The sequence below is a fragment of the Pinus tabuliformis genome, chromosome Q (assembly GCF_031772625.1).
Source record: "Pinus tabuliformis cultivar Carrire ecotype Pingquan chromosome Q, CPIR1, whole genome shotgun sequence".
NCBI lineage: Eukaryota > Viridiplantae > Streptophyta > Pinopsida > Pinales > Pinaceae > Pinus > Pinus tabuliformis.
Window position 1 is genome coordinate 633,779,795 of NC_142296.1, and position 72,089 is coordinate 633,851,883.

Consider the following 72,089-nt stretch of genomic DNA (forward strand, 5'->3'; position numbering starts at 1 on the left):
AGAAGCTTATAGAAATTACTATTGTGGTGGATAATGAGGCAAGTTATCGGCTGCAACACCTCTCCTACTTGGACCTGCCCACTATAAAATTCGGACAATCGTTAGAAGGGGCGGTCGATTTTCTCTGACCAAATATTCCTGGCAAGTATCTCACTAATAAAAATCCTAGGCACAAGGAGAAAAAGTCGATTAAGGTGCAGGAGGCTTTCGAGAGCTTGACTCTTGAGCTGGATGTGTACTGGGATGACATGGTGCAAATAAAACAACGAGTGTTGGTTAGCCGATGGGAGTTGTTAAAAATGTGTGGCATCCAAATGAAAGATTGGGTCGATAAGAGTTGGTCATCCATCCTTCAGTATAGGCCAAGGGTGATCGTCCTCCTCAATGGGTGGTTTATTTTTCACTTCTTGAAGGTGGAGGATGTGGAGAATATTATTTCTATCCCTTGGGTGAAAGGTCGTGGATTTTTGTCACTCTAGCATTGGACGGTGGCCTTCGATCCCATTAAGGAATATCCCAAAATGAAAATTTTGTGGGTTAAGATTCATGGGCTCCCTTTGGAGGTCTAGTCAAATAAAGAAAACTCGTAAATTTTCAACAAGATTGGAAAACTTTACTATGTGGACGAAAGATTCCCGAGGATCTTGGACAAAAGAGCAGCCTGTGTTCTAGTCGAATTTTACTTCTATAGAGGGCTTCACTAGGGGTCCTCTTTTATCCATCGATAGGTGGACTATTGGGGGTTCCCCTTTAGGTGTTTAAGATGGCATGGCACCGAGCATTTGATTGCAACTTTCCCTCAAAGGTTTGGGGGTGGATGTTCAAGGATGGATATGGATTTTCCCAATTCAGAGCAAGATATGATTCATCAAAGGAGGGTTGTGGGATGTGCTTCACTCAATGTTTTCACTCAACTGGATGCATTGAATATGGCTCAGTCAAAGACATTAAATCCATTGCCTATTTCTCCTCTAGCGCAAGATAAGGGAAGTTTCATGGAGAAAATAAATACTAAGTCTTTTTTATCTTCTCCTATAGTGGAAATGTATGTGTTGGATCCACATAGGGGATACACTCTCTCCAAACCTTGATCAAATGGTAAAGAGGACATCATCACTCATGAAATCAATGCCTACCAATCAATGCCTATTTGTTTTAGGTATTTTCTAGAGGGATCCTCTTCCCCTCGTTTAGAGCATACAAAGATCGAAACACTGGCACGCCAAGGGTCTCTGGATCTAGAACCTTTGACTAATAGGAAATCATATTTTTAGAAGAAAGATGTGCTTTTCAGCCCCCAATTAGGGAAGAATGTAATGAGCAGGAAGAAGAAAGGCTCTAATGTCCCCAAAGAGAACCAACCAATGCCTCTTTGTTTTGTGTCTTTTCAAGGGAGATTCTTATCCCCCCTTTTGGAGGACATACAAATGGAAATGTTGGAATGCTAGGGGTCTCTAGACCTAGAACCTTTGACCATTAAGAAATCATTTTCTCTGGAGAAAGATGTGACTGTCAGCCCTAAGTCAAGGAAGAATGTGACAACCAAGAAGAAAAGAGGATCAAAGTTTAATAAATTCTCAGCTTGTGTGGGGGAGGATTCTAACCTTAATTCCTACTTCTCGAAGGCCTTGGAGGAGGTTATCGATCATCCATTTGATCATGGCTCCTCCAATGGCATGAATGGAAAATTTGAAGATCATGAACTACATGTCCTTAGAGGGGACATGCTTGTTGATGCTCCTATATAAAGAAAAGCATGTCCATTAATTTGAAGGGCCTGAGATTGGATCATAAAAAGTGATCTCTCCTTAGTATTATTCATTAAAATCATCCTTCAATGGTCATATTCCAAGAAATAATGTCATACAAATTAAAAGTTAGGGATTTTCTTCTCAAAATTTGTCCCTAATGGGAGGTTTGTGCAGTAAGTGCTTTAGGCCTCTCAGTAGGTTTGGCGACAATGTGGGATCCCCATTACTTCTCTTTAAAGGCATACAAATCATTGGTAGAGATCATTCTATTGGGTTATGTCAAGGTATCAAGCCATTACATGTGCATTCTCAATATATGCGCCCCATATTATGAAAAAAAAATGGGACATACTTGATTTGTGTGGAGTCTTGGACATACAACCACATATTATAACTGGTGACATGAATTTGATGGTGGAAGTCAGGGATATTTGGGATCAGAGAGGTAAGTTGGACTCACGTGCAGAATATTTTAAGGAATTATTTGGCAAGTTAAAGGAAATTGCCCCATTTCTGCTTCATCCAACATGGAGGAACGGACACTTAGGCACTGAAGGAATTTCCAAAAGGCTAGATCGATTTCTAGTTCACTCTTATTTTCAAGAAAGAATGAACCAACTTCAGTCATTGATCCACCTAATAGATATATCAGACCATGAGTCCATCTTCCTTGAATGGTATGGGGAAAAAGAGCCAACTTTCATCCCCTTCAAATTTAACCATATGTGGTTACAAGACCAAGATTTTGTTAACTTAGTCAAAGACTCATGGAACAAAAATTTTGAAACTCCTTTGAGGCATAAAATGGATGTGATCTCCATCAAATTGAGTTTGTTAAAAACAAAGGTGATTACGTGGATCTGAGCAAGGAAAAGGGAGCTTTCCAGAGAATTATCAATCATGGACTAGGAGATGGAAAAATTGAACAACCCATCAGACTCAATGTACTATTATTCAATATTAAAAAGAATGCTATTTTAGAATTAGTGGCAAGAAAATCCAAGATATTAAAATTAAAAGAAGATGAGCGAACTTTGAAAAGTCGAGTGGACTGGGTGGCTACACGGGACAAGAATACACGTTTCTTCCACAGTGTGGCTTCAAAAAGGAAGAGGGAAAACACCATATGGAAAATTAGGTCTGAGGAGAACATGATTCTCACGAAGAAAAGGGACATTCAAGACGAGGAGGTTCACTTATTTAGCAAACAGTATAAGGAAAAATAGGTAGTTAGCATAGCCCAACAAATGGAATTTTCCAATCTTTTTCCTTGCACGGTGAGCGAGGAGGAAAATGAAATGATGGACAGGATGATTTCTAGGGAAAAGATACATGGGGTCATGAAAGACATGGTGCGAGACAAAAGTCGTATTCCAAATGATTGGTCAACGGAATTTTATCTCCTTTTTTTCGACATAATGGAGATCTTCTGGACATGGTTGGAGAAGCCTGTCGAATTGGCTTCATATCGGGTTCTATTAATGAAACTTTCATAACTCTAATTCCTAAAAATCCCAGTCTCTCATTCTTTATGGAAGTTATATCCATTTAGCTATGCAATGGAGTGTACATGTTGATCTCTAAATTAATTGAAAATAGGATCAGGCAGACCCTATCCTCACATATCACTCAGGAACAATTTGGTTTTTTACCTAACAGATAGATCCAAGATGAATTGGTGATCTCTCAAGAATTCTTACACTCAATAAAATATTGCAAGTTGGAGGCATGCCTTATGAAAATCGACCTAAATAATGCATATGATAGGGTGGAATGGGATTTCCTTAGACTAATTCTCCACAAAATTGGCTTTGCTCGCAGGCATATTCACTAGATAATGGCATGCATCTCCTCTGCAAACTTAGTCATACTCATCAATGGCCTTCCAACAGAGTTCTTCAAGATATCAAGGGGCCTTCGATGTGCACTTTTGCCACTTCTTTTCATATTAGTTATGGACGGATTGAGCAAAGGTATCAATGAATTTAAGGATTTGGGCAGGATCATTGGATGTAGGGTCACAAGATGTTCAAGAATTTCAAATCTTATGTTTTTGGACGATGTGCTCTTCGTAGGGGAAGCTAACATTTTAGAATGGAGGGCCTTTCACCTAATTATTTCCAAATTTCAGGAAGTGTCAGGGATCATCATGAATAAGGAGAAATAAGAATTGATTTATGGTAAGGTGGATTCAAATTCAACGTTGGAGATTGCAAATTTATTTGAGATTAAAGTGTGCCTGATGGCTACAGTTTTTAGATACTTGGGTTTTCTTTTGAAGCCAAACAATTATGAGGGCTGGACTAGGAATGAATTATCAAGAAGATAGAGAATAAGTTGTCTCTATGGGAGCACAAGTGGTTGTCTCTAGGGGGAAGACTAAAATGATAAAAGTGGTTTTATAGGGAATATTTGTTTACTAGATGCACCACTTCAAGCTCCCTAAGTTAGTCATCAAAAAGATTGATGCAATCATAACTAGATTCCTTTGGGAAGGAGTTGGCCCAACTAAAAAATTCCACTTGGTGGGCCTTGGAGTAATTTCTAAATGTGAGGTAGATGGGGGATGGGGGATGGGGGATGGGGAATAAGAGATATTGAAAGCTTCAATATGACTCTCCTTGTCAAAAATCTCTGGAGGGAATTCAAGATAGCAGGGTTATGGCAGCAAATTGTCAAGGTGAAATACCTCAGCAACAAAAACCTAGAGGATTGGATCAGCATGAGTGCCCCAGGAAAATCGTATACCTCTTATATTTGGAGAAGTTTAATGAAAGAGAAGATTTGGCTTGGTGGTAACTTGAGATGGGAGGTCAACTGCAAAGGAAAATTTGCCATTGGCTTGGATGTCATTAAAGGATTGAAACGAAATCATCTATTATCAGAGCTTATCATGCATTTCCTTAATTCTCATGGATTTCATTCTCTGTCAAAAATTGGTAGGCGTTGAGATTCATCATGCACCTTCACCAATTGGGCACACTCAAATTATCTAGGGTTTTCGATGGCTCTTGAAGCCTAGTGAGAGAAATATATATTCAATCTCTGTCAGGCGAGTATTGTGTTGACAGAGAAGGAATACAATTTAGCATGGGGCAAGAGTGGATTTGTCGGTAATATTTACGTCAACGAAACATACTCATTCATCACACAGGGGCACAAGATTCCTCTCAATGATAATTGGTGGCTAAAGACGTGGATATGGGAGATTCCTCTGAAACTAAAGTGTTTCATGTGGTTGTTGATCCATAATCAGATCCTTACATGGGATAATATGACCAGGAGGGAATTTCAAGGGCCTGGTATTTGCATTTTGTGTGGTAGGGCGAACGAAGAGGTTGTGCATCTTTTTCTTAACTACCCATTCACTGTGTCTATACGGACATAGGTTTAAAAGTCTTTTAAAATACAATAATTTATCGGGAGGTACTTAATGGATATGTGTCTCTCACGGTGGTTTGAAGGCCAAAAGGAATTCAAGGCCCTTCCTTTCTACATTTTTTGGGGAATTTGGAGGTGTAGGAATGAAGAAATATTTGATGAAATCTCCCCTGACATGGGCCAAACTAGCATGAAGATCATGGCCTACTTTCTAGAGATAGGGTCTTGGAGGCCGAAGGCTCAAAGAAGGATTTTCCATCTCACAAAAATCAGGACCTCAAAGTCGTTAGGCTATTTTGATGTTGCCTTTATTGTAGGGGAGTGTGGGTGTGGGCTCAAATAATTCTGAAGCCTAGCCATTCCTATCAGTTCAGCTAGTATGGGGGCTCTGGAACAAACAATAGAGCATAAATTCTTTCACTTTGCAGGGTTTTTAGGTGCGTTAGCTGACTACCTATTGATGAAATGGTGATTACTGGAGAGTCCAAGTCTGTGATTGAATGGGCTCAAAGAAAATATTTATTTGGATCGCCATCCCTTTTCCATTGGATGCTTCAGATCAGAGCCCTATCGGAGTCATTTAAGCACATTTTTTTTTCATATATTCATATAGCAGAACATGGTGTAAGACTCCCTCTCCAAAAGAGGTAGGTATACTATGTCGAGAGCTATTTTTTTCAAACCCTTTATCAATGGATCTTTATGCAACTCAGGGTTTTTCATCATCTAAAGGAAGTGTAGTTTTTCCCAAGTAGCTATGGCATCCTGGTGGATTTTGGCCTGTCGGCAGAGTTGGCTTTTTATGTCTCATTTTTCCTTGCATTGGTCATATTAGTAAGTTTTTCTCGTAATTTCCCGAGGGCATTGTATTGTATGTTTTTTGTTTAGGAAATTAGACCAGGTTTCTCTGTAACCTTTTGAGTTAGGATTTTCTTTAGCCTAACCACACCAAACTCTACCATGTTTCTGATGTAGGAGACTTGTTCTGGGGATACTAGATCATCATAAATGTAACTATCTTTTGTTTTAATGAAAGATAATGGTTTTTTTCTTGTGGAAAAAATGAGATTGCCTTAATTTTTTTATTTTTAATTATGTTGTATCTATTTTGGATTTGGGATTTTGTAGATTTAATTTAATTATCAATAATTATTAATTGTCGATTTTGGAATTGGGTTTCCAAAATTTTATTTTAAATATCAATAATTTTTAAGTGGAGGGTAGGAATTTAACCTCTATGGAATATTCTTGATAGTATACACAAATTAAAGGTTGAAATTTATCCCCAAGTAGTTGTGCCATTTTTTTCTCTTTTAATTAAATTAATTAATTAAAAAATTGTCATATAAACAAGTGTCATATGAAATAAATAGTCTAAATACTTTTATTATTTTTATTTATTATATATGTATAATAGTTTTTATTATTTTTATTTATTATATATTTATAATAGTTTCCTCTGCATTGAGCACATTTTTCAAATTTAACAGTTGATGGTATTTGTATATTAAAGCACTTGTATGCTGACATAAGCTACCGTGAAAAACTAATCTCACTCAATGCTCACCAAATTCATAGAAGATTTTTTTCATGATGCATCCCCAGATGAGACTGCCCATGCCCATGAAAATACATATCATTACTCAGGGAAAAATTGATTAAAGATCCCTACCGGAGAGGCCTTGAAGCTTGGACCTCCAATGACCAATTCCTTGAAACTGTAAAATAAGATTAAAAACATTAAAAGGCATAATGATAATTGATGTAATGTACATTATTATCCGATCTAAAAAGCTTAGGTGTTTGATAATAACAGACAAGAATGGTTTCTTTTCCCTATCATGACCTACCCTTTGAAAAGTATGCGAGAAGGAACATATATCATACTCAAAATCCATCGTATTATCTCTATTTGATTCATGATTTTATGCCTTAGACACATTAAGGCACATGTGGGAGAGGTTATGGTTGTAGATCCCTTCATAATTTCCTTGCTACTATATACAATTATACTTCCGAATGGGTGATCTACTTTGCTCTCACATTATGGCATTTGGATGAAGATTTGGTTTGGAAAGGAGGTTGATCTCACGTCAACTACATAATTGAAATAATTATGGGGTGCCATGACATAACTGGGGCTCCCTTCAACATGTTGAATTTTTTTTCCCATGGAGAACTTAATATTATAAAAACTTTTCCTTTGGGGTGAAAATTTGCATTGGACATTGACCATATAGTTTTCTATTTCATATTAATTGTTTTTTAATGTTATCGTAGATTTCACCATCCATTTTCAACATTGGCTTCGAGTTTTCTAGCTTAGAGTTAACATGCATGATTATCCATGACGGCTTCACTGGGGTAGCAATATCATACCATGTGCATTCATATTAAGGGATATATATTGATGAAAAAATGACATAATATATTGAGTATATAATAGGGGGTAAAGGGCTTTTATATTGGCAGCGATAAAAAAATGGAGCTCAAAATTAATGAAAAAATACAAAGGGTATAAAAAATGTTAATGAAAAAATGGATACCTACAATATCTAGTGAAAGTAGGATTTTTTTAAATTGGGAAAGTGTAATAGTTTCATATTGGTAGGGTGATAAATAATGTGATTTTATGATGTATTTTCCAAAATGTAGTCAAATTAAGAGTATTGCTTAGTATGCCATAAATGCACATGTCCCATAACCATGTAACATAAACCTAAGTAACATTGTAAATCATGGATTTTTTTACAAAAATAGTAATTAAATCATTATAACTTTAATCTACCTAATAGCGGAAACGTTAAAAAACATTAAAGTAATTTTTCATTTATTTATTTTAAAACATAACTATATGTATTTGGCCCTTCTCGAATTGGCCCCAACATTTAATATGTCAATTACTATTGAGCTTATATTACATATCAAGGCCTTTATGGTCCTTTAATTACCGCACCCTTGGCAATTTTGATTTGACAGACGTTTGTATTAAAAGCTACATTAAATTCTAACTAGGCGATATGATTGCCCTAGGTTTGGCGGTATTCGTATATGGAGTCTTTGGATGTAGACCGGCTGGCTATTTGGCCTCGGAATGTGCTCCCCATCTACGACTACCTTGCAATTGCATCACATCAGACGATGGAAGGTGATCTCGTCATTCTATGCCTTCTCAGCTGCTTTGTTCCCTTGGCATTTCCTCGCTCCCAGCACAGTTATCGCGCTCTAGGCCAAAGTTCTGACTCCTTTGCACAGGTAGGGTTTCACAGTTCTATCTTTGCATAGGTAAGGTTTCACAGTATCATTCCCGTTGATTTTCTTCATGATAACCAACTATATCTAAGTTGGATTTTTCTCTTGTGCAGGCTTAACAACTTCCCTGTCTTGCTCTCTTCTCCAAGGATGGCGTCTAAACAACTTTTCATTCCCAGGTAATGGAATTATACATTCAAACGCATAAGTTTGTTGCTTTCTTTATTAAATGTTTCCATTTTTAAAACCTGTGTATTTCCTTGTCTAGGCAAAGGTTGGAGGGTTTCATCGCCTCCCTTGTTTTGGAATGGATGCTAGGGTTCGAGTCTTCTGCTCAGCTTGTTGTGCCTGGTGGAGAACAACCATGCTTGAATGTCGAGTATAGTGCTTCGCCTAAGTTGTGTTTCCACTTGGGGTTTAGTATTATAAGAGGGGTTTTGTTAAGTAGTCTAAATATTTCATTGAAACTATTATCTCGGCCTCGCACGAATTTTCTAATCTTATTTTCTTGATTAATATGGTCTCTATTGTACTAAGTTGCTCGCCGGCATTGGCTCAGTCTAGACCCTCATAAGTTAACTTATTTTTGGTGTAAGCTTTCGAGTTGGCTGAGACTATCGACGCGACCTGAACCCTGGTTAAACTTAGTTCAAGTTTTCTTACGGCCCTACCCAGGACTGTTAAATTATGAGAGGGAAAGTTCCTGTCTCATTGCGGTGAACCCCTCGGAAAAAGGATGGTCTACTGATTTTCTTTACCACTTGTCTTCGATTTTCTCGAATTTATCATTAATCTGCTACTCTATGTATTAATAGTGTCAAGATATTTAAGGTTAATTTCATGTACAGTTGCCTATTATTTGGTTGTATTGTAATCTTGTACTTGCATAAAGTTACAATGATTATCTTTGTATGTCTATTAGGTATTCTGAATGGTTCTTGACCCTTCTAGGTTTTGGAACTGTAAACACGCTCCAAGAAAATTCGCATATTTATTATTTGTTGATTCGGTCATATTGCACATTTTAACTCTAAATTCTTATAAGTTCTATAAATAAGTATTCTGTCTTTAGCAGTACTTACTCATGTGGTTTTTCTACTTTTTTTCCTTGAGGAAACTAGTGACTGAGTTGTTCCTCTTTGTGGAATATAAGTTAAATCTCCTGTCAATTCCCTATTTAGAAGATTAAATAGTTGTTATGTACTATGTGTAATGGGTTTGTAAATTATTTTCTTATACAGAATAGTAAAATTAATTCTTTTAACAACAAGATCAAGCTGCTCATTTAATTTAGAAAAATAAATATTTCAACCATATAGTAGACCTACTACCTATACAACACAAGGATATACTTATCTGAGTATTCACTAATTTCCTGACGTCTGTTTGACACCAGACCTTAGATTACTTGTTGTTTTCCTCCCAAACATGAGACCAACGATTCCAGCCTAAGTCTCCCCCCAAGTTGCTCCTCACATGCATAATTTCTTCTTAAGACTAACAGTCTTACTTGTTACAACTATCTGGTCTTAACCAAACTTAGCTTCATGAACATGCATGGCATTTCAACTTAGTGTTCTCATTCTCAGTTTTAATCTTTTTCCTCTCTCTTGATCTCAGGTACGCATACCCTCTTGATCTCTTCCTTGAGAATAAATCTCCAAGGAAGTAGTTAGGGATAGGTAACCACCTAACCTAACTACCTGACATGTGAGAAATACATAATTGTCATCATTACAACATTCCACTTTCTGCATAACTTAATCAAAATAAATAATTATATAAACTTATAATAGTATTCAGTTTGTTTAACTGTAGTAATTAAATATTTACAATTACTGGGGACATCACATCTCCCCCCCTAAGATTAAACATCGTCCCAATGTTTCTCTACTGGAAATAGATTTGGAAAAGTCTTCCTCATAACCTGTTCGTCTTCCTAGGTGGCCTCCTTTGGCCCAAAGTGCTGCCATTGCACTTTAACTTGGGTGATAACTCATTTCCGTAGCATTACTTCTCTTCGATCGAGTATACCCAGGGGTTCGACCAAGAACTCACCTTCCGGTTCGACCTATACACAGTAAAAGCAAAACAAAAAAAATTAGTCAGCCCTTTTCTTTGGTAGTCAGTCTTGCAATCTATTTATAATATGCCATGTTCTTAAATAATTCTTCTAATTTACCTGTATATCCTTCCAATTGATTATATGGTTAGGATCATATATGTATTTTTTTAATACAGAAACATGAAAGACATTATGCACATGAATATGGCTGAGTAAGGCAAGCTGATAAGCCACCGGTCCAATTGGAGCTAGAATTTGGAAAGGATGCAGAATCGAGGTGCTAATTTAGCACACCCTCCCCATTGTAGTGTACTCTTCTTGGCTCGTACATGAACATAAACATGATCTCCAACTTGAAATTCCCAAAAACTTCTCTTCCAATCAGCAAAATTCTTTTGTCAGTCCTGAGCAGTCTTTAAATTGGAGCGTACTTTTTTAACCATATCTTCCATTTCTTTTAACATGTCAGGGCCTAGCATTAATTTATCTTCTAGGCCACCCCAACTCGAGGGTGTCCTACACTTGCGTCCGTATAACACTTCAAACGGACTCATTTGTAGAGATGTATGGTAACTGTTGTTGTAAGCAAACTCCACTAAATGTATATAATCCTCCCATTTAGATGGTTGTTACATTACATAAGTTCGCAACATATCTTCCACTATTTGATTCACTCGCTCAGTCTGCCCATCCATCTGAGGGTGGTAGGCAATGCTGAAATGCAGTTGTGTGCCTAAACCTCCAAATAAGGCTTTCCAGAAAGCTAATGTAAATTTTACATCACAGCCAGAAATTATAACCTTTGGTATTTCATGTAATCTAAAAATGGTTTGCATGAATATACTAGAAATTTGTACAGCCTTGTAAGTAGACTGTACTAGTATGAAGTGAGAAGATTTGCTCAACTTATCTATTACCACCATTATTGAGTCATTCTATTTTTTAGACTTAGGTAGTCCTGTAATAAAATCGATGGAAATGGTTTCCCACTTCCATTCCAGAATAGGCAATGGGTGGAGTAATCCAGTTGGGTGTCAGTGTTCCGCTTTCACTTGTTGACACTCCAGACAACGAGCCAAATACTCAGCTACTTCTTTCTTCATACCAGGCTAGAAATATTCCTTTCTAAGTGCAGTAATTAATTTCTGATATATGGGATGGCCTGCATAAGGAATTTTATGATATTCGTCTAAAATCAATTGTTTAATATTTTTCTGGTTAGGCACATACATTCTTCCTCTATAAATCAGTATACCTTCTTGATTTACCTCATATCCCAGCTGTTGTTCATTGTTGTTCAAAATTTTAGCTTGCTTCCATAAGAATTTATATTCAGGATCCTGCATTGCTGCTTCTTTAATCTGCTCTTTAAAAGTGGTACGCACTTCACTGAAAGAGACTTCATAAATACAATTTACTTTCTGACTTAAGGCATTCATGACTCGGTTCTCCTTTCCTTTCAAGTGCTTGATTTCAAAGTCAAATTCACTTAGGAAGGCGACCCAACGAGCTTTCCTAGCATTCAGAGTGGGCTGCTTAAAATAGTTAGTTAAACTATGATGATCAATCATTAATAAAAATTTCTTACCCATCAAGTAATGTCGCCACATCTTTAATGTGTGAATGACCTTCGTTAGCTCTAAATCATAGGCCGAATACTTTTGTTCGTGCTCCTTAAGTTTCCGAGACTCATAGGCAATAACCCTGCCCTCCTGCATTAGTACGCCACCTACACCTTCCTTGCTGGCATCTGTGCAAACCACATAATCTTTATTCGGATCTGCAATGCTCAAAATGGGTGTAGTGGTAAGTAAATGTTTAAGCTGGTCAAAACTTCTTTGACAATCCATGGTCCAATTAAAAGTTTTTCCTTTCTTTTGTAGAGAGGTAATGGGATATGCCACTCTGGAAAATCCTTCAACAAATTGCCTATAGTATCTGGTCAGACCCATAAATGATCTTATATCAGCCACGTCCTTTGGTATTGGCCACTCCATTATAGTTTTTATTTTCTCTGGATCTACAACAATTCCATCTCTGGTAATGACATGTCCTAGATACTGGATTTTCTCTTTAAAGAAATCACATTTGTTGTACTTGGCGTACAATTGATGCTCCCTTAAGACTTGTAGGACAATACGTAGGTTCTCTTTATGTTCTTCTATATTCCGAGAGTAAATTAGTATATCATCAATAAAAATCAATACAAATTTATCCAAATACTGATGAAAAACATTGTTCATGAGACACATGAAGGTCGCAGGAGCATTAGTTAGCCTGAAGGGTAATACAACGAACTCGTAATGCCCATAACGAGTTCTAAAGGTTGTTTTTGCTATATCTTCTTCCTTTATTCTAATCTGATGGTAACTTGAACGAAGGTCAATCTTTGAAAACACAGTTGCTCCCTTCACTTGATCAAACAATTCATCTATACGAGGTAAAGGGTATTTATTCTTGATTGTCAATTTGTTTAACTGCTGATAATCGCAAGGTTCCATCCTTCTTCTTAACAAAAAGCACCAGAGCTCCCCAAGGTGATACACTTGGGCGATATATTTTTTATCAAGCAGTTCTTGTAGCTGCATTTTTAATTCTGTTAATTATGGTATGCTCATGCGATAAGGATCTCGGGATACCGGGGCAGCTCCCAGGATCAACTCAATGGTAAAATCTATATCCCTCTTTGGAGGTAGTCCTAGAATTTCTTCAATAAGTACGTCCGGAAAATTCTACACCACAAGTATATTTTCCGAGGAAATAGATTCCTCTTTTGAATTAGTATATCCTACCTGTATTGCATAAATTTGACATCCTTTTCTGATACATTTTGCTAATTGAGAGGTTGTTACTGGTCTTAATTTCAGTGGTCTTAGTATGCCCTAAATTTCTTGCCTTTTTCCTTCTTCATCCATATAGTTAATAGTTTTGGTTTTACAGTTAATGAGGGACCAATATTTCTCCAACCAATCCATACCTATTAGGACATCATACGATCCTAAAGGCAAGACATTCAAGTCTGCCATAATAGACTGACCTGCTAGCTTTAGGGGGCAATTGTTGACCTTGGCCAACACCCTTCTCTTTGCTCCCGTGGCTAGTTGTACTAACCAAGGGTTCTTAAACTTAACAACTTGTAAGCAACATTGTTCTACTATTTTGGGACTAATATAACTCAAAGTAGCTCCTGGATCAATCAAAATAGATATAGTTCGGTTGAATATTTTACCTTCAAATTCTACCATGGTTGGTTGGTATTCTGCCTGATGATCTTCAAGGGAAGCATTGATTTTAGGAATACTTCTTTCCACTTCTCCCACAGTTGATGCTTCTTGAATCTGCGCAACCTGATCAGTTCCCTTATGGTATGGACAATTTTTGATGTAGTGTGGTCCTCCACATCCCTAGCACTGTACTGGAGGTCTAGCCACTACTTCCACTTCAGTTCTGCCCGATTTCTCATTTGTCTTGGACTCACTTGGAATTTGAATCTGGGCTGATTTCTGTTCATATTTCTATTTTCTTGTCCTTTATGGGGTCCTTTGTTGCCTATGGTTTTATTTCCCTTGCTGCTAGAGGTAAACTTAATCCCCTTTTTGTCAGTCCATCTCTTTCCTCCATCTCCCTTTTGTTTGTTTTGCTGATAACATAAACGAGCCTTTTGTATAACTTTGTCCATGGTCTTCGGGTTATTGAAATTGAGTTTCTCTTTCATGAACAACGCAAATTGCTGATAAATCTCTGCACTTTTTCTTTTTCTTCCCGTATGTAGGGGACATACTGTAGCAAGGACGTAAATTTGTTATGAATTTGTCCATAGACAACTGACCCAATCGAAGGTCATGAAACTCTTTTTCCTTCTCATTGTAAAATCTTTCAGTTAAATATTTCTCCTTAAAATACTTTTGAAATTTTTCCCAAGTTATGCTTTGCTCATTTACTCCACGTACTGTTTTTACCTCCTCCCACCATAAGGTGGCTTTTCCTTGCAGCTGAAAGATGGCTAAGTGAGATTTTAAATTATGATCATATTCATACAACTAGAAATACTTATTCATATTGATAAGTCAGGCTTCAGCTGCCTCCTCCTGTTCACCATCAAAGAGAGGAGGTTTTATTTTTTGAAATTCTCCTTGTAACTCTATTTTTTGTCTTTTTTGTGTTTTGTGTCCTGATACATTATCAGATTCTTCCTCTTGATTATCTTCCACGCCTTTTGTTTCTAAATTCTCAGTTCGAAATTCTTCTTCGCCAATCATGTTTCCATGCTCGAGACTGGGAATTGGTTATCGTTGGTTCTGTCTATTGGATAGACATTTCATGAACTTATCCTGCTCCTGCATCAACCTTTATTATCTTCCCGTAACCAGGCCATCTCATCCTTCAATTCTTGTACAATTTCCAAAATTACAGTGTTAGTATTGCGCGGCTCTTCCCCCAACTATACCCACACCTTGGGATTGGATTATGGAAAAGATGTTGGTCCTGTTCCTGTCACGGGTCTGTGTGGTGTAATTCTAGTCCTCCTCATGCTGGTTGCTTTTCTTTATTTCTTTGTGCACATCACAAATGTTGTTATTCATTCATTCTTCAGAGGTCTCATCTTTGCAACCTAAGCAATTTGATACCACATGTCACATACCCATGTAACATAAGCCTAAGTAACATTGTAAATAATGCCAATTTTTACAAAAATAGTAATTAAATCATTATAACTTTAATCTACCTAATAGCATAAACGTTAAAAAACATTAAAGTAAATTTTCGTTTTTTTAAACATAACTATATGTATTTGGCCCTTCTTGAATTGACCCAACATTTAACATTCCAATTAATATTGAGCTTATATTACATATCAAGGCCTTTACAATCCTTTATTTACTGCGCACTTGGCAATTATGATTTTATGGACGTTTGTATTAAAAGCTACATTAAATTCTAACTGGGCAATATGATTTCCCTAGGTTTGGCGGTATTTGTATCTGGAGTCTTCAGATGTAGACCAACTGGCCATCTTGGCCTCGGAATGTTCCCCCATCTACAGCTACCTTGTAAGTGCAATGCATCGGACGGTGGAAGGCGATCTCGTCATTCTACGCCTTCTTAGCTGCTTTGTTCCCTTGGCATTTCCTTGCTCCCAGCACAGTTATCCCACTCCAAGCCAGAGTTCCGACTCCTTTGCACAGGCAGGGTTTCACGGTTCTATCTTTGCATAGGTAAGGTTTCACAATATCATTTTTGTTGATTTTCTTCATGATAACCCATTGTATCTAAGTTGGAATTTGCTCCTGTGCAGGCTTACCAGCTTCCCTGTTTGGCTCTCTTCTCCGAGGGTTGTGTCTAAACAAATTTTCATTCCTAGGTAATGGAATTATACATTCAAACACATAAGTTTGTTTTTTTTCTATATTAAATGTTTCCAGTTCTAAAACCTGCATATTTCCTTGCCTAGGTAATGGATGGAGGGTTTCATCGCCTCCCTTGTTTTGGAATGGATGTTAGGGTTCGAGTCTTCTCCTCGGCTTGTTGTGCCTGGTGGAGAACGACCATGCTTGAATGTCGGGTATAGTGCTTCGCCCAAGTTGTGTTTCCACCTAGGGTTTAGTATTAGAAGAGGGGTTTTGTTAAGTAGTATAAATCTTTCGTTGAAGCTATTAGCTCAGCCTCGCATGATGTTATAAGCTTGTTGTCTTGATTAATATGGTCTCTATTATACTAAGGTGCTCGCCGGCATTGGCTTGGTCTAGACCCTCAGAAGCTAATTTATTTTTGTTGTAATCTTCTGGGTTGGCTGGGACTATCAACCCAGCCTGAACCCTAATTAAACTTAGTTCAAGTTTTGTTACGGCCCTACCCAGGACTGTTAAATTATGAAAGGGCAAGTTCTCGTCTGATAGTGGCAAACCCCTTGGAAAATGGATGGTCTGCTAATTTTCTTTACCGCATGTCTTCAATTTTCCAGAATTTATCATTAACCTACTAGTCTGTGTATTAATAGTGTCGAGAGATTTAAGGTTAATTTCATGTACAGTTGTCCATTATTTGGTTGTATTGTAATCTTGTATTTGCATAAAGTTACAATGATTATCTTTATATGTCTATTAGGTGTTCTGAATGGTTCTTGACCCTTCTAGGTTTTGGAACTGTAAACACGCTCCAAGCAAATTTGCATATTTATTATTTGTTGATTCAGTCATATTGCACATTTTAACTGTAAATTGTTATAAGCTCTGTAAATAAGTATTTTGTCTTTAACAGTAATTACTCACATGGTTTTTCTACTCTTTTTCCGCGAGGAAACTAGTGCCTGAGTTGTTCCTCTTTGTGGAATATAAGTTAAATCTCTTATCAATTCCCTATTTAGAAGATTAAATAGTTGTTTTGTACTTTGTGTAATGGGTTTGTAAATTCTTTTCTTATACAGAATAGTAAAATTAATTCTTTTAATAACAAGATCAAGATTCTCGTTTAATTCAAAAAAATAAATATTTCAACCATATAGTAGACCTTCTACCTATATAACACAAGATTATACTTATCTGAGTATTCACTAATTTCCTGACATCTGTACACTAGACCTTAGATTACTTTTTGTTTTCCTCCCAATCGTGAGACAAGAGATTCCATCCTATCTCCCCCCAAGCTGCTCCTCACACGTAGGATTTCTTCTTAAGACTAACAGTCTTACTTGTTACAACTATCTGGTCTTAACCATACTTAACTTCATGAACTCGCGTCACATTTCAGCACATTGTTCTCATTCTTAGTTTTAATCATTTTCCTCTCTCTTGATCTCAGGTAAGCATACATTCTTGATCTCTTCCTTGAGAATAAATCTCCAAGGAAGTAGTTAGGGATAGGTAACCACCTAACCTAACTACATGACATGTGAGAAATACATAATTGTCATCATTACGACATTCCACTTCTGCATAGCTTAATCAAAATAAGTAATTATATAAACTTATAATAATATTCAATTTGTTTAACTGCAATAATTAAATATTTACAATTACTGGGGACATTAAAGCACATGATATGTCATAGGTTCATTGAGTGAAGCCCTCGTGTATTATCACTCTTATCATCTTTTATGTTTTGTTTTCTTTGATATGAAATAAATCTCTATGAGGGAATTTTTCACTAATTTCTCTTTATATGTATTTCTGGGTGCTTATATTTTTTCTAAGTTCCAATATAAATATGTTCAATAATGATAAGTGAGTCTCCAACAGTGTGAGTCTCCAAGGATGACAACATTAGTCACTCAAATAGATTTAACCAAAAGTAGACCTTACAACGGGCTTTGCATTTTAGCTTGATTGTTGGTCATACTATCCAACCTCATGCATATCTTGTAACCAATTTTCTCTTAAGATTATACAAACCTTTCACCCCACCTTCCTCCACCCCTATATTTTATGAATATACTTATCATAACAATTACTATTAAATATATAAATTTAAATTCGACATAAATAAATTTAAATATAAAAATATTATTTATTCTTACATATTGTTATATGTCTTCAAAAATTTTCATTCATTTCTTCTTTATTATTTTAAAAAACTATATTTATTTTATCTTAAATAAAATAGATTTGAAGACAACATCATAGTTCATGATGCCAATGAAATAATTATTTATTATATTTAAAAAAATATAAAATAAAATAATTATTGATAAATTAGAAACACCTCTCGGAAAAAGCATTGAGGCGAGGAAGGGGGGGACGAAGTTCACGCTAGGGTTACAGGTTCACAGATTTGTTCTCCATGGAGGGACACATAGGAGGGAGCTCCACTCCCTCCTACAAACAAGCAGTAACCAGCAGAGGTAAAAAAATGATAGAAGAAATTTGAGGTCCTTCAGATGCAAGGCAAAGGAACAAAGGAGAGGAGCAGGATGGCTCTAAAACGATGGAGAACAATAACACTACATAAAGCAAGGAAGAAGACAAGGAACAAGGAACAAAAAAGAAAGAAAAAAAGGGACCATGCAAGCCCAAAACGACAATCACGCCCAGAGTGGTTTTGTCTAATCCAGCTCTGCAGGCGCATAGGGAACACACGCAAACTTATGCTATCATTTGTAAATTCATGGGCTTATGGCCCACTGAAAACGCTTTACAAATGTGGATTAAATACCACTGGAAACCAAAAGGAAGCATAGAACTACATCTGGGGTCAAAGGGATTTTTTACAGTTGTTTTTACTAATATTGAGGATAAGGACAGAGTGTTTGAAGGAGGGCCCTACTTCTATGCAGCAGCAGGCTTGTACATGCGACCATGGGTTATGAATTTTGTTCTAGAACGAGAGACTTTTACCTCGATACCAGTGTGGGTCAGACTCTACTCTCTACCTTTGGATTACTGGCAGTTGGAATCCCTATCTTCCATAGGAAACAAGCTAAGACGCTTTGTTAAAGACTCTGAGGCAACCAGAAGAGGCAAATACACAACCTTTGCAAGAATATGTGTGGAAATGGATCTTTCTGGAGCTTTGCCGGATGAGGTAATCTTGGAAGTGTATGATGAAGAATGGGTGAAAACAGTGGATTATGAGCATATCCCATTCAGATGTCGTAAATGCCATGAGCATGGGAACCTACTCAGAGAATTCCATGTCAGTAAAATGGAAAACAAGGGCAAAGCAAACACCATGAAAGATTACGAAAACTTTCAAAAGGTGGTCCAGAAAGGAAAGGGAAGCAAAAAGGGATCGAAGCAACTTCAATCAGAAAAGCAACGAGCCAGTCAAAACAGGTTTCAAGCCCTAGAAGAGGAGGATGTGATAATGGAAGCAGATCAGGGCAAGGGAGACAGACCAATGGAGGAGGGGAATGTAGTACATGATGAGAAAACCCAAAATAGCAATAAGCAGAAAGGGGAAATAATAAGTGACACAGAACTGGAGCTGGACCAAGAAATGACCCAGAGTGAGATGGAAATGGAGGACAACGAACTACAGGAGATTCTTGAAAAAGAGAACCTAGATCTAGAAGGATTCCTGCAACAAGGAACCAGGGAGGGAGTGGATTCGTTGCCTCCAGAAGAGTTCCACAGAGTTCAACAGCTGTTTTTATGGAAAACACAGACCAAAGGGCTAGAAAAGCAGGGGAAAAATGTTAGACAGGGTAGCGAAGGGGTGAAAGCCATGAAGACCACACTAGGATCAGCACCCAGAATCCCAGGAAAGAAACGAGGCTAGAAAAAGCAAAACGAACTGTTGATGGAATGTGGAAAGCTAATGATAGACTCAGGTAAGATGAAAGATCTATCCAATTACTCCTTTACAAATCTTTAATAATGAAGTTCACTTCTTGGAATATAAGAGGTCTAGGCAATAGAAGAAAACAACGATTACTTAGCAATAGGATGAAACAAGCAGCTCCGGATGTGATATTCATCTAGGAAACAAAGTGTTCCATGCAAAAAATAAGAGAGATTCACAATAAATGGCTCAACAAATTTGAGTTTCTGGAGGTCAAAGCAGAGAATACAGCAGGAGGAATTCTCACTCTTTGGAACCCCCACAAAATTGATGTCATAGATGCAGAGGCATCTAGAAACTATCTTTCAGTGGTCTTACAACTTGTGGGAGACAAAGAAGTATATCTGGTCACGAATGTGTACGACCCCCAAAGATTGGATGGCAAACTCAAGCTTCTAGACTCCCTGCAGGATCTTAGAGAAAGACATGCAAGAATCCCTTGGATCTTAGGGGGTGATTTCAACATGATTAAATCGTTGTCGGAGAAAAAAGGGGGTACCAGAATTTTGAACAAGGACTCTTGTGCATTTCAATCCTTCATAGACAACATGAAGCTAGTGGATATTGTAATGAACAATGGTACATATACTTGGAACAATAAAAGAGGAGGAGCTTCTTAGGTGGCATCCAAATTAGATAGATTCATAATCTCAGAAGAGCTAATGATCCAGAATAAGGATATAGTTGCAAGAGTTCTCCCCTTTGGAGGCTTTGATCATTGGCCGGTGCATCTGGAAATTCAGGGCATTGGTACTCCCAGGAATCGACCTTTCAGATTTGAAAACATCTGGCTCTCCCACCCAGATTTTTGCAACAACATCGCCATCTGGTGGGCTGAAGATCTAAATATTCAGGGCACAAGAATGTTCCTTCTTCAAAAAAGACTTAAACATATCAAACTCCCACTCAAGGAGTGGAACAAGCTGAAATTTGGTAACATTTTTGAAGCTAAAAAAGTGGTGGAAGGAAAAATGCAGGAGCTCAACCAAACCCTCATCATGAAGGGTTTTGATAAAGATAGAAATGATCAGGCAACTCTATATCATCGAGAATGGGAGAGCTTATGTAAACAAGAGGAAATTTTCTGGCGGCAAAAATCTAGAGTTCAATGGCTAAAAGAAGGAGAACGTAATACTAAATTCTTCCATAGGTCCACTATGGCAAACAGAGCTCACAACAGAATTTCTTCGATTAAGGACAAAGAAGGCAACCTGCTCAACTCTCATGAAGAAATAGAAGAAGTAATGGTCCAACACTTCCGGGGTATTACACAAGAAACCGGCTCAGACAAAGATCAATACATTAGGATTACTTCAATACATATACCTAAGCTGGTTTCCAGAGAGGACAACTTCAACCTCAACAGACTAGTATCAGAAGAGGAGGTCAGTGAGGTCCTTAAAGAAATGAAAAATGGTAAGGCACCAGGCCCGGATGGATTTAATGTGGATTTCTTTAAAGCTTGCTCGGACACAGTAAAGCAAGACATTCTGGACGTAGTGGATGACTCCAGGAGGGACAAAACTATTTTGAAGGCTCTAAATACCACTTTCATATCCCTCATCCCTAAACAAGATGTGGCTCAAACTCCTGACAGATTTAGACCCATTGCTTTATGCAATGTGGTCTACAAGATTATTTCTAAAGTTGTGGCCAATAGACTCAAACCCCTCCTTCCCACCCTGGTGTCGGCGGAACAGTCTGGATATGTGTAAGGAAGACAAATCCTCGATAACATCATTCAATCTCATGAGGTGGTTCACTCATTGACAGTTAACAGTAAAGCAGGAATGATCATGCAATTAGACATAGAAAAAGCTTATGATACGCTGAATTGGTACTATATCAGAAAAGTTCTAACTGCTTTTGGGTTTGATCATAACTGGATCAGATGGGTAATGGCCCTAGTTACTTCTACCAGTTTTTCTATCCTTGTCAATGGTTCTCCCTCGGAGACTTTTACTCCTTCCAGAGGCCTTCGGCAGGGAGATCCACTCTCTCCCTTTCTCTTCATACTCATGATGGAAGGATTGGGTCGAGTAATCAAGCCTGCTAAATTAGTTGGAGAGGTTAAAGGTATCCAACTTTCTGAAGATGGCCAAGCCTTAACTCATCAGTAGTTTGTTGATGATACCATGCTGCAGGGCATCCCCATGGTCAAAGAAGCTCTAGTTTATAGGCAAATCCTGAGAGACTTTGCTATGGCTTCAGGTATGGAAGTCAATCTCTCCAAATCTAAGATTTTTTTCTTTAATACTCACATTGCTATTCAAAGAAATATTTCTAGAATTTTGGGCTTTCAAAGGGAGTCCCTCCCTTCAAAATATTTGGGTGTTCCTCTCAAAGCCAAGCCTTTACATAAGAGCATATGGGAGCCAATGATTAACAAAATGCACGACAAAACAAGAAAATGGACTGTCAGATCATTAAATTTGGCTGGTAGGCTAGTGTTAACCAAGGCGGTCCTACAATCAATCCTAGTCTTCATGCTATCTACTCTCCCAACTCCAAAAGGAGTCCTGCAGCAACTCAGAACCATTCAAAGAGATTTTCTTTGGGGCAAGGGGGAAGATCGTAAGAAATGGGCCTTGGTAGCATGGGAAAAAAATTGCAAACCTAAAATCTACAGTGGGCTTGGATTGGATGATCCTGAGATTCTTAGCAAGGTTTTAGGAGCTAAATTATGGTGGCGATGGGTTAAAGACCCAGAGGCTCAGTGGGCACAGATCTGGAAAGAAAAATATGCCAGCACTTGGCTAAAAAAAGATCTCATAAGAATGTCAGGACATAGAAAGGGCTCATACCTTTGGAATAAGGCCTGGGATAACAGGGACTTAGTCCAAGGGAACAACTTCTGGGAGATCAGAGATAGCAATTTATCCCTTTTCGGGGAGGATAGATGGCAACGAGAACCCATCTTGTTCAAAGATGAATGGAGGGATCTCAAGGTGGAAACAGAAACTAGAGGGTTAACTAAAGTTAAAGACTTTTGGGATCAAACCAACAATAATGGCAAATGGAGAACCTGGGGAAACTTGGATTTCAGGGAGGACAACCCCCTAAAAGCTAAAGCAGAGACTCTTCAAAAAAGGCTAGATCAAAGAAAGATCCTTAAGTCAGAGGGGCAAGATTAGCTGAGATGGGGCTACAAGAATGAGGGGGTCTTTAATCTTAAGGAAGCAAAACTCATTCTCCTTGACATGAACACACAAGCCTCGGACAAGATTTGGTTGGAACTATGGAGACACCAAGGCTGGATGAAAATCAAACTTTTCATGTGGCTGGTTCAGCATAGGAAAATTCTAACCTGGGATAACATTCGGAAGAGGGGTATGCAGGGGCCTTCCAGATGTCAGCTCTGTGAGGCTCAAGAGGAAACGATGGAACACCTTCTCAATAACTACATTTTCACCTCCAGTTTGTGGGACTCTTTTGCCACCATTTTCTGCCAGACTGACAGAGACAAAGGAAATATCATCAACACCCTAAACAACTGGAGAAAAAACTTTTCAGAGAACGAAGTTCTTGGCTCAGTTTGGGCCATCTTTCCAAGTTTCATCATCTGGAATGTCTGGAAAGAAAGGAATAACAGAGTCTTCAAGAATGAAAAAAGGCCACCCCAACACATTTTTAAGCTGATCTTAAAACAACTCAAAGAAACAGTTGGCACCATTGTGAGAAACCTTCCTCAGAACCCTCCCTTTGCTGTTGAACTGAGAATTCTCTGTGATTTAGGTTGGTTTGAAGGATCTTACTCCTCAGGGATTGGAAAGGAAAAACTTCTCCTTGATGTTCAAGCAAGATTTTTGGCATCCTCCCCCCAAGGGATTTTTGAAATTAAACATTGATGGGGCCTTAAAAGGCAACCCCGGCACCGCTGGTTATGGAGGTGTGTTAAGGGACAAGCAAGGAAACGTCCTCTGCATCTTCCACAGTCATTTAGGGAAAGCAACCAATAACATGGCGGAATTGATGGCTATGGAACAATGTCTTGATCTCCTGAAACAGGAAAACCGACAAAATGTGATAGTTGAGGTTGATTTTGAGCTTATAATCAACTCAGTCAAAAGGATCAGCTGGGGTTCCAAACCAGAAAAAGTTTCGAAGAAATGGAGGCTGATCTAGGGCTTTCAATGGATTCAGATTCACCTCTAGAGTCTTCATACAGTCAGTTTTAAACATGTTTGAAGATCAGCGAATAAAATGGCCGATCTTCTAGCCAATCAAGGGGTTACCAACACACAAAACAGGACTGTGTTGAACTGGCAAGAGCTGCCTCCGAGTAGGATAAAAACGATTTGTCATGAGCAAGCAGAAGAAGATAGAGTCGTGTTTCAAAGAAGAGCCCAGGATTCGGATCCCAAGTGAGTTGGACTTTCCATCTTGCAGACAATCGGTTGGCTCTGATTATGAGGGGTGGGGCAGTTTGGGCGGAGACTCTTCTTCCCTTAGTTCTGGAAGAAAAATCACAACGGAGGACAACCTCGGCGGCCGCAACACCATAAGCTTTCCGTCGGGGTTCGGAATACCGGGTGGGGGATGGTTTTCCGGTGATCGCGAGCCTCGTGGGCGGAATATGGTTTTTCCTATTTCGAAGCGAACACATCCAGAGCGCAACATGTGGCGGGGGGGTCAGTTCAAAAACCGCCCTGCTCGCGCGCTATTGTTCGGCTACTTTGGTCGATGCCATATGATTGTCGGTCGTTGGATCTCCTGCAGCAGATCGACAGCTGGGAAAGATTGTGCTAGTTGGTGGATGGGTTGGGTAACAGTCACGCTTCTCGTCATCATGGATTAGTCCTCCACCGTTGGATTGGGTATGTTGGTTCAACAGTGTTGATCAATGGTTCGGGTTGCCTGGTTGGCGGCAAAGTCAGTGCCAACTCAACTTTTTCTATTGACTTCAGTTTGGTTTTGAGTTTTGGTTCCGCTTCCGGTCTCCTTTTGTTCAGTCCTGTATAGCTTTTTTGTTTTTTAGAAGGTGGGAGTTTAGCCAGCTTTCGGGTGGGCTTTCAGATCCCTCTCTAGATCCACACCCCCTGGTGGATTGTTGTAATTTTTGTATATTATTAATGAAATAGAAGGTCCTACTCTTGCTTAGCAAAAAAAAAAAAAATTAGAAACACCTCTCAATATATAAACTCTAACCAATACAAAAACACAAATAAATAAAACTGGAATAAATTACTTAACTTATTACGTTAAAAACTACATTATATAAATATATAGTAAAACTATAACTTGAACCTTAAATGTTCATTTTCTCTTATATATATAAAATAAAATAAAAAAATAAATCTTATCAATTATAAGAAATCAACATTACCATGATTATGCTCTCATAACATGGTCTTAAAAACAAACAAAGCATTAAGTTTGGAAAAGTAAAAACAAAATTAGTATAAATTATATTGTAATATTCATAAATTACCATGTATATTGTAATTTTCCAAATTTATATAAAATATTATAAAATTAATTAGATATATTTTTTTATTTATAAAATTGGCTCGCGTATTTTTCACTTCACGATTTAGCCCTCAGTGCAAAAAACAAAACCCAAAGTCATCTAATATATACATATTGTCATACTTAAATGTTATCATTACAAAATAAGAATCCAACTATTTCAGCTAACTAAATAAAAGAAAATTAAAAATAAATATGCAAAAAACAAAACCCAAAGTCATCTAATATATACATATTGTCATACTTAAATGTTATCATTACAAAATAAGAATACTTAAATGTTATCCTTACAAAATAAGAATCCAACTATTTCAGCTAACTAAATAAAAGAAAATTAAAAATAAATAATTTTTTTATAAAGTAAACTTTGTACATTGCAATTTAATTTTTGATCCAACACCAAATAATTCATAGATCAACATGTACATCGAATACATATACCTACGAGCAGCAAGATAATAAATAAATTAAATTAAATTTAACGATCACCCTCCACGATAGAGACCCTTTTCAAATAAATTCGAATATGATATACCTACGAGCAGCAAGATAATAAATAAATTTAATTTAATTTAACAATCACCCTTCACGATAGAGACCCTTTTCACATAAATTCGAATATGATATACTTACGAGCAGAAAGATAATAAATAAATTAAATTAAATTTAACGATCACCCTCCACGTTAATGACCCTTTTCAATTAAATTAAATTTAACTATGGCCCTCCAGGATAGAGACCCTTTTATTTAATTTTTTAATTGAGATAAAAGAACAACCAAACGATTCCAAACGTAGAGCATTCGTGATGGAAAGAGTGGACGAAACTCATTGACCTGTCTGTGTCAATGCCATACATACCACGTGTCATCAAGATGTAACTTTGACGGATGAATGTGCTCCATTCCATCTTATAATTCAAAAGTGTTGAATGCACCAACTAACTCATGTTCCCCGCTTTTAGAACATTGATAAACCATTGCGAATGCATTGATATCAAAATGACGTTTGATCGCATAATAAAAACATTCAATGTGAATCATTAATAAAATATTTTAAAATTTAGGTGACAAGAGAAAGGAAAGAATCAATCAGCAAATCAATGAAATCTCCTAGGCGCCTGCATCTCATTGAGGGTGATTTTTTTTCGTGGTGGCAGGGGACCTCAAAAGCCACTATTTTCTTTGATGAAGCATCCAAGGGGAATCCAGGCACTGCAGGAGCAAGAGGATTGATTCTTTCCCCAGATAGATCGAATAAAACCAACTACAGTTAGGGCCTAGGCATAAGTTCGAATAACCAAGCAGAGAGTTACAACCTCTTAAAAGCTTGCCAGATTGCGAAGGAGTTAGATTATAAAATAATCCAAATATTCGGAGACTCGGAGCTACTGATTAATCTCTTAAACTCCGAAGATTATTTTCGTAACCCAGCTTTAAACAAAACCTTGTAGAGAATTCGAAATACATTGAAAGACTTCGACACAATAGACTCATATCATATTCTACGGGATTTAAACAAACAAGCAGACTCGCTGGCCAATAAAGGCTGCCTACTGTCTCAAGGAAAACTTAGCATTAATGGAGGAACCTGCTCGATTCATCCTTTGCCTTAGACAATCTACAGAAGGCGATCTGCATGGCCCCAATAGTCAGATTGAGAGTGGTAATTGGAACTCTGAAAGTCACATTCAGGACCGCCAAGCTGCAAGCAGATGGAACAACAGGCAGAAGGAATATAAAGCAGAAGGAACAACACCAGAAGGAACAACAGCAGATGGTAGCAGGAACTGCCGCAAAAGGAACAGCAACCAGAAGGAACAACAACAGAAGGAACAACACCAGAAGGAACAACAAGCAGAAGGAATAGCAGCAGAAGGAACAACATCCGAAGGAACAATAGGCCGAAGGAATAACAGCATAAGGAACAACAACAGAGGGAACAACAACCGAAGGAACATCAATATAAGGAACAACACCAAAAGGAACAACAAACAAAAGGTACAATAGCAGGAGGAACAACTTCCGAAGGAACAGCTTCCGTAGGAACAACAGCGGAAGGAACAACAAGCAGGGAGAACATCAGCAAAATGAACAACAAAATAAAGGAACAACCTAATGAAAAACACAAGGAAAAGGACACAGAATATGATCTTCCAGAGACAATATGTAAGACAGAAAACAAGAAAAGCCAAAGAATCCAATGAATTTTTGAATTTAAGCATAGGAGAAGGGACTACGTCCACAACTCATTCTCATTGCTCAGTTTTTAAAAGCTATTGTCGATTGTAATAGGAGCATGCTCCACTTTTGGCAATAAATATACTAACCGTTCTTGTTAATATATATATATATATATATATATATATATATATATATATATATATATATCTATGTGTATGTGTGTGTTTTAGTATTTAGAATTAAGTAATATTGATGTATACTTAAAAATATATTAATATAAAAAAACCTATTTTAATGTGGAAAATATAGTTCATAGATAAAATGTCTCAATGAACATGTTACATAAAATATTTGAATGTCTATGTATAATATTATATATTGTATAAAAAAATCGCATATTGAAAAAACAAATTTTATGGTGAAAATGTTTGAAGTATTCTTATTGTTTTACATTTTGGTCCTTTTTTAAGAATATTTTTTGGTCAATTTTCCTTTAAACCCAACAAATATTTTTTTGGACTTTGAAGTTTAAGTTGGCATTCGAAAATACAATTTAAACAATGAATATATATATATATATATAGAGAGAGAGAGAGAGAGAGATAGAGAGATAAAATTTTACACTCTAAAATATGTTTGCACCTAAAGAAATTTAATCCCTCTTGGCGTTGTGGAAAATCCTTGAATCCTTACAACTGTTAATGAGGGAAAAATGATCTGCAAAAGACACAAGATTTCTCTACCAAAATTCTGCGGAAAGAAAACAATGAATAGAAGCACAATCACACATAGATCAATCATGCATAAAAATTTATCTGGGGAACCCAACTGGGAAAATCCCCTCTTGCTTGTATTTTCAACTGAGTAATCTGATCTATTACAAAGAATCTGCTTCAACCCTGAAGCCCTTGTAATAGTGATAAACTCTACACAAGACTTGCCCAACACTTAGGAAAATAAGGCCTGCTAGGAGCTCCTATTTCCTAGTGCAAATATGCCCTTGAAAAATAGGAATTTCTCCTATTTCCTTGCACAATTCCCAAGAGAATTTCTCTGCTTTCTTCTCAAGCTTTGCACACAAAAACCTACATATAATAATAAATACAATTTGTGCCTTCATTCCATCTCGATAGGAAATTCAAATTGCAAGATCTACTAGGGATAATTTTAGCAGCTGCAACTAGTAAAATGAGAGTCAATTGAGTTAACAAAAATCAAACTACACAACTAAACTCAAGTACTCAAGTCTATCTCTATTCTAGAACTAGAGATCAGTTAACTGACGGACACTAGAGTTTAACTCCACTAGATAGCTAATTTTAGCCATCAACTAGTCCATAACTCACTACACACTAGTTAACTCGAATTAACTGACAATAAGCCAATGATAGGTCGCATCACACATGTTAACTGACAACTAACTCAAGTATTTATGAGACTAAATTTGAATTAGCATCTTTGACTAAGGCACAAGTCAAAGAAGTCATTCCTTGCTACAATTTCAACAAGCGCATCCTAGATCCATCCTTAAAATGGATCTATATTGGTCATTAGGTGAATGATAGGGATTTAACCTTCACAAAATATTTTAAAATATTATTAATAATAATCATAACTTAAAATCTAATATTTATTTCCAAAGTAGTTATGCTTTTTTTACCATTTTAATTAACTTGATTAATTAAAAAATCGTAATAGGAACATGTGCGATATGAACATGAGTTATGGTTTTTTGGGCATGTGGTAATAGTAAGCCATGATATTGTAACAAATCTTATTTACAAGTTAAGAATCTTCATGGGAAAGTGGGGTGAAGCTCCATGGTTAAAAAATTTGTTACATTTTCTTGTTAATGTATATATGCTTAAATCATAAATGAATTCTTTTTATAGTGATAATTATGAAGTTATAATTTAGTTAATTTTTATGATTTTTTAATCTTGGTAATGTGAGATATACAGTGAGATAAGTGATACAAGCTATTTAAGATTGATATATATGACATCAATTTAATGTTGAAAATATAATAGAGTGAGCTATGATTTTAGATTAGGAATGAGAGTATGATTGAAAACAAGAAATCGTTTATAAACTATTGTATTATAGATTTTTTATTGTTTTTTTCATGTTTTTGTAGTTTTAGTTAAAATTGATTAACAATTGTTGGAATAATATATTTGAAATGTTAAATTTATATAAAGTGAGTGATTTTTTTTGTGTATTCAAAAATATGTTTCAAAGAAAAATAATAATAATACCTAAAATTGCATCATTAATGTTGATTAAAAACACAAAAACACAAAATAATTAAACTTTACTTGTTGGGTGTGGAGCCTGATTATCTTATGTATTCAAAGATATCACCACATTAGACCCCAGTTCGTAATGGGGCGACAATGCCACCCGTAAAATATTCACTACAAGGGGGTCCAGGGGGGGCGGCTGTGACCTTTGAGAGCGCCCCCTGGCGGGGGGATCGGGGGCTGCGCCCCTAAAGCTAAAAATATATGTAAGATTGCCTTGTAAAATGTTGTAATTTCATAGTCAATCTGGCCGTCCATTAGGCGGAGATTTGACAGTAGAATTTATGTTTAATTTAGGGTTTTCTTCCCTAGAAGGCAACCCCTCACTATATACGAGGGAATTGTATTGTGTCTATGTAGATCTGTGTTTTGAGTGAGGAAGAGAGAGGAGATTGAGATCGAAGAGGGAATTACAACGGATCTGCTGTAGCTTAAATCTCTTTAGTTTGCTGGATAATATAAAAGGAAGGACTGGTTGTTTCTCCGTGGACGTAGCCCAAATTGGGTGAACCACGTATATCTGTGTCTCTCTCATTTTATGTGTTTTCTGTGTTTATATTTTTGAAATATTTTATGTGTTCCATTGCTCTGTAATATATAATTTTCTAACAACTGGTATCTGAGCCGAAGGTCTATTTCACTGATAAACTCACAAGAGAGAAGGGTTCCTGGTTCGAGTGGGAGCAATGCCGGATGATGGTAGATTTATGGTCGAAAAATTTAACGGCCAAAACTACCAGCTGTGGAAGTTGCAGATGGAAGATTATTTGTATCAAAGAGATCTGTACCAACCATTGAGCAGAAAGGCAAAGAAGCCGATGAGTATGACAGACATAGAATGGGATATTCTCGACAGAAAGGCACTTGGAACAATATGGTTGTGCCTGGCGATGTTGACCTAGCGTTTAAATATTTCAAAGGAAATGACAACAGAGGGTTTAATGTCGACATTGGCCAAACTATATGAAAAACCCTCAGCCTCAAATAAGGTTTTCTTATGAAGCGTTTATTTAATATGAAAATGTCAGAAGGTGGATCTGTTGCTGCTCATTTAAATGAATTTAATACAGTTACTAGTCAACTAAGTTTTGTAGCGGTAACTTTTGATGATGAAGTTAGGGCTCTGTTATTTCTGTGCTCATTGCCAGAAAGTTGGAATGGTTTAGTTATGGCCATTAGTAACTCTGTCTATGGATCTAGTACTTTAAAGTTTGATGATGTTGTTGGTGCAATCCTTAGCGAGGAAATGCGATAGAAAAGCTCTGGTGAGACATCAGGTAATGCTTTGACTACAGAGACTAGGGGAAGAAAAATGGAAAGACGAAAGAGCCCTGGATATCGCAATAAGTCAAGAAAAAGTGGATCCAAGTCTAGACCAGGGATAGTGTGTTGGAAATGTGGGAAGAAAGGACACCTGAAGAAAGACTGCAAATATCGGAAGGGAAAATAAGGAGACGCGTAGCAAGAAAATAATCATGAAGTGAATGTAACAAGTGATGTGTTGCAAGATGCTTTGATTCTTTCTTTAGAAAATATTATTGATGCCTGGGTGATATATTCAGGGGCCTCATTCCATGCCACACCTGATAGGAAACATTTTCATGATTATGTTCAAGGAGATTTTGGATAAGTTCGACTGGGTGATGATAAACCCTGTAAAATCATTGAAATGGGTACAATTTTCATAAAACAACAAAATGAAAATCAATGGCTATTGAAGGAGGTAAGGCATGTTCTAGATCTGGAGAAAATTTTATTTCAACAAGGAAGCTGGGAGGTGAAGGTTGTGTGACTACTTTTACAGATAAAACCTGGAAGGTCACTAAAGAATCCCTGGTAATAGTAAAAGGAGAAAAGGTTGGTACATTGTATTTATGCAATGGTATTTCCAATTCTGTTAATGCTTTAACCTCTACAGGAGAAGATACAACATTGTGGCATCATAGGATCGGGCACATGAGTGAGAACGGGATGCAGATTCTTCACTCAAGAAATTTGTTGCCAGGTTTGAAGCATGTTGATTTAAAATTCTGTGAGAATTGTGTTTATGGAAAATAGAAGAGAGTGAAATTTCTCAGAGTTGGGAAATAAAAGAAGAGTGAAAAATTAGATCTTGTGCATACATATGTATGGGGACCTGCTCAGGTATCATATCTTGGTGGCTCTCGTTATTATGTTACTTTTATTGATGATGCAACTAGAGAAACCTAGATTTATTGTATTCGAAATAAATCTGATGTATTTGATACTTTCAAGAAATGGAAAGCTTTGGTTGAAAATGAGACAGGAAAAAGGTTGAAGTGTCTCAGATCAAACAATGGAGGTGAATATTGCAGCAAAGGGTTTGATAGGTACTGTTCAGAGAATGGAATTCGCAGAGAGAAGACAGTTCCAGGAACACCACAAGAAAATGGTGTGTCAGAAAGGATGAACAAGAAAATCATGGAGCGTGCAAGGTGCATGAGATTGCATGCAGGATTGACTTTACACTTTTGGGCAGATGCTGTAGATACTATTGTTTATCTAATAAATAGAGGACCTTCAAGTTCCTTGGATGGTGGTGGTGGGCTCCAGTATTGTAGCAATAATGCTACAACTCCTAGAACTCCCTTCTTTAATTTTATCAACCCGGTAGTTCGTAACAAACTTGGAAGCGACGGTGCTGTATGCACAAGTACTAGCTCTTGCCGCAGCTGTCACTTGGTCAGCTGGCACAAGTCCACTAGGAGCTTAAGCCAACTTCTATGAGCTCTTAGAAGAAGCTCTTTAATTGATGGATGAAAGCTAACTCGAAGGAAGCTAATCTAATTGCAAAAAGAAACTGAAAGCCAAAAAGAAACGCAAACCCTAGCAAACCCTAATTCTACCAGCTAGTCCTACTGACGCAAAGGAGAGCATGCAAACTACTGACAGAGATGCCATTACTTCTATGAAGGTAAAATGCAAATGTCTAAGCTATCACTATCTGAAGAAAACATCTTTTTGTATTTTTGCTTAAGTTGTTGAAATTATCATGCATGTGATTCTAACTAGTTTTCCACTGTGCAGGGATGGATCAAGGGATGAAATGCTTCGGGAAAGGTTGGGATGGTACAGAGAGGGTCTAAGGGATCCCTAACATTCTTTCTGAGAGTTTCACAAAGTATGGATGCCATGCAACCGTGTTTATGAACTTCTACAGGAAGTCTGCAGGGGTTTCTACAGGAAGTTCTGTAATTCTTCTATAGGATGTTTCGAAATGGGGTTTTTGAGGATGGGTGATTGATGGAAGATGCATGGATGGTTATGGAGGTAGGATGGGGGTCTGAAGTGACCTAGGAACTGATGGATGGAGTGGTGAGATGATATGTAGAAGGCTTATTTGGCTTTAAGGTAGTTGAGACAACAATGGAGAAGAAGGTAGGGTTACGTGGGCAAGAGGATGGGTGTGAAGCGAGAAGCCTAGATATGGGACGAATCAGATGGCTCTGATGAAGCTTGACCATGTGAGTGAGTGATAGAGATGCCCTGCACAATGCACACTCAACCGAATCAATGAATTCTTGCAAACAAACTAAGTCCTAGCTAACTTAATCTAACTTTCAATGAAATGAATAAACAACAGCCTCATTTGGAAAGAGAACCATGTACATCACGTGAGAAAGAACATTCCGAAAGATCTAAATGCATGACAAACTCCTACCAATCGATTCCCAAACATAAAAAGCTACTTTAACCAACAAAAACAACCAAAATAACAAAGCAAGATCTAAAGAGCAGATTTTATTTTAAGAACGCAGCAAACACACATAAAGATAAACAAGGGAGGTACTGGGCGCTTGAGATGGGCCCAACCCCAAGAGATACAGCCTCCCAAGAGAGATTTAGAGCTGGTGCAAAGCTGGATCCATCTTTATTAATCAAGAATGAAGAGTTACATCAAAACTGTCCACAAGGAGAGCTTGAGAATGAGCTGAAAGCAAAGCTAATCTATTGCATACAAATCGAATTACAAAATGACTACAACAAGGCTATGAAATGACTAACTACTAGCTACTATCTACTGGCTAACTAGATAACATCCACTGGCTACACTGGCTAACCAAAATGAGGCCCTAAGCCTTCTTATTTATACAAATTGAGGACCCAACAGTCCTCCTAAAATTTAGGGACTTCGCTGCCCAAGACTTGGAGTAACAGCAGTCCTACTTGACTTGCTTGGCTGCCCTTGTGCTGATTGATTTGGTGGCCTTTGAACTCCGAGCTGATGGTGGAGAATTCGAGGTAAGGGCCCATAAATGAAGGGGACACCTTCCTACAAATCCTCTCCCTTGTTCTCCCACGAATTTGGCTGCCAAGTGCTCATTAAGACCTTCAATTTTGTCTCCAAATTGACCAAAAATGCTACACAAAGCACCCATTAGACTTGTTGGCATAATGACTAACCAAATTCACTCTATTAACATAAATGTAATAAAAAACATGCAATAAACTAATGAGAATGGTGGATTAAGTCAAATTAGGAGGTTGAATGAGCCCAAATAATTGTCCATTTTTGGGGCTCATCATCACCCCCCTACTGAAAGTGTTGCTCATCCTCTGAGCAACCAATCTCTCTCCTCATCTTTGATGGCCCTAGTGGCTTCTTTGGCTAACATCTCAGCCGATTCCTCCTTTGGCTTCCCTCTTTTCAAACTTCCTGTAGAAACAGTTCGCTGGCTTCCTGTAGAAACAGTCCTCTGTCTTCCTGTAGAAACAGTCTGCTAACTTCCTGTAGAGCTGTCTTTGAGTCCATCCTTTCAATCCTTTCTCTCCAGGTGGATGTTTTCGGGCTCTGTCGTTCATAGGTGATGGATATCTTTGGGGAGACTACTCCTTTTGTTTAGTTGTGGCGTCCTCAATGATAATTGGCTCTTTTGACTGTGGTTGGGGTCTGCCCACTTTTATCCGTGTGATCCTTCTTGCTTTAAAGTACATGGATGTTCCCCTTTCTCGCCTCCCTTTTTGCTTTGGATATGTGCTTAGGGCAGCAAGCACAGTTGCTACCTCCCTAGCCAATATCTCGGGTGATTTCTCCTCTTTCTGCTCTTTTTCCTCGCTTCCTGTAGAAATCCCTGTGCCTGTTTCTCCTTGTTTTGCTGACTGTGTTTTCTCCTTTTGTTTTTGTGTGGTTTCTTTGGCTGTGACACTCTTCAGTTGGACTTTCTCGGCCTTCTTTGTTCTGCGCTGCATCCTCTTTTCCCTTGGTGTTTTTGCTGTTGTTTCTTCCCCTGTTTTAGGCTTAGCAATCTGGCCCATTTCTCCTTTTCCTCTTTGTTCTTGCTGTGCCTGGATGTCTTGCGGTTTTTCACCATCGATTTTCTCACCTTTTTCAATGTGTTCTTCTTCCTCACTGCTGGATGGGGTGATATCTTTGGCCAAAACTCTGATATTGTCATCCCTAGACATGTTTTGGAAGATTTCCCATGATATGGGGACAATGTAGGTGTGCAGGGCATCTTCTACTAATAATTTGATGGGCCCATGATGGGCCATCTGGTCTAGAATCCCTTCATTCATTTTTGTCTCACATTCAACCAGTGACTGAAGAAGAAAATAGGGAATGCTGGTTTCAAGACTGCTGTGACTCAGCTCTCAGCGATCTGGTTATGAAAGGAAGAGTTTTTCTTCTACAGACAGAGGACAGAGACCAAGTTTTCTTCTCAGGGCACATTCAGATATGCAAATTTTAAAATTTTCATCCACAGGCTGGCTCCCACAGCGGCATATGCCTTCCTTATAAGAGAATTTTAGAAACAGGAAACATGGAGAAGAATCTTGATGCAGACACAACTGAGAAACTCAGTGCAACGCACAGGCAAACTTTCTATTTCCAATACACAGGCAGATTTTCACTGATTGTCCAATCCGATGCCATGTTTAATTCACCACCTTGCACAAACAAACCATGCATAGAGGAATTTTTTCCGAGCCCACCTCGTCTGGAGCTCCAAATTCAACGAAAATTCTGGGTTTTCCTTCCGCAGAGCTGTTCTCTGCCTTTCCTGTAGACGCCTTCCTGTAGGCGGCTCTCGTTTCCTGTAGAACGAAACAGTGCTCCTTGTAGAATGCCGATAAGCAGGAGGGTTTTGAAAAATGGCCGAGAAAGATTGGTTTGCTACTCTGGAGGTGGTATGGAGCTTGTTGCAGCTGCAAGGACGATGATAAACTGGAAACAATGGAGGTGAGAGTTTGATTGGTTATTTATCGAGACTTCCATTGATGTAGGGTGAGCTGGCCAAGTGCACGTTGGCCCCATGCAGACCGTTTAAACAACCACCACTAATCACGTCCATCACGTTCACCAGACTGTTTTTTCTTTGCCTGTAATCACATCCATCAATCACGCTGGAGTTTTAATACCTGTTTCCAGTTTTCTTCCTGAGATGGCTAAGCACACGGGTCGTATTCACCCACCGAGCGCTGTTTGAATTGGATGAGGGTGGCCAGTTAGCTGGCCACCGATTTTTTTAATCACAACCATCTCATTGTTCATGCAGTTCTCAAATTACATTCATGCAACAAAGGAATTAGTTCCAGTCACGTACCTGGAAGTCGAACGGCTGCTTGTGAAGCTTTTTGCTGCTGCATGCTCATGTTCTGCTGCTGCATGCTTGGATCCATTGGTTGCATGAGGGCTTGGCTGATGATTTTTTATTGCTTTTCCTTGTGCAGGTGTCCTCTGGCTGGATCTGAGCTGCATGCCATTGTTTCCACGTTCAGATCTGCACCTTCAAGCTGCTGCTGCTGCATGGCCACAAAACTAGAACTTGTTTTCGCCATTGCTCCCAAACGACAAAGCAGATCAATCTGAAACTTACTGAGCATGTTTCTATCATCATTATGCATCTCCCATAGCAAAATCGTGATCAATGGATGCACGGATTTCGAGAAAAATGGAAAATGGATGAATATTTCAGAGATCGATTTCTCGGAAACCGTGCATCGGAATCGGCTGAAACTGCTTGGGTAGGCTACTATCACCCATGTGAATCTCCCCATTAAAAAGGTTTTAAAACGAAAGCACAGATATGGAGAAAATGAAAAAATGGCTGATGGTGATGGAGGCTGATTTCTTGGAAACAGTGCATCGGAATTGGCTGAAACTGCTCAAGCATGTTGCCATCCCCCTTGTACAATTCCCCATAAAAAGGTTTGTCAAATGGATGCATGGTTTTCAAGTTATGGTAAAAACAAATTTTGTTCCATGTGTTTTTGCTTCAAGGCACTTTGCATTTTTGTTGCATGGTATGAAAAAATGAATTTTGGCTGTGATGCAGGTATGGAGATGATGGAGGAGGAGTTGGAAGGTTGCATGAGGACTTCTGAACCCTTGAGGAAGCTACCATGTTCGCCAAACCACTTTTTGAAATCCATGTCTAGTTTCCCACAATTTCTACAGGAAGTTCCTGTAGAAGCACAATGAGAAGCACAATGAGGTGGAAAAAATGATGGAGAAAGGCAAGGGATGGACACACAAGTGCTTGTAGGCCTAATCAACAGATTCCCACCATCAGATTCCATTTTAGACTTGAAATTGGTTCGTCCAAAGGTTCTACAGGATGTTTCCTGTAGAAATACAGAGCTTCCTGTAGAAGGCACAAGAAAAATTTCTTTAACCTTGATTTGAGTGCTCCTCCTGTCATGAAACGTCCTTCTTGCAACCTGCAATTAGCCAATGGAAATTAGTTTTATTTTTTCTTTCTTCTTTTTCTCTTTTTTTTTTTGAAAAACAACTAGGGTGCCTCATGGAGGTTTTCACCCTAATTGCCTGCCCTGGGCGCCTCCAAGGGAGGTTTTCACCTAGAGATCTTATTCTCTTTTCTCTTTTTTCCAACCCATTGACCGCCTCATGGAGGTTTTCAATCAATGAGCCAATCTAAGGCGCCTTCGAGGAGGTTTTCACCTTAGATTTCTATTTTCCTCTTTTTTCATTTTTTCTTTTTCTCTCTTTTTTTTTTTTTCTCTACCCTACCCTACTTGAAAGACAAAATTGTTCTCAAGTATAAGAATACTTCCAATGGAGCCATGTGCACATCGAGATTAGAGATAAACTGATGTGGAGGCTTGAAATGCATGCTTTGTCAGCTATCCAGATCTCAGAGACCAAATGATTTGACTTTGAAGGGATCAAACATAGCTGAAGAAGAGAGTACTGCTGCAACTTAGTCACCTTCTGAAACCATATCTCAATATAGCTTTGATATCCTTGGTCCTTTTGCTGATCTGGATCATTCTTCATGTCACCTTCTAACATGAATTTCTCATCTTCCTCTTTTTGTTGATCTTTCTCTTGAGTACATGGAGGATTTGATGATAACCATGAGGGAACTCTCTCGATCTCTGATTTAGATCTCTTCTCTTCATCAAGTGTAGCCCATGGTTCTTTGATCTCCTCTTTTGAATCTTGTTTTTCCGGATGTGGTCCTTCAATGCTTTCAAGATAATCTCTTTTTTGCAAGGCTCTTCCTGAGCTTTGGTGAACATCATTGAGCTCAAGAGGAGTTGTTTGCATATGTTGTGCCTCAGATTTGCAATGGGGTTGAGCTGCTCCATTGTATGGCTTTGGAAATGGTACGGGTAGTTGAGTGGAGGTGTGAAATTGAGATGGAGATGGATGGCATTGTGGTTGGGTAGGCATTTGGGGTAGCCTTGGTGGAGGAGGAGGCGATGGTTGTGGATGAGCAGGTGGTGGAGGAAAATGAGCGGGATGAGAGTTGTACTGGGGCCTCCACTCCTGATAAGGTGCATTCCACTGAGGCTGTGGCTGAGCATAAGAGTGAAATGAATGAGAAACTGGTAGGGCATAATATGGATCTGTGAAGGAACAAGGAGGATATGACCAAGGAGGAGGTGTAGACCAGGAAGGATGAGTAAGGGGACCCCAAGAAGGCATGAAAGTGGCTTGATAGGGGTCATAATAGGTCTCGGGTGTCCCTTGCAGTTCCTGTTGGTAAGATCTAGGTCCATGCGGCCAACTTTGGTTCATGTAATAGAGTGATTCAGTGGCTCCTTTGGCTCTCTGATATGCAGCTTTGAATCTGGGTAAGGAAGGTCACTGATCTGTAGGATGGTATTCTTCACAGAAAAAACACCCTTCTATGGAGTACAATGGACATTCGTTCCTAGGATGCTTTCTAGTGCACCTAGGACAAAAAATGACCAAAGCCCTCTTGGCTTCCTCTTGCTTCTGTTGGATCCGCAAGGTATCCAGTTGCATGGCAAGAAACTGCCTCATATCACTCTTGAAATCTTTGATCTGATTTTCAAATTCATCTTTGGACAAGGGACTGGTCCCAACATTTCTTCTTGTAGCCATTTGCTCCAGAGGAATGGTTCCTTCTTCTTCTCCCCTAGAGGTTCTTTAAATATGCCTTGATGTCCACCCAGGGGTTCTTCTTAGTCACAACCATCGAAGAAGAGAGAAGGTTGGCTGTGTGAAGCAGTGGGGGGTGTTGTGCAAATATTTTTCTAAATTATCTCTACTCCTACAAGGCATGAAATGAAATCTTTTTGGTTGATTTTTGCTTTTTTCTACTTCTACTTGCAAAACTGAAATAGATTGAACTGCAACTAACTATCTTGCTAAAATGAAAATGCGGAATTGAAATGAAAGCAGGAAAGGACAAATCTATTTTGCTCAAATGAAATGCTAGTCTACACTTGCAGAATTGAAATGCTAATCTACGCTTGCAGAAATGAAATTGCGGAATTGAAATGCTAATCTATGAAAGCGGGAAATGCTAATCTACTTTTGCATAAATGAATTTGCATAATGGAAATGAAATAAACTACTTAGTAGAAGGTTGTAGAGGAAAATAGAAGAATAGCAACAATCACCAATACTCTGACGCTTCCCCGGCAATGACGCGAAAAAGATGGTGGGCTCCAGTATTGTAGCAATAATGCTACAACTCCTAGAACTCCCTTCTTTAATTTTATCAACCCGGTAGTTCGTAACAAACTTGGAAGCGACGGTGTTGTATGCACAAGTACTAGCTCTTGCTGTAGCTGTCACTTGGTCAGCTGGCACAAGTCCACTAGGAGCTTAAGCCAACTTCTATGAGCTCTTAGAAGAAGCTCTTTAATTGATGGATGAAAGCTAACTCGAAGGAAGCTAATCTAATTGCAAAAAGAAACTGAAAGCCAAAAAGAAACACAAACCCTAGCAAACCCTAATTCTACCAGCTAGTACTACTGACGCAAAGGAGAGCATGCAAACTACTGACAGAGATGCCATTACTTCTATGAAGGTAAAATGCAAATGTCTAAGCTATCACTATCTGAAGAAAACATCTTTTTGTATTTTTGCTTAAGTTGTTGAAATTATCATGCATGTGCTTCTAACTAGTTTTCCACTGTGCAGGGATGGATCAAGGGATGAAATGCTTCGGGAAAGGTTGGGATGGTACAGAGAGGGTCTAAGGGATCCCTAACATTCTTTCTGAGAGTTTCACAAAGTCTGGATGCCATGCAACCGTGTTTATGAACTTCTACAGGAAGTCTGCAGGGGTTTCTACAGGAAGTTCTATAATTCTTCTACAGGATGTTTCGAAATGGGGTTTTTGAGGATGGGTGATTGATGGAAGATGCATGGATGGTTATGGAGGTAGGATGGGGGTCTGAAGTGACCCAGGAACTGATGGATGGAGTGGTGAGATGATATGTGGAAGGCTGATTTGGCTTTAAGGTAGTTGAGACAACAATGGAGAAGAAGGTAGGGTTACGTGGGCAAGAGGATGGGTGTGAAGTGAGAAGCCTAGATATGGGACGAATCAGATGGCTCTGATGAAGCTTGACCATGTGAGTGAGTGATAGAGATGCCCTGCACAATGCACACTCAACCGAATCAATGAATTCTTGTAAACAAACTAAGTCCTAGCTAACTTAATCTAACTGTCAATGAAATGAATAAACAACAGCCTCGTTTGGAAAGAGAACCATGTACATCACGTGAGCAAAAACATTCTGAAAGATCTAAATGCATGAAAAACTCCTACCAATCAATTCCCAAACATAAAAAGCTACTTTAACCAACAAAAACAACCAAAATAACAAAGCAAGATCTAAAGAGCAGATTTTATTTTAAGAACGCAGCAAACACACATAAAGATAAACAAGGGAGGTACTGGGCGCTTGAGATGGGCCCAACCCCAAGAGCTACAGCCTCCCTAGATATATTTAGAGCTGGTGCAAAGCTGGATCCATCTTTATTAATCAAGAATGAAGAGTTACATCAAAACTGTCCACAAGGAGAGCTTGAGAATGAGCTGAAAGCAAAGCTAATCTATTGCATACAAATCGAATTACAAAATGACTACAACAAGGCTATGAAATGACTAACTACTAGCTACTATCTACTGGCTAACTAGCTAACATCCACTGGCTACACTGGCTAACCAAAATGAGGCCCTAAGCCTTCTTATTTATACAAATTGAGGACCCAACAGTCCTCCTAAAATTTAGGGACTCGGCTGCCCAAGACTTGGAGTTAACAACAGTCCTACTTGACTTGCTTGGCTGCCCTTGTGCTGATTGATTCGGTGGCCTTTGAACTCCGAGCTGATGGTGGAGAATTCGAGGTAAGGGCCCATAAATGAAGGGGACACCTTCCTACAAATCCCCTCCCTTGTTCTCCCACGAATTTGGCTGCCAAGTGCTCATTAAGACCTTCAATTTTGTCTCCAAATTGACCAAAAAGGCTACACAAAGTACCCATTAGACTTGTTGGCATAATGACTAACCAAATTCACTCTATTAACATAAATGTAATCAAAAACATGCAATAAACTAATGAGAATGATGGATTAAGTCAAATTAGGAGGTTGAATGAGCCCAAATAATTGTCCATTTTTGGGGCCCATCAGGTGGTATTCCAGAGGAGGCATGGACAGGTAAAAAGGTAAACTACTCTTTTTAAAAGACTTTTGGTTGTGAAACCTTTGTCCACATTAATAAAGAAAATAGAACAAAGCTTGAGGCAAAATCAAAGAAATGTACCTTTATTGGAGATGGTGTTAATGATTTTGGTTATCGCTTTTATGATTATGAAAAACAAAATATAATTAGGAGTAGAGATGTCATATTCAATGAAAAGGTTTTGTATAAGGATCAACTGCAGGAAAAGAAACATGAAAAAGAAAACAGAGAATACACAGTGCTTGACGAGATCACAGAAAAAGTGATGGTGCCTAAAAATCATAATGATCAACATCCATAACAACAACCACAACAGCAACAGGCACCTCAAACACCTGAAAGTGGTGTTAGAAGATCTACCAGGATAAGTAGACCCCTTGAACGATACTCTCCTTCATTATATTATGTATTGTTGACTGATTCTGGTGAACCAGAATGTTATGAAGAAGTAGTACAGGTAGAAACCAAGAAGAAGTGGGAGCAAGCCATGAAAGAAGAGATGGACTCCTTAACACATAACCAGACTTGGGACTTAGTCAGGTTGCCTGCAGGTAAAACAACATTGCAGAATAAATGGGTTTACAAGTTGAAGAAGAAGATGGAGGTAGAACAAGGTATAAAGCTAAACTTGTGGTGAAAGGGTTTGCACAGAAAAAGGGTATAGAATTTGATGAGATATTTTCTCCTGTTGTTAAAATGACTTCAATCATAACCATTTTAAGTCTAGTAGCAGCTGAATATTTGCATCTTGAGCAGTTAGATGTAAAGACAACCTTTCTCCATGGGGATTTGGAGGAAGAGATATATATGCAGCAACCACAAAGATATGAGGTAAAAGGGAAGGAGAAACTAGTGTGCATGTTGAAGAAGAGCTTGTATGGCTTAAAACAGGCTCCAAGGCAGTGGTATCTAAAATTTGAGGTTTATGTCTGAACAAGGTTATACTAGATGTCACTCTGATCATTGTGTTTATCTCAAAAGGAAAAATGATGGCAGCTATATTATATTGTTATTGCATGTAGATGACATGCTTGTTGCAGGTTCTAACATGCAGGAAATAAAGGTGCTCAAAAGAAAATTGGTGAACTCATTTGCAATGAAGGATTTGGACGCTGCAAAACAAATCCTTGGTATGAGAATAACTAGAGACAGGAAGAATCGCAAATTAACATTTTCTCAAAGTGAGTACATAGAAAAGGTGTTGAATACATATAAACCACAGAGGTCTTAAATCCAGAATCATTTCCCTATGCGGAGGGGATACATGGAGTCAAGTTTGTCCTGATGATGGATCCCGATTGGGATTTGAAATGTTGATTAAAGAAATGGTTAATACTGTGGGTTCTCCAGCTTCTAATTCAAAAGGTTTAATATGCAGAATCCAAAACCAGTTAGTATACCTTTGGCTAGCCATTTCAAATTATGTAAGGAGGAGTGTCCCAAGACTCTTGAAGAAATGTCTCATATGTTTAAAGTTCCATATGCATCGGTAGTTGGAAGCTTAATGTATGCAATGGTCTACACAAGGTCTGATTTTGCATTCTCAGGTATTTGAGAGGTACACAAATCAAGCATTATGCTTTGGTGGTTCAAACATTGCTCTACAGGGATATGTTGATGGAGATATGGCAGGTGATAGAGATAATAGGAGGAGCACAATAGGGTATGTGTTTACTGTAGGTGGAATAGTTGTCAATTGGGTCTCAAAATTGCAAAGTGTTGTTGCAATCTCAAGAACAGAAGTAGAGTATGTTGCTGCTACAGAGGCTAGTAAAGAAATGATTTGGTTACAAAGTTTTTTGTATGAATTGGTTAAGAAGTAGGAGTTGGTTAGGTTATACAGTGACAACTAGAGTGCCATACATCTTGCAAAGAACTCTGCATTTCATTCCAAGACTAAACATATACATCTCAAGTACCATTTCATACAGTCAGCGTTGGAGGATGGACAGTTGAAGTTGGAAGAGATACAAACTAGCCAGAATCCTGCAGATATGTTAACAAAAGTTGTAACCAGGGAGAAACTGAGAATCTACTCAGTTTCAATTGGTCTTCAAGTATGATGAAGAAGATGAGAAATAACCAGGTCCAAAGTGGAGTAATTGTCCAACAAATGAAGCAGCGGTGGAGTTGCTATAATCAGTCTCCAAGTGGGAGATTGTTGGGTGTGGAGCCTGATTATCTTCTATATTCAAAGGTATCGCCGCATTGGACCCCAGTTCATAATGGGGCAGCAATGCCGCTCGTAAAATATTTGCTACAAGGGGGTCCAGGGGTGGCGGCTATGACCTTTGGGACCCCTCCCCCCCTGGTGGGGGGATCAGGGGCAGCGCCCCTAAAGCTGAAAATAGATGTAAAATTGCCTTGTAAAATGTTGTAGTTTCGTAGTCAATCTATGCCATCCATTGGGCAGAGATCTAACGGTAGAAGTTATGTTTAATTTAGGGTTTTTTTTGCTAGAAGGCAATATACGAGGGAATTGTGTTGCATCTATGTAGATCTGTATTCTGAGTGAGGAAGAGAGAAGAGATTGAGAGCGAAGAGGGAATTACAACATATCTGATGTAGGTTGTATCTCTTCAGTTTGATGGATAATGTAAAAGGAAGGACTAGCCATTTCTCTGTGGACATAGCCAAAACTGGGTGAACCACGTATATTTGTGTCTCTCTTGTTTTATGCTTTTTTTGTGTTTATATTTATGCAATATTTTATGTGTTCCATTGCTTTGTAATATATAAATTTCTAACATTACCATCAAATATATAATAAAAAATATTATATACATAGGGGTGGCAGGAGAGGGAGGGGTACTCTACGGCCCCAAGGAGGACCAATAATAAAGTAGAGATATATGGTCTCTCTCAAGGAATTTTGTTAATTAAAGAACATCAAGTGGTCACACATATGGTGATGGAGGATTGTCTAATAATCCAACATCATCTAGTCAAAGGCTCCCTCCCAAAGGATAAATCTATGGAAAAAGATCATGAAAAGAATCCGGAAAATTGTGGAAGGTATTCCATCCAAAGCATATTTCCATGTCCTAATGTACTTTAACAAAGAAGTAGGAAAATATGCTAACAAGGGGTATAAATTGAAGATAATTGAATTAAAAATTAATGGTCAAATCAGGCCTGTCATAATTCACTAATGACACATGAAATCTATTAAAAAAAAGTAGTTAAATTGGTTGATATAAGAAAATATAAAAATGGAAAATTGGGGGGAGGGGGGGTCAAAGTGACTTTGTGGAAAGCTCGAGTAAACACATGCATGTAGATAAGTCAACCCTTAAATCCCACAATATTTCACAAACCATCACAATCAAGGTGATGGAAATTCAAAGTACTGTGTACCTAGCCTTATAGATTTAACTTAATTGTTCTATTATTATGATTTAGGAGGGAGAAATTGATTGAGTCTGGGATTTTCATTGTGGAGTTTTGCTTGTGGCTATCATGCCACCACCCTCCCTTGATCCTTGCATTTTGGTCTTCTTGATTTCACAATTAAGTTGTGGAAGATGGGCATGTTTGACGAATTGACAAGTTTCTTATGAAAGTAGTGTCTTTTGGCCTTGGAAGGGGACTCCTTTGTGACGTTCTCCTTGCAAGAAATGTTGTTTAAAGGGATATTTTTAGTGTGAATTCAAAAGGAGAATCACCCTCTGAGAACACTGTTTCGAGAAGGAATGTAGGTGAAGTTCGTAAATCGCGCACTACTAGTGTGTTATGGAAATTGTTTAGATAGTGGATTGTTTTTGTTCTTGCCTGCGAGATTGTGAAAGAATTTCTCTACTACCATGAACTCTAGTTTTTGAATTTCCATCTACAATGTAGTTTGTGTGGTTGGAAGGGGCAATTGTTTAGATGGTGGAATAATTTTATCCTTCCTACATGAAAGAATCTCTCTGTTATTATGACCTTTGGTTTTGAGATTTCCAACTACATTGTAGTTTTTGTGGATGGAAGGGTAATTTGTCCCAGTCAATTGTTTGTCGTGGGGGATGGTAGAGCCTGAATAAGGCTTGCAATTTTTCTATGAGTGATCTCAACGTCATTGAGAAGGTGCGAGGCTATGTTTCCCTAGTGATCCTTAACCTACAAAATTGTAATTTCTTTGGCCTGAGAGTGGACCATATTATGTCTGTTGGACAACGACATAAAATGGAAAAGGTTCACAAATGCAAAGTCCTTTTAACTCAACTTGCTCAATGAGTGGATGCTATTTTGTTAGACCTCTTGAAAGTCAAATTAAAACAAAATTATTAAAATAATTGTACATACGATGCAGTGTCTCTAGGGAAGGTCCATAAAAACATTCTTGTGTGAATTTAAAGGAAATTTGGTTGGGCAATGTGGAGTTATTATAATATTTTAATATATCAAAATATATTATTAATATTATATAATTTTTTAAAATTTATTATTATTTCTAATAAAAAAACTTAATATAATTATTTAATTAAAATTTTTATATATTTAAATAAATAAATAATATTTTAAATATATATAATTTAATATAAATATATTATTTATTTATTAATAATTTTATAAAAAATAATTATTTGGTTAAGAGTATGTGTTTCCTTCTAAGAGGTCGCAGGTTCAAAACTAGAGGGGTAGAGTATGTCTGCTTTTGTAGAGTTAGCAATAAAATGGTTGCGCGGTGGTGGGTCCCTTGTCTCACAAACAAGGGGGTCGCATACACCAATTTAGTGTCTGACTTGGCAGTGACCTTAAAATTGGATAATAATAATAATATAAAATTTTGGTTTCAATTCATTCATTAATATGGGAGGTTAATTTATTTTCTTAATAGTAATAATTAAAAAAAAACACATATTATAAATAAATATTAAATCAAATAAATTAAATTGTTATATATGTCGTAAAATTTGTTTTTTAGATTAGGTTTATTATAAATCCAAAACAAATTTGTGATTACATAAATATTAAGGCATTAAGTAAACTTTATTATTATTTTTAAAGGCATATTCTACAACCCAATATAAGGGTGATGTGTGATTGCATCTAAAAGCCCATTCAACAACCCAGTATGAGGGCAATGTGTGATTCCGTCTAGCCTACTTGGAGTTGACATGTGTCCCTCTTACAATAAACAAAATATATTCTAAACAAAAAGCAATGTCGGCTATAATAAAAAATAAAATGAATATGTATATTTAGCTACTTTTAATTAAAAGTTTTATAAAACATCGATATACACTAATTCATAAATAAAATATTTAGATGTTCACATGTCATAATATAATTTCATATAAACTTTAAAAAGAGATTATATATATATATATATATATATATATATATATATATGAGTAAAATGTTTAAATCTTATACTTCTCAAAACTATTTTAACATATGATTTAAATAAACTATTTAAATATTTATATTAATTAATTTATTTCGATATCAAACTTTATATATATAAAGTTAAAAGAAAATATTGTAATTGTAACAACATTTTCGATAAAAATCACATAAAATAAAATCCTGTTGACGCGTTTCGAACCAACCAGTGTGGTTCATCTTCAGGACAAGATGAGGAATCAGATCTAGGCAATGGAATAAATAGATGATGAGAGCAGCTAACTAGCCATTAGAAAATAACAACTAGTTTGACTAAAAAATTGAAATAACTAATTAAGCCTTTGACCAAGAATTAAAAAGAATTTTAAATTAATAATTAATATTATTTTTGAATTAAGTTAAAATATTATTTATATAATAAATAAAATCAATAGAATAATTTCATTTTAATATTAATTAATATTAATATTATTAAATTATATTTGTAAAAAAAATAAAAATTGATTTTATAGAAGTATTAACGGAGAAATATATTATTATGGAGATAATATCAATAAGAATTAGTATTTTAATAGGTAAATAAATAAATAAAAATATAAGAAATAAATTTATGGAGATACTATTAATAAAAAATAGAATTTTAATAAAATAAAAAAATTAAATACATAAATAAATTTATGGAGATATTATTAATAAAAATTAGAATTGTGATAGATAAATAATAAAAATAAATAAATAATAAATAAATAAATAAATATATACATAAATAAATAAATAAATAATAATAATAATAATAATAATAATAATAATAATAATACTAAAAAAGAAAAGAATAAGGAGATAACCAAGAAAACATGAAATACTAGGAAGAAAGAATAGGGATCCAGCACCTGTTGATACTTTAACCATCGTCTCTGTTCAGATTAACGGGTCTTTTTTCGATCTCTAAGGCCTCTCTAAATTTCTGATGCTGAAAGTGGTCAATCCTAGCGATGACCTTCGCCTCTTTAATGAAAATGTGATGAATGGTTTTTTCCGCATGTTCTGCCAACGCGAAGGAGCGAGACCTTCCATGCTTTAAGTTTGCAACATGCTCACAAATCCTTTGATTTATTGACCGACTAGTCTCACCAATATAAGGAGTCCCACAGGAACAGGGAATCATATAAACACCTTTCCCATCCTTAGGGTTAATAGGGTCCTTGATCGGATGAAGAGAACTTCGAATAGTGCGAAGGGGTCTAAAAGAAGAAGGAATATTATGCTTTTTCAGGATCCTAGTGATTTTATCAATGGTCCCTAAATAAAAGGAAGATGAACCTCGGAAGATCAATCCTTGGGATCAATCCTCTTCTTAGGACCTCTTTCCACATTAAGGAAAGCTTTACGACCTTGGGACTTACTATAACCATTATTAATAAAGACCTTAAGGAGGTGAGCCTTTTCATCATCAAGGTGATATTCATCAAAAACTCTCAGCGCCCAAGTGGCTAAGGTGTTGATAACACCTAGCTTCTGAGCAGGGAAATGATGGGAATTAGCATGATGGTATTACTCTGTGTGAGTTTTCTTCCGAAAAACTTGATGAGAGAAAGAATCGTCATCCTTTTTTGAAATGATAATGTCAAGGAAAGGAATGCATCCATTAACTTCAACTTCCATGGTGAACTTTATGGAATTTGATTGATTATTAAGATGTTGGTAAAACAAATCCAACTTCTCTTTCTCATGAGACCATACGACACAAGTGTTGTCCACAAACCTTTTCCACAGTTTAGGTTGGAAAAGAGACGATGACAAGGACTTAGATTCAAAGAACTCCATAAATAGATTGGCAACAATAGGGGAAATGGGAGAACCCATGGCAACACCACAGGTTTTCTCATAAAATTTGCCTTCAAAACTAAAGAAAGTGGAGGTGAGGAAAATTTTAGCAAAAAGAGCAGTATCAGGATCTGTAATACGATTAATAACATCAATGGCCTCATTAATCGAGATATTCATGAATAATGAGACCACATCAAAACTAACCAGCATTTCTTTTGGATCGATTATATATCCTTTAACTCATTGACAAAGGAGGATGAATCTTTAACAAAGTATTTAGTCCGACCAACACGAGGCTTGAGCCTCTTAGCAAGATATTTAGCAGAATATAAGTTGGGCCTCCTATAGTGTTGAGTATGGGGCGAAGGGGTGCCCCTTCCTTATGGATTTTAGGGAGACCATAAATCCTAGGAGTGAGAGGGTTGCTCTCAATAAGCTTCTTACTCAGGGAGCTAACAGTGCTACTAGATTTTATGGCTAGCGCAACTGTTTTAGAAATATTTTTTAAGGGATTCTTATCAAGCTTTTTGTAGCTCCCGCTATTACAAAGGTGATCTAGAAAAGAAAAAAGAGTATAGGAAAAAAGGGGGGAGGGTGCAACACTAGAGGAGTGGGCTACAAAAATATTGATAAGAATCCCTTAAGAAAAATTTCTAAAACAATTGCGCTAGCCATAAAATCTAGTAGCATTGTTAGCTCCCTGAGTAAGAAGCTTATTGAGAGCAACCCTCTCACTCCTAGGATTTATGGTCTCCCTAAGATCCATAAGGAAGGGGCACCCCTTTGCCCCATAGTCAACACTATAGGAGGGCCGACTTATCTTCTTGCTAAATATCTTGCTAACAGGCTCAAGCCTCTTGTTGGTCGGACTGAATCCTTTGTTAAAGATTCATCCTCCTTTGTTAATGAGTTAAAGGATATCATAATTGATCCAAAAGACATGCTGGTTAGTTTCGATGTGGTCTCATTATTCATGAATATCCCGATTAATGAGGCCATTGATGTTATTAATCGTATTACGGATCCTGATACTGCTCTTTTGGTTAAAATTTGCCTCACCTCCACTTTCTTTAGTTTTGAAGGCGAATTTTATGAGCAAACCTATGGTGTTGCCATGGGTTCTCCCCTTTCCCCCATTGTTACCAATCTCTTTATGGAGTTCTTTGAATCTAAGTCCTTGTTATCGACTCTTTCCCAACCTAAACTGTGGAAAAGGTTTGTGGACGACACTTGTGTCATCTGGTCTCATGGGAAAGAGAAGCTAGAGTTGTTTTACCAACATCTTAATAATCAATCAAATTCCATAAAGTTCACCATGGAAGTTGAAGTTGATGTCAACCTTCCTTTCCTTGACATTCTCATTTCAAAAAAGGATGACAGTTCTTTCTCTCATGAAGTTTTTCGGAAGAAAACTCACACAGAGTAATACCTGTAGAATTTCCCATTATAGATCCTCTGATAATGCAATATACTAAAGCAAAATAATTGATATACTTCTACAAACAAACTTGCGGAAGCTTAATCGATTTTGAGCAAGATCAAATAGAACACATATAACAGAGAATGAGAAATCAATCACACATGAACATAGAAGAATACTTTGGGGAAAGCCTCAGCTAAAAACCTCGATCTCTGTATTATCATATAAGTGGAAATATCTCTGGATTACATAAAGCTTTAGCTCACAAGATATCTAACTCTCAGTACAATCCCTCAATGCTTCTCATAGACTGAATAGACACAACATATGCCTTCCTTCAGTCCTCCAAGCCTCCTATTTCCTTGTGCAGTTTCTCCTGGGTCCTCTGGCTGCCACCTGTGTGAAAAAACCTCTCACATAACTCACCAAACTCAAAAGTAACTGCGCAATCTCCAAGTAATGAATTCCTTCTACATGCAAGAGATATCCCCAATGGAATATTCCTGCAACTGATAGTACACTGTCCCATCATCTGATATCAACTGGGTCTCTGACTGAACTGACATGCATGAGTTATTTATGAAAGAATATTCAGTTATCTGAAGTGCAGTAGTTACATGCATGCATGCATTAACTAACTGAACTCACAATCAGTTCCATAAACTATTGGAATTAATCTAACTGGACTTAACTCAGTTAACTGAGCTAACTAATTACAACTCAAAGTACAACTCATCATGATCTCCTTAATTGAGGGATAACTTCATCAATCAAAGGGGAAACTGTTGCATGTCTTCACATAGACTTCATGTTTGATTTTCTCCAACTAATTAACTCAAGATGAATTAATTAATTATTTTTCAAACAACTGCTAAGATCAAATTCGAATTTTAATTCTCAATTTTAGTTTAGGGACTAACTAAATTGGAATGTTTCCCGAAATGCTATTTATAGTAATGCTATTTTTAGCATTTCTATATTTAGCATTTCAAATTGCTATTTTCAACACTCCCTCTCAACATGAAAGGGATTATCTGTCACCCCAATCTTGTCTCTCTGGAACTCGAATTTGCATTTTGACAATGCCTTAGTCAAAATATCTACATCCTACTCTTCGGTCGAAACATATAGCAACAACATGATCCTCTTCACCACAGAGTCTCGAAAATGATGATACCAGATATCGATGTGCTTGGACCTATCATGAAATACTGGATTCTTAGAGAGTTTGATACAACTCTGATTATCGCAATAGATCACAATTGGATCCATCCTCTGACCAAACAATCCAACTAGAATTTTTTGCATCCAAATGGCCTCACATGCTACCTGACTAGCAGCCATGTATTCAACCTATGCTGAGCTAAGTGCAAATGACCTTTGTTTCCTATTGTACCAAGAAACAGTAGCTGAACCAAGGCTGACAATTCCTCCTGAAGTGCTCTTCTGGTCTAATGGACTCCCTACCCAATCTGCGTCGTGTGAAGCCCTAAAGCTTCACTTCGTTTGTCCATCTGTACCATAATGCATACTAAGATGTGCCTCTGAGGTATCTCAGAACATGCTTCGCTGCCTTCCAAAATAGCTTGGTAGGTTGAACCATAGCTTGACTCAGCTGGTTCACCGTAAAGTACAAATCTAGTCGTGTGTTCACTAGATACATCAATGAACCCACAAGATATCGATGAACAATAGCATCTACTACCTCACCTGAAGTGGCATCCTCCTTCCTCCAGTTACCCGCTAGAGGAGTCTGCATGGGCTTGTACTTCTCCATGTGGAATCTCTTGAGTATCTCATTGGCATACTTGCCTTGATATACAAACACTTCCCCATCCTTCTGCCACACTTCCATGCCTAGAAAGTAGTGCATAAGACCCATGTCTTTCATCTCAAACTCTCTTACAAGGTCCTCCTTGCAAGACTTGATCAACTGATCATCACCTGTCAATATCAGATCATCAACATAAAGAACAATGATCAATGGCTTACCTTCTACCATGATGTGGTAAAGGTTCGCATCCACTTCACTCTTTGTGAAGCCCAACTCGGTGAAATAGCTGACGATCTTGGTGTACCAAGAACGAGGTGCTTGCTTCAGCCCATACAAAGCTCTCTTGAGTCAGCACACATGCAACTCACGATCGAAGGTCTCAAATCCTCCCGGCTATTCTATGTACACCACTTCCTCAATCTTGCCATTGAGGAACACAATCTTCACATCCATCTAATGGATCTTCCAACCCATCTGTGCCGATAGCACCAACATCGATCTGATAGATGAGTACCTTGCTACAGGAGCAAAAGTCTCATCATAGTCAATCCCCTCGACCTGTGAGAAACCACGGGCAACAAACCTTGCCTTATGTTTCTCCACACTCCCATCAACTGCTTGCTTTACCTTGTAAAGCCATCGGGAACTCACCACTGACTTGTCCTCTGGTCTTGGGAAAACATCCCAAACACTGTTCTGAATGATGGAGTCATACTCCTCCACCATAGCATCAACCCAGATTAGCTGTTGCACTGCTTCCTCAAAGGAAGATGGTTCGGTCTGTACACACTCCCCAACCAAAGCCATGTAACTAGTGTACCGCTCTGGTGACCTCCTTTGTCTGTGCTGAGAAGATGGTTTTCACACATTCTCTCTCGCATCTAGCATCAATCTGTCAGCTTCCCTTGAGCGTTTCCACCCATCTCTGGAACACTCTGCATGAGTGGATATCTCCATTCCTGGATCCTCTGCATGAGGCTGCTCCACATCAGTCTGAGGCTCCTCCTCCTTTGTAACCAAAAGCTCCTCCTCTACATGCAACTTGAGCTCCCTCTAAAGGAATACTCGCATGGCTTTCTGCTCGTCAAACTTTAGATATTTTCGTACCAATGTCCTCTGACTGGTAGGCAAGAACACTTGATAGTTGTGGGGTGTATCAGTGTACCCCACAAGTATCCCCAACTCAGCTGTTGAATCTAGCTTCTTCCAGGCATCTTTGGTCACATGGCAATAAACTAATGATCTAAAGATCCTGAAGTGACTCACATCTGGTCTCTTCCCGGAGAAGGCCTCCACTTGTGTCTTCATCCCTAGTATATGATGTGGGATTCTATTTTGCAAGTATACTGTTGTATTGCATGCCTCAACCCACAAATGAAGTGGTAGGCTTTGGTCATGCAACATCGCTTGAGCTGCTCCCACAATCGATCTGTTCTTCCTTTCGGCCACCCCATTCTGCTGTGGGTTATGGGGTGTCGTCAACTCCCGTTTAATTCCTTCTGCTGCACATAAGTCCTTAAACTATTGGGAGACATACTCTCCACCATTGTCGCTTCACGAGGAACTTATTTTCTTTCCAGATTCTTTCTCAACCAAGGCTTTGAACTCACAAAACCTTGAGAAGGTTTGATCCTTCTTCTGCATGAAGTAGATCCAACATATACGAGAAAAATCATCAATAAAATAACATAGTACCTTTTTTTAGTGGTGGAGGCTGTAGAGAATGGTCCACACACATCTGTATGAACTCACTCTAGGATTGCTCTAGCTCTACTATCTCAATCCTGAAAGGAAGATTTTGCATACTTACCCAAGGTACAACCTTTGCATGTATCCACTTGCTCCAATTTTCCCTTGGGAAGTCCAGTAGAAATCAATTTCATGATCTTCAAGGCACCATGGTGCAAGTGGCCCAATCTTCTATGCCATAGCTTGCCCACATCTTGTCTTTGCACCAACTTTTCTTTGGAACTCAATGCAGCACAATCGTCTTCCTCCAGCTTGTAGAGATTCTTTACTCGAATCCCAATCCTCTTGGCCTGTCCAATGCAGATATGCCTTAGGAATGCCTTTCCCTTACTAAAGACTACATCATATCCTTTGTCTTCTAGCATAACGACGAACACAAGGTTCTTCTTCAGACCAGGCACATAATTTACATCAGTCAGGGTGAGAGGAGCTCCATGCTCCCTCTGAAACACAACTGTACCTTCACCTGAAACATGGTACTTTCCATCATCACCCATCTCTATGCGCATCTGGAGGTCCTTCTCCTCCAAGGTACTGAATAGACTCTTGTCGCCGGTCATGTGGAATGAGGCTCCACTGTCCAGGTACCAAACACAACCCACCATCGATGAAACCATGCATGCGATGAGGGTGAAATCCAATTCGAACTATGAGGCCAGTGCCTCACCATCTGATCCTTTCGAGGATCCCTTCTTGGATTTCTTCTGTGGACAATTTGTAGCATAATGGCCCACCTCATGACAATGAAAGCATCTCACTTTCGATTTGTCAATATTCTTCCCACCATGGGAAGAAATCGATTTGGAATGGGACGCCTTCCCTTTCCCTTTCCTCGCCTTACTCGCTAAGGCTATATTTTCTTCATCATCTTGCTTTGATGAAGATCCATATCTGGTGCTTCTCCTTATATCATCCTGCATCAGATCCGACCAAAGTCGTTCCCAATTTAGTAGTTTCTCTCTTCCATTTACCGAGTCTTGGTAGCTATGCAAACTCTTAGGAAGACCGAGGAGAGTAAGACTCACCATGTCATCATCAGTTATCGTGATCCCTACACTTCCAACCTCATCCCTGCATGTGGTGAGCTTGTTCAAATATGTAGAGATCGTGTCGCCCTTTTCACACTTGATTTTCCGAAGCTTGTCTTTTAGCGCCAGCTTCCTCTGATCGCTGTTGTTTTGATATAGATCCTTCAATGTTTTCCACATTGAAAACAGTGTCTCCTTCCCATGGAGACTCGAGACAATGTGGTCTCGAACTCCCTCCAGAAGAATCCTCCTCGCTCTAGCCACACATTTCTTCCATTCCACCAATTCTTGGGCGTTAGTTGTTGCTGGCTTGGGGACTTCTTGATCAATGAAGTCCTTCAAACTATTGTCCTCTAATACCACTTCCATGTGATCCTTCCAAGCTATATAATTCAAGCTGCCATCAAGGGCATACTCGAGTCTCAAACTATTGAACGCCATTGGTGAAATTTGAGATGTGGTAAGAATTCGATTTCTATAATCAAGAACTTCAAACTTCAAACTTATCTCTTCTTTGTATACTGTTCTTCGCTTTGATCACCTTTTCTTTGATACCATGTAGAATTTCCCACTATAGATCACCTGATAATGCAATATACTAAAGCAAAATACTTGATATACTTCTACAAAAAAACTTGCGAAAGCTTAATTAATTTTGAGCAAATCAAATAGAACACATATAATAAATATTGAGAAATCAATCACACATAAACACAGAAGAATACTCTGGGGAAAGCCTCAGCTAAAAACCCCGATCTCTATATTATCATACAATTGGAAATATCTCTGTATTACACAGATCTTTAGCTCACAAGCTATCTAGCTCTTATTACAATCCCTCAATGCTGCTCATAGACTGAATAAACACAACATATGCCTTCCTTCAGTCCTCCAAGCCTCCTATTTCCTTGCGCAGTTTCTCCTGGGTCCTCTGGCTGCCACCTGTGTGAAATCACCTCTCACACAACTCACCAAACTCAAAAGTAACTGCGTAATCTCCAAGGAATGAATTCCTTCTGCATGCAAGAGATATCCTCAATGGAATATTCCTGTAACTGATAATACACTGTCCCATCATCTGATCTCAACTGGGTCTCTGACTAATCTGACATGCATGAGTTATTTATGAGAGAATATTCAGTTATCTGAAGTGCAGTAGTTACATGCATGCATGCATTAACTAACTGAAATCACAATCAGTTCCACAAATTGTTGGAACTAATCTAATTGGACTTAACTCAGTTAACTGAGCTAACTAATTACAACTCAAAGTACAACTCATCCTGATCTCCTTAATTAAGGAATAGCTTCATCAATCAAAGGGGAAACTGTTGCATGTCTTCACATAGACTTCATGTTTGATTTTCTCCAACTAATTAACTCAAGATGAATTAATTAATTATTTTTCAAACAACTGCTAAGATCAAATTCGAATTTAAATTCTCAATTTTAGTTCAGGGACTAACTAAAATTGGAATGTATCTCGAAATTCTATTTATAGAAATGCTATTTTTAGCACTTCTATATTTAGAATTTCTTGTTGCTATTTTCAACAATACCTTCATGCCGATTCCCATCATTTCCCTGCTCAGAAGCTAGGTGTTCTCAACACCTTAGCCACTCAGGCGCTGAGAGTTTCTGATGAATATCACCTTGATGATGAAAAGGCTCACCTCAAGGTCTTTATTAATAATGGTTATAGTAAGTCCCAAGGTCGTAAAGCTTTCCTTAATGCAGAAAGAGGTCCTAAGAAGAGGATTGATCCCAAGGATCGATCGATCTTCCGGGGTTCATCTTCCTTTTATTCAAGGGACCATGGATAAAATCGTTAGGATCCTAAAAAAGCATAATATTCCTTCTTCTTTTAGACCCCTTCACACTATTCGAAGTTCTCTTCATTCAACCAAGGACCCTATTAACCCTAAGGATAGGAAGGGTGTTTATATCATTCCCTGTTCCTGTGGGACTCCTTATATTGGTGAGACTGGTCGGTCAATAAATCAAAGGATTTGTGAGCATGTTGAAGACTTAAAGCATGAAAGGTCTCGCTCCCCCTTGTTGGCAGAACATGCGGAAAAACTAATCATCACATTTGCATTGAAGAGGCAAAGGTCATCGCTGGGATTGACCACTTTCATCATTAGAAATTTAGAGAGGCCTTAGAGATCGAAAAAAGGCCCGTAAATCTAAATAGAGATGATGGTTGGAGTATCAACAGGTTTTGGATCACTACTCTTTCTTCCTAGTATTTTTCGTGTTTTCCAGGTTATCTTCTTATTCTTTTCTTTTTTAATATTACTATTGTTATTTAATTATTTAATTATTTATTTAGTTGTTCATTTATTTTTGTTATTTATCTATCAGAATTCTAATTTTTATTAATAGTATCTCCATAAATTTATTTCTTATTATTTTTATTTATTTATTTACCTATTAAAATACTAATTCTTATTGATATTATCTCCATAATAATATATTTTCTCGGTTAACAATTCTATAATTTTTTTTTTTTTTTTTGCAAATATAATTTAATAATATTAATATTAAAATGAAATTATTCTATTGATTTTACTTATTATATAAATAATATTTTAACTTAATTAAAAAATAATATTAATTATTAATTTAAAAATCTTTTTAATTCTGGGTCAAAGGTTTAATTAGTTATTTCATTTTTTTAGTCAAACTAGTTGTTATTTTCTAACCGCTAGTTAGTTGCTCTCATCCTCTATTTATTCCATTCCTCATCTTGTCCTGAAGATGAACCACACTGGTTGGTCTGAAACACGTCGGGATTTTATTTTGTGATTTTTACCGAAAATGTTGTAACTTGTTACAATTAATATGGATCACAAAAGTCTAAATTCTACAAAAATATTGTAATGTTATATGTCATAAAATATTGGATGTTCAAAGAAAAATACTTTTCAAAAATATTTCAACATATGGTTTAAACAAACCAGTTGAATATTTATATTAACTAATTAATGTTAATATCAAACTTCATATATATCTATATATAAAAAAAAATGTTAAAAAATATATTTTAATTTTATATACAATAAAATATTGGATGTCCAAAGAAAAAAAGTAATTGAAAGTTAAAAAGTAAAATAAAGAAATATGAGAACTTCCTCATAAGCATTAAATTCTTAATATAAAATTAATATGTAACATTTAGAAATATTCATAATAATAAAATTTCTAACATGGATCATTAATAAAATAGTTCAATATTCAAGATTAATTAATATTGATGTATACTTAAAAATATATTAATAACAAAAAATAATCATTTTAATGTGGACAATGTAGTCCATAGATAAAATGTCTCAATACACATGTTATGTAAAATATTTTAATGTCAACTATGTATATATTATATATTGTTTAAAAAATATATGTATATATTATATAAAGAAATTGAAAGAACAATATTTTAATGGTGAAAGAATTTGAAGTTTTACTATCTTACATTTTGGCCTTTCATATATATATATAGTAAATTTTCCCTTAAACCCAACAAAGATTTTTTGGACATACAAGTTAAGTTATGTATTCTATATAACATTTAAAAAATATAATTTAAACAATGAAAAATTATAATTATATAAATAGAGGGGAATTGCTTTTCAAATATCTCTAAAAGAGGTTTGCACTTGAAGAAATTTGATCCCTCTCTAGGCACCCTAAATTTGTGCTTAAAATGGATCTATAATTGTTGCATGACAATTCTTCTCAGATAAATTAAAAATATATAATAAATAGTTGAACTTAATATACACAAGTAAAAATAGAAATATATGATGAATAATTAAACTTAATATACACAAGTAAATAGTGCTCTTTGTTAGAAAATAACAAAAAAAAATTGTTTACTCATAAAATATATGAAGGAAGATTAAATCCTCTATCCTAAAGGCAAAGGTATATTAAAATCTTAAAAACAAGTTCATAGAAATAGTGATCAATTATAAATTAGTTATTAACATCATCATAATATAATATATTCAAAATATTCATAATTTTTTCCAATTTTAATTTATTGTCTTTTAATTTTGATTTTTCTAATTTATTTATTTTTTTCTTTTATTTCTTTTTTCTATAAAAAAATTTCATTTCATTTTTTATAAATAAAATAATAAGAAAATAAAATTTTATTACATTACGAAAAAAACATTTATATTTATCTAATATTTTACCATCGTAAATAAATAAATATTTATAATCAAAACTTAACTAATACAAAGTGAGTGGTTATATCTTCCGGATCCATCGCATTTTGTTATTTTATGCATCACCATCCTCTGTGGTTCATCATCAGGATTTAGATTTGTGAAGAAGTCAGAGACAGATGAAGATAAATAAATAAAGGTTAAGGTGGGTAGTATAAGGAGCGGACAAGTTTTGATGAAGGTGAGGCTTTCTTTTTTTTTTAATTTAATTATGATCTTTGTTTTAATTTAATCAGTTTTTATTTAATTTAATTTGGATTTAATATAATTTTCTAATAATTTAATATAATTTAGATGAAACTGGGGTCTATTTGGTCCCTTGTTCATGTGGCAAAACATACATTGGTGAAACCGGCCGGTCTATATTAACTAGGATTCAAGAACATGCTGCTGACATCAACCATAACCGCACCAAAACCTCGGCTTTGGCTGAACACTCTAGTAAAACCAATCATCACATTTGCATCGAAAACTCCTATGTTATGGCCAAAATAGAGCATTACCACCACAGAAAATTTAGAGAAGCTATCGAAATAAGAAAACACCCCAATAACCTTAATCGTGATGACGGTTGGAAAATAAGTGATAACTGGATTCCCACGCTAACAGGGGGGTCCACCACATCCTAAACAAATCCCGATCCTTTGCTTCGTGGTCCTCTTGCTCCAATCCTTAAAAATCTTTAGTTAAATTAAACTCGCTCATCTTCATAATTTAATTACATTAAAACTAAATCAAATCCAAATTAAAACATAATTTAATTAATTTAATTAAAATTATAACAAACCTAATTAAAATAAATCATGATTAAAATAATAATAATAATAATAATAATAATAAAAAAATTAATTAATTAAATAAATTAAATTTAATCTATTTCAAAATAAAAATGATATATATATATATATATATATAATTGGAATTAAATCAAATTAAAATTAAAACAAATTATATTATAATTAAAATAAATTAAATCTTCTAGTCCAGGTAAAAAAAAGAAGAAAAGAAGAAGAAAGAAAGAAAATAAAAAGAATTATTAAATTATATTAAAATAAAATAAAAATACATTACAGGATGATTTTAATTATTAAAAAAAAAATAAAAAAATAAAATAAAATAAAATAAAATAAAATAAAATTATAATTAAAATAAAATTATAATTAAAATAAATTAATAATTAAAATAAAATTATAATTAAAACAAATTATAATTAAAACAAATTATAATTAAAATAAAATTATAATTAAAATAAATTAATAATTAAAATAAAATTATAATTAAAATAAATTATAATTAAAATAAATTAAATTAAAATAAAATTATAATTAAAATAAATTAAAAATTAAAATAAAATTATAATTAAATTAAATAAAAATACATTACATTATATCAAAATTAAATAAAAATACATTACATTATATCAAAATTAGATAAAAATACATTACATTATATCAAAATTAAATTAGATTAAAACCAAATAAATATAAACTAAATTAAATCATAATAAAATTTTTATTTAAATTAAAATTAAATAAATTAAGTTAAGTTAAATTAAATTATATTAAATCCAAATTAAATTAAATAAAAACTGATTAAATTAAAACAAAGTTCATAATTAAATTAAAAAAAAAAACCTCACCTTCATCAAAACTTGTCGGCTCCTTATACTACCCACCTTAACCTTTATTTATTTATCTTCATCTGTCTCTGACTTCTTCACAAATCTAAATCCTGATGATGAACCACAGAGGATGGTTCGAAATGTCGATACATAAAATAACAAAATGCGATGGATCCGGAAGATATAACCACTCATAATGCAGATCGCAGAAGTCTCAAATCCATTAATACAAAGTGAGTCAATAATAAATTAATAGCTATCTATGTGCTTGCTTTCAAAAGAAACTAATAAGAAAGTCAATTGAATTTAGTAACCCATGTGAATTTATCATAATTATTTTGTAGGGGCATTCGTAACATTATCTGTGAAATCTTCATTACCATATTAAGATCAAGCTAAACTAATCTGGATACACAATTTTAATTTTTTTTTTTTTGGTGTAAGGTTAATTCTATTAAAAGAAACAAAAATAAAATTACAAAGAGGCCCGAGCCTCAACCGTTGTCACCGAGGTTCATCATGAGTATCTAAACTGCCCCATATTTGGGGAAACCAGTTTGACATAGCAAAAAACCATACATATATCCTGAACCCAACACCAAAGGAAAACCATACATATGACCTGGATCCAAACTTTTAAAGCAAAAACCAGAAGAAGTTTTGACACAGCACCACCTGATGCAACTGGAAATATGACAAACCCGCCTATCGTTTAGACAAACAACAAAAACAACCAGTAACTGGACCAAACCCGTCAGCGGCATAAATCTGAGTTGGCGCGTGGGTGGCAACAGATGCCACGTGGCTTCATTTGGGATCATCTTGGTCAGGTGTCTCCTCGACAATGGGGCAGGCGTACCGATCCCAATCTTCGTCCTCCTCCACCACGTCGCCTTCCGCAATGCCACCTGGAGGCTCCCTCGCAGGCAGGGTGCCGCTCGAACTTCCAGCTATAGCCATCGTAATAGAAGCTCCGACTGAGCTGCCACCTGGTTGCTGAATGTCGCCAGCGTGTTCTCCTTCTGCATGCAGTCCGCCACGCCTAATTCCCCTACCTTCTTCCTTCGGGAGCTTCTCAGAACCACGACCAACGCCATGACTTCGCTCCTCCTGAAGTTGCGCTTCAGAGTTTCTCACCTGAGCACTGTGCTGCTCACTTTCTTCAGAGAATACAATGGTGACATTGGCAGTTATGATGGGCCTGTTCAGGCTGCTCTGGAACCTAAATTGAGTCGAGTGAGGGACTGAACTAGGATGCAGAGGAGAAATTGTTGTATGGAGCCTGAAATCTCTGTGCTCTGCCATTGAAGCCTGCATATGACCCCGACCACTGCGCGTTTGAGGATAGTGTCTATGAGGTGAGCTGGGAGGGGGAGAATTCTCATGGGGGGGAGGTGGTGAGGTAGGTACAGAGCTCTGTGCTGCTTGTGGGCGAGCGCTGCCACCGCGGGTACCTCCTCTGCGGCTCCTCATTCGGTGACGGACCATATCAATGTGGTTAGAGTGGAATTCAGTGGGATAGAAGGCCGGGAAGGAGAACAGGTTGTGAACAGAGGGCGATTGGGCAGGATTCAAAGGGCAGTGCCTGGAATGGGAGTAATGATGCCCATTTCCAAGGTCAATACAACAAAGAAGCCAGCAGCGGCTCCCAGTAACAGTTCTGCTGCAGGGATTTCCAGCTTGGGGCGGGCAGATGCTGAGGGAAGGAGGATAGACAGAGGGGTTGAAAGGCTCCATGTTATGTCCAACTGCGTCCGGATCTCGGCCTGAGTGGCCATTTAATGCTGCATGCAGGCGGGCCTGCGTTCGCTTCAAGTGAGCTTGGAATGGTGCGCTATCCACCGTCTGGCAGGTCCGAACGCCGTCGGTCCGTCGGGTCACCATTAATTGTCTCGGAGTTCACCCGCATCCGAGTAATCTTGATACACAATTATTTTATAATATATTATAAAATATTTTATTATAATAATTTAAAATTTTATTTTATATTATTATTTAATTTTATTTTTAATATTAAAATATAAAATTTTATTCATGTTATTAAAATTTCTTCCATATAAATGTGATTTTGAGATACAAATTTGTGGCATGCCATAAGAGCATTTTTAGTTACCCTTATATTGATATTAATATTAATTTTAAGAGTATAGGTTATAATAATGTTTTTTTGTTTTTTGTTTCTTTTTTTTTAATTTTATTTTATTTTTTATTTTAAGCATATTTTTATGTACAAATTTATTAGTGTTCATTGGTGTAGATTAGATGATTATATGCATTATGTTAAGACCTTCGGTGGTTAAAAGGTTATTGGTTGGAAATTTTATGGGTAAAATTCAATTATGCTAAGGGTTAGTATGGCCTATGTTAATTGCAAAATTTGGGTGATTTCAATGGCTTAGATGCCCTTGAATCGTGGCAACTCAAACTACAGATTAGGTGTGCCGCGAATTATGAGAGATAACTGGTACACCTAGTTTGTAGTTTGAGTAACCGTGATTCAAGGGCATTTAAGCCGTCAAAATCACCCAAGGATTGCAATTAGCATGGACCACACTAGCCCTTAGCATAATTGGATTTTGCCCATAGAGTTTCCAAACAATGACCTCATCCATGAATGATTTTAACTCACGTGATATGAGGATTATGGATCGTTATTACTTAAGTGGCATAAAATTGAATACAAAAAATTTAACAACTTTTTTGTTCACCTTAGTCTTTACATGATAATGTTCATTTGAAATTCCTTTGACAATGAGCACTTTACCTACTTTAATAATTTAATCATTTTGAAAGAAACACATAAAATATATGAACATTTTGTATATGAATATTTTTTTTAATGTAGAATTGGCATGTCCATTCATATTGTTTGAAGCACCCTCACCCTCTTCCATTCGTTCTTGTTCTCCCCACCTATGTTTTTTATACATCTGCCTAATCCCCATGGAGAGATGAGGTGGAAAAGTGTCATAGCAAGAATATTGGTGGGGATGACAAATATGAGTTGTTGACTTCCATTAATGTAGGGACGGAGGCATGATAAAGATGAGTCAACTACAAGGATATTGACCAAGCCAAGAGTCATCTATGTGCTTTTCCCTCCATCATTTTCGGTATCCTTCCCTTAATAGATTAAAAGAGAGAAACATTTGCATAATATAAGTCTCCTATCAATTTTTCATATGTGGTTTGTGAAAAAACTACTTGGATTTAAGAATGTTGTTAAACAATGACTAATTTTGTCAAACAAATTTAAAATAATGGATTATTATATAGTTTGTCATATGTATTGATACTTTTTGGGAGGAATAATTCGAGGAATTGGCTTGCAAGGCCCATTTTAGTGGCATGTTCAGGTTTGGAAATTTTGGGTCAGAAACTTTTCGAAACCATTTTGACACACCAAACAACATTTGGGAGTCAAAATTTTGCAAACACGTCTCTAACCCCTCATCATTGTTCTATACACAAAGATATTTCAAATGGTGTGAAAATCGCCTCAAATAGAGCTCATGTGTGGAAGTTATGCATCTTGTAAGTTGACCTACTTTTTTTACAACCATGGTATTAAGTGGATGTCATGTTATCCCCCATTACTTAGACTTGTGGGGCTAACCATGTGTGGAATTTCAAGAATATTATATAATTTCTAAAACCTAACACTAATTCAAGTTTGAGAAATGTGAAGGCTCTAACCATAGATGACTATCAAGCTATGTTAAATACTACATCGTTGGGAGGAGAAATAATTCTTTTCTTGTGCATTGTACTTGTTCCATAATTGAGTAAAGAAACTATGAGTGGGATTTGAGAGCATAATATATAAGGAAGAGGATTATGTAGCAACCATTGAAGCCACAATGTCAAAGCTAACTCTATGGTGAGTGTCTCTTTCTTTGTATTTGCAATTTCACGACTGAAGAAAAGAAATCAGAGGATAGGCTTCACTTTCAAGTTAGATTTTTTCTCATTTTTTATTTTTTAGGGTACATCTTCCTATTCTTTATTTTTCATATTTCAACTATTTTCATAAATTTCAGCACTAAGCTAGTGCTAACAAATTTGAGATATAAGGAAATAAACCTACATAATTAAAAAAATTAGTAAAATACAAATTTTTTTTTAACTGTAATGGTTATTTTTTATTTATATAAAATATTTCTAGAGTCTCACCACTGTTTTGTTTTTGAAATCATTTCCATCCTTTTTTCCTCTTTTCATCACTATTATCAACTCAAATAAACAGTAAAATAGTAGATTTTGACATGGTAAGGTACTCATCTCTCTTATTTTTCATATTTATTAATGTGCCTTATTAGTAAGTTTAAGATTGTAATAGCTACGTAATTAACACAAATATGTAGTTGTTTTATGATTCCGTAGCTATCTCCATGGCTTGTCGGATTCCAGTATGCTAGATAAGCAAAGAAGCACATGGATAGATATGAACTGATCTCCTCCTATTCACCCGAGCCAAATCATCAAGGAAATTTCCCAGTGGTGCAGTGAAGGAAGCAAGTCAATGCATGGATGAACAGAGCAGTGAGATTTCAATTCAATCATGACTCTCTGATTTTCTTTCCAAATAGAAAATTGTCGAGAAGCATTAAAATTTCCATTATCAGATTAGAACTTAGATTAGGATTGTTTTTAAGTTTTTAAGGCATGAAAGTCTCAAAAGTGTTGGGCACGAATGCTATATATATATATATATACATATATATGTAGATATATATATATATATACATATATATATATACATATATATATATACATATATATATATATATATATATATATACATATATATGTAGATATATATACATATATATATATACATATATATATATATATACATATATATATATATATACATATATATATATATATACATATATATATATATATACATATATATACATATATATATACATATACATATATATATATATATATATATATATATACATATATATATATACATATATATATATACATATATATATATATACATATATATATATACATATATATATATATATACATATATATATATACATATATATATATATACATATACATATATATATATATATATATATATATATATATACAAAACAAACATGCGTAGACATATATGTAATTTGTAATTGACAGTTTGAAATTCCATGTCTCTGTTCCTTTTTAATTGAAGAAGTATTGTCATGAATATCATGCGCAGTTAGCTGTTGAGATAGAGTTATCAACCTATTGTTTTGTGGAGGGCCCCTGCAGACAATCGAGGTTCATTCATTTGCTTATTATTCAGTTCAATTCATTTCATTATTTTTCCAGAATTGCATTATCGTAGTTTCATTTCTTTGCAATTACTTGTTTACAATTTTCCATTTGTTTTTTGATAGTTTCAAATCATTTATATGCTTTATAAAATAGGATTGTGTACATAAATCTCCTTCCTTTCATAAGTAATTATGTTTGTTTATATCGCATTCTTTCTGCTTTTCTTTTTATTATTTCAAGTAAGATTGTTAATTGCAGTGCGTAGATCTTAATATAAATTGCTTTATAAATTTTATCCTTGAATAGAAGTAATTATTTTTAGAGTAGAAGTAACTATCTTTCTAGAACATTAGTTTAGGTAGCTCTATTTTTATCTTTTTTACATAATAACTAACAATAGTCAGTAAAAGAGGATCATGATAGCTTGTCTTATTTTCCTTTTCAAAGAGTTAATTGTATTGTAAATCTTTAATTTTCATTAGGAACATAGGGACAAATAAAATCCTTAAAAACCATCCAAAATTGTTATCTTAATAAACTCAAAAAGGATTCTAGCATATATAGTGCACTTGCACTTCACAAGTTTACCAACTCCGGTCGATAATTTATGTAAGCAATTAAAGAACATTGAATTGACTAAACATTTTGGCACCGTTTCCAGCGAAGTGTAAATAAAAGTCTTGATTTCTTTTAAAATGAAATAAAAAAATAAAAATAAATAAAAAATTACAAAAAAAACATGATATGCATAGGGAAAGAGACTCTAGGTGTACCTTTGTAGGTAGAGGAAAGAGCTTAATTCCAACAACATCACTTACTCCACCACAACCTCGTAGTGCCACACCACCCACACAAACTCGAATTCCATCCATAGGAGGCCAACATAAACTTCCTGAGGTATTAAGATCCGAAATCCAACCTAAAGATTTACAAATTCATCAACAGAAGTCGTAATTGAAGAATATCCCATATCCCAACAGGAATGATTTTCCTATCTTCAACAAGATAACAACTTCTAGCTCAAGAGTTGGAAGTTCCTACTGAAGAAGAGGAAGAAGAAACCTACTTCAAACCATTGATAGAAGAACCAGAGGAACTATATGATGAGCACCAGTATTGTGGCAAGAATGCTGCAACTCCTAGAGCTACCAGCTTTACTTTATCAACCCAGGGTTCGTACAAACTTGGAGGTGATAATGTTGTATATACAAGTAAAATTGATGGTTCTGCCTTTTGTCACTGTTCATCTGGCGAGAAACCACTAGGGCTTTCAAGCCAAACTTCTATGGATTCATAAGAAGCTTGATTGTCGATGAAAGAAAGAGAGATCTACTCTAGGAGAAAGATTATCTACTGCAAATAAGGAAAATGACTGAAATCCTATGCTAAAAATATACCCTTCTCTAACTAATTGCTGAAAAACTATGCTTTACAGAAATGCCAAGCCAACATGTATGAAAAGCTACTATCTAAAGCATGGAAATTAAAGACATCAAACATCACTATTGTGCATGTAAAGGACTGAAATAAATATGTTTTTCTCTTTTTAGTCTTTTTCTTGAAATTCAAGTGTAAACCCTAATCTCTTTTGGTGATGTGACATGTGGTTTAGCGACGATGGTGGATGGTTGGTGATGAGCCTCATAAATGGATAATTATATGGGCTCATTTTACCTCCTAACCTAGTCAAATCAACCATTCTCTTAGCTTATTGTATGATTTTCTAATTATATTCATGCTTATAGAGTGAGTTGAGTTAGTTATGATGCCATGTGGTGTAATATGTGTTTACTGCAGATTATTGATGAATTTTGTGATCAAAGTCAAGGATCCAGTGGACAAATGGCAGAAATAACTTGAAGTGGACAAAGGAGAGGAATTATAGGAGGGATTCCCCCTCATTTATTACTCCTCATTTCGAATTCCCCTTCATTCAGCTCGGAGTACAAGCAGCCAAGTCCTGCATTAGTAAGCAGCTAAGCAAGTGGAGGATGACTGATGACTATCTCGAGTTTTGGGAGCCAAGCCTCCATGATTTTAAGTTGTTGGTAGCTTCATTTGTATAAGTAGAGAGGCCTAGGGCCTCACTAGGGTCAGATTTTTGTTGTACTTTTTCTTATGTAAACTTTGCTCAATTTCAAGCTTATTATTTTGACAGTCTCATGTAAATTTGCTATTATTTTGGAAATAAATATGGAATCCTTTTTGAGTTAGCATTGAGTTACCCCAGAGGGCCAAAGCTCTTGGGTTAGGGCCCAATCCAAGCAGCCAATCTCCTCTTTACTTGTATTTGTATGTTTTATTTTAGTTTGTAGATTAGGTTGCTATTATATGTATTTCTCTTATGGTTAAGAATAGGTTGCTTTTGATGATTCAGTAGTTTGCTTCCATTTGTGCTTTCTATAGCAGGTTAAGTAGTGATAAATAAAAGATTCAAAAGGCTAGAAACAATGCCTTGGCCTTTATTCCTCCCTTTGGGACTGTGATCTGAGGCAAAGATCCTCTTGCTGCCCCAAAAACATAGATTTTCCTCATTCATAGGACTTCTAGTGTTTGCAGCTTTTTAGTTGGATAATAGTCTAGTTTGCTTTGCTTTATGACTTCTCCATCATGCTCATTTATTTATTTGTAATAGTATTCTTTCATGCTTTCCTTTCTTGCAACATTTATCAGCATTTCCTTTCATAGATCATAGTTTAGACTAGTTTGATGCAGAACTCTGTTTTCCTGGATGTACTTATTTCATTGCTTGCTTGATCTTATTGGTTGACTGTTAGTTGTTTATGCAGTAGATCTATTCTAGCAGAAGGTCAGCCTATTATCCATCCCATCCTCCATCTGATCCATGCCCTACAGGTCACCCAAGTCTCCCCTCAATTCTGCCTTAGTTTCTTGCATTTTCCATAGAATTTCTTCCCCTATCCTTGAGCAAATCCAATCATCTTTCTCTCTCCTAATGATTCTTGGTAGACCCTAGGTGCCCTAACACCACATTCCAACCTTCATACACCTTTTCCACCCACTCTCACACCCTCAAAACAACCAAAACTTCTCTCGGCCTCCTCCTATAGGCCTCCTATAGAACGATGTTTTTCCTCCTGTAGATTTCCTGTGTCCTCTTGTAGATTTTCCTGTAGGCTCTCTTTTGAAGGCTGAGTGTGGGAAAATCCTCCAGAAGGCCACCTGAGACCTCCTAGGACCCATCCACACCATCCTACATCTTCTCAAGTCCCAAAACCACACTCCAACGCCACCTATTCCCTGCCACATTCACAAACAATAAATTACATTCATGTCAAATTCACATAAAAATCCAAAAATAATTTTTTTTCTCATTTACTTCTAGAAATAGCTTAGTTAGATGTTGTTTACTTCTTTGAATAGATAATGGCATTCTTTTCATGGTTTTCATAGTGCTTTCTACAAACGTAAGGTTAATTGGTTAATTATGATTTACTTGGTTTGCTTTACATTTCAGTATTTCTCCTTTCTGCAGTTAGAGTAGTATCTGTAGAGTAGTCTTTCTCTCCTTTCATGACATATAGAGCTTCTTCTGGAATCCATAGAAGTTGGCTTGAGCTCCTAGTGATCTTGCGTCGGCTGACCAAGTGACAACCTGCAGTAAGAACTATTACTTGTGCATACAACATTGTCGCTTCCAAGTTTGTTACGAACTACCGGGTTGATAAGAGTAAAGTAGGTAGCCTAGGAGTTGCAGCATTATTGCTTCAATACTGGTTCTCACCACTTTTTGGCACCGTTTCCGGGGAAGCGTCAGAGTATTCTGTGATTACTATTTTCTTCTATTTTCTATTGCAACATTCTGCTAATATTTTATTTCAGCAAAAGTAGACTAGTACTTTCTCTTCCTTCAAGTTCTACATTTCATTTCTTTTCCTTTTCAATGTTGCAAATTTCACTTCAGCAAGAGTAGACTAGTCATTTCTTTCAAAGTTCTGCATTTCTTTGCTTTCCTCTGCAATTCTGCAAATTTCAATTCAACAAGTTTATTTCAGCTAGTTGCAATTTGTTTTGTTCAATCAATTTTAGCTTTACAGGTACTATCAGTGTGGGGAAAAAGAAACAAAAACCAACCAAAAATATTTCCTTTCATGCCTCTTAGGAATAGAGATAACTCAGGAAAATTCTTGTCCAACACCCTTACTGCTTCACAATCCAACCTTCTCTCTTCTTCAGTGGCTGCGATCAAGAAGAACCCTTAGGTGAACAACTAGACAAATTTGAAGAACCTATAGGGGAAGAAGAAGAAAAAACATTCCTTTGGAGCCAACGGCTGAACACATAAATTCTAGGGGGAATGGAGAGAGAATAGAGGGTACCTTTCCTATTCGGGAGACCAATGGGGACACCAAAATGAAGAATATAAGCCCTTCCGCCCTAACTCATTTCCATGGTCTGACTACAGAAGATCCTAACACCTTTTTGTTTGAGTTTGCTATTATCTGTTGAACCTATGACTATGCAGAAGATGAGCAAAAGTTGAAACTATTCCCTTCTACTCTCAAGGATGCACCATTGCACTGGTTCATGGGATTACTTGGCAATAGCATCACAACTTGGGCTCAGATGCAAAAAGCTTTTAACAACAAGTATCAAGACTATTGTAGGTCAAAAGATATTAAAGAAGAAATTTTCCGAATGACTATAGGAAGTGATGAGTCCCTGGAAGACTATGAAGAGAGGTTCCAACTCAGTCACAAAAGGGTCGGGTGTACACTTGACCTTGAGTCTCTAAAGCTAGTCCTGCTCAGGGGAATTTGGGAAGATCTTCTAGACACCCTCCATCTATTGGCTGGGGGAGACATCTACCAACTGTCTTGTGAGGACATAAAGACTGTTTTCAGGAACCATTCTAGAGCAGCGAGAAAGAAAGGTAGGGAGAGTCAACCCATAGCCAGTACCTCTTCCTCTAGCTCATCCATTAAAGGAGAAATTGGAAACATGCTGGAAAAATTCAAGAGTGAGATGCTACAGACTCTTGCCATGCAAATGGATACCTTACATATCAAAAGGAAACAAGAGGAAGTAGAGATGGCTTTGGCCTTTTTTTTCCCTAGATGCACCAAGAGGCATCCTAGGAATGAATGCCCATTGAACTCTATAGAGGTTTGTTCAGTCTGTGAAGAAAATCATTCTACCGAAAAGTGCCCTTCCTTACTTAGACTTAAAGTTGTATATCAAGGGGCTGAAGGAGTCACTGAATAGCTCTATTACATAAACCAAAGGAAGCTGCATGGACCTAGACCATATCAGCAGGGGATGCAAGGGACATATTAGGCATACTACAACCCCAACCAAGTCACTTCTATACCTTCTTGGGGCCCCCTTGCTCATCCTTGCTAGTCCACACCTTCTCCTTGGTCCTTCACATCTCCATATCATGCCCAACCAACCACCCATTCATTTCAATGCTATGCGCAGCTACAGCCTCAGTGGAATACATCTCATTAGGGGTGGAGGCCCCAATACAACTCTCCTCCCGTTCTTTTTCCTCCACCACCTGCCCAACCATCACTGTTACCTCCTGCTCCACCAAAGCAACCCCAAATGCCTGCCCAACCAAATCCGAACCTGAACAACAGACAGGCTCAACAAGTGTATAGTGGGGAACCATCATGCCTGACTTATGCTGTGGAGATTCAGGAAATTAACTTGCGATCTGGGAAAGTTCTCCCAGATAGCCAGCCTCCACCCAGGGAAGTTGAGGAAGATAAAGAGGAAAGAGAACCTAAAGAAAATCCACCCTTTCCTGAGAGACTATCTGCAACAGTCCAGCCTACCCAGAAGAAACTAAACTCCTTGGAGAATTGAAACATTTATGTGTGAAGATACCACTCCTCTAAGCCATAAAATATGTGTCTATCTACAATAGGTTGATCAAAGAGAAGTGCTTTAGGCATCCAGGAAGGTGCAAGAGGGATGCCCCAACCATCAATGTCATAGGGCAACTGTCCGACCTGATGTTGGGGCAGGTAATCTGTCCAAAATATCTGGACCCTGGAAGCCTAATAGTCGATGTCCACATCAATGGCACCATGATCCCACACACCTTGATTGATCTGGGAGTTGCCATTAATGTGATGACAAAGGACACAATTCTCAAACTCAACCTCCAAGGATCCTTGAGGAAGACCACAATCGTGCTACAGCTTGCAGACCGCTCCACCGTGACCCCTGAGGGGATTGT